General features: G+C 36.7%; 1 pseudogene; it reads right to left on the reverse strand.

The window, feature by feature from the left end:
- Positions 1 to 34,105: 34,105 nt before the first annotated feature.
- LOC149246661 (pentatricopeptide repeat-containing protein At1g77405 pseudogene) lies at positions 34,106 to 35,629 on the reverse strand (annotated as a pseudogene).
- Positions 35,630 to 72,089: the final 36,460 nt, after the last annotated feature.

Raw genomic sequence — 72,089 nt, forward strand, 5'->3', positions numbered from 1 at the left:
CATGCCCCCCAAGCTTCATTGCATTCTACTCGGTGGTTGGAATGAAGGTTTACCTTTGAGATTTGGAAAGGGGATTGTTTCATTTTTTTTTAATGAGGTTGACACAGTAAAAGAACTATCCTCATGATTCCTTGTTTCATTTTTTAACGAGGTTGACATAAGATAAGAACCATCCTCGGCGTCCAAACCCATTAGATGTAGAAGGTCTCATATTCCACTGTGGCCACTTCCGCCAGATTACTCGGAGGCGATAGGGCAAAAGTACCCATTAAGGCAGGGTCTTTTAGGAGACCTACTCCGATATTTTGGAGTGAATGATTCCTTCCATGGATCATTGGAATGCTTCCCGTAACTTGCGAACTGTTGGGGATAAAAGTTTGTTGGTCAACGATTGTAATTCCTCCTTGGAAGGGAAATGCAATCTTCCTAAAATAGGTCGACACAATAGCTGCCATGGCATATATCCATGGTCTTCCTAGTAGGATGTTGTAATCAAGATTCCCATCGATGACTTCAACATCTATTTCTACCGTTTTTCCCTCTAGTTCAACTTTCAAGTTATTTAGTATACCATATGGGGTATATGTCCTTCCGTCGAATGCTTTTAACGTCATCGCAGACCTCGACAAGGTTGGAGATCCTAAAGTTTTCCAGCAACTCATCGACATAATGCATGTAGATGCCCCCTCATCAATAATTGTTCGATGAACAGTTTTGTTGAGGGCTTTCGCTTGAATAAGGAAAGCTAGTTGAGCTGGTAACTGAGGGTCATATCCTTTATGATCAAAGGCCACAAGATTGGAATCCATCGGGTCAATTCCACCTATTGCTGATAATAAAGCTTGCTCTTGGGAGAAGCAATTTTGCGGTACCTCAAGTGTCGACATAACGGACGGCGATTGGGCCAGGTCCTCTATCTGTGCTATTTTCGCACAAGGATTAAATGTCGATTTGTGTACTGCTCCCTTTTGCGACTTTATCATTGTCTCAGGGACGATGGGTGGCACAACTTTGGTCAAAGTTGTTGTCGAACTACTAGGTTGTTCATTAGCCTTGTTGTTCGACAGCTTTGGATTCCTGTAATCCTTATTCCTCGTCAAAGCATCATTTTGCTGCTTTGATACAGACAACATAAGCACTTGGGATAGGGAAGCATTTTGATTAGCAACCAGTTCGGTTCTCGGGCTTGGAAATGGATCAGTCGACACAACTGAGGTTTTCGAACTCTTAAAGAATCTTTTAAGCTCAGCTTTGTATGGACAATCTGCTGTCCAATGATCCTCATCGCATATATGACACCCCGTAGGGGGTTTCCTTTTTCTCCCTTTCTTTTTCTTCTTGCCCCCTGGTTGTTTCAGTCGTTTGCCCTTGTCGTCCGACACGACACTTACTTCCGAGGCAAGAAGTTCCTCATTTGCATTTTGACCGAAAATCATACGGGCCTTTTTAGATATAGCCTTTGTCGATTTCATGTCTGTTGCGCCAATCACGCCATCGTCGGCATGAGAGTCACTATTTGATTTAGGAGGAGGAATTGAAAATTCCGGTCTAGGGGCGTCAGGTATTTTATCATAGAGTGTGCCAGACTGAGTATATACTAAGTCTAGATATTGTGCACGAGCAATAACTTGCTCCTCCGTTACGACTCCCCCCTTGGCCACATCTTTCGTTATGGCAGGAAGTAACGACTTTATAAACCATTCAGCTAACAGCTGATCTGGAACGTAAGTCTTTACCATCCTGCGACGACGACGACACTCATGTATATGATCGGATATATGTGTGGCCGTCATCTGCTTGAAGTTGGTTAAGATTTCCGTTCCAGTTTCATACCTTATCGGTAATTGAAAATGGGTTAAGAAAGTCGTGGCTAGGGAACTGAAATTGTCGAAAGAGGCTCTAGGTAATTCAATATACCATTTAGCCGCTGGACCCATCAATGTCCTCTGAAAAAGGCGAAGCCTTATCGAATCATCGTTCAGGGTGTTCGACGAACACCACAGATGAAAAGTCATGACATGATTCGATGGGTCTTCACCTGGATTTCCATTGAATTTAGGAATGTCCGATGGAAGTTTATGCGGAATCGCTGGCCACCAAGGGGCATAAGCAATTGGATCATTCGTCAACCGGTTTAGATCTGGTAATTCTAGAGTTGCTACAAAGGGCAACTGTTGATTCAGGTTAGGCGGAGCATATCCAGGATAAGATGGAATTGCCTGAGAAGTGGGTCTTTGCATACCAGCATAATATATTTGATGCTAGCAACTTTGACAAGTTTGATGGGCATAACCGTTATTATACGGTTGCCCATTATTTACAAAGACTTGTTGCTCGGGTCCTTGATATGATTGTTGGAATTGCGGTTGTTGAGTTTGAACCAGCTTTGGTTGTTGGACCATTTGCTGTTGTCCAATACTAGATGATTGACCAAGATGAGGAGTCATAGTACTTGTTTGAGCCTGAGTCGTTCCAGATAAGGGGGCACTAACCGGAGGTTGTGATTGAGTTGTCGAGACAAGAGGCTGTTGTATGGCAACCTGAGAAACTTGGGGTTGACATACAACAGGTAGCGCTTGTACTTGCGACGCAATCAACATACCAGGTATAGTGGCAACATTCGACACAGGGTGGACTGGTTGCATTGAATATGCAACCCTTGGTTGCTGAGGCAGTATTGGTACCCAACCGCTGGATGTAATTCCAGTTTGACCTGAACTTTGTTGTAAACTCCCATATGGTTGTTCTTCGGGGGGGAACAATGAAAAGGCATATTGGTGAGCTCCAGTATTGTAGCAATAATGCTACAACTCCTGGGGCTTCCTGTCTCTCATTTTATCAACCCGGTAGTTCGTACAAACTTGGAAGCGACGGTGCTGTATGCACAAGTACTAGCTCTTGTCGCAGCTGGCACAAGTCCGCTAGGGCTCAAGCCAACTTCTATAGGCTCACAGAAGAAGCTTTATCAATGATGGATGAAAGCTAACTCAGAGAAAACTACTCTACTTGGCGAAAATTATCTGAAAGCAAATCAAAGCATGTAAACCTAGGAAACCCTAATTTAACTAGTCTAACCTCTATACTGCAAGGAATGTGAAGGAAACTTCTACCAATGCTGTCACTACCTCTGATAAATGAAAATGCATCATTCTAAACTACTTGCATCATGAAATTTATGTTTTTGTATTTTCTTGTGAGTGTGTGTGAGATGATGGTGATCTTGAGCTAACTAGGGTTTGGTTGTGCAGATGGGATGGAGAAGGAAGGAAAGCGTGGGACAGGTTGGGGAGGCTAGGAGAGGTCCCTAGGGATCCTTAGCATCCATCCATAGATGTTCCTCGCATTCAGATGCTCAGCAACCGAGAGAGTGGCCTCCTACAGGATGGCTGTGGAGGATCCTACAGGATACTCTGTTTTCTACAGGATGTTTACAAATGGCTACAGGATGACCTACCGTGAGTGTTTGGAGTGATGGAGGAGTAATGGAATGGTAGGGGGAGATGTGTAAGGCAAGAATAAGGCTGGTGATGGCTATAGAAGTGAAGGAATAGGATGGGAAATGAGTGTAGGGAGTAGGTTGGAAGATAAAGGGCTATGTCAACGAAAGTTGAAGGAGATGGAGCTAGGTGGGAAATGAGAGGTTTGGAGGGTAAATGAGTGAGACAGAGGTTAAATAGAACTTGAGGAGGTGATGAAGATGATAGAGATGCCCTGCACAATGTTCATTTAAACGAATCAATGAATTCTTGCAAACAAACCAAGTCCTAGCTAACTTAATCTAATTGTCAATGAAATAAATGAACAGCAGCTTTGTTTGGAAAGAGAACCATGTACTTCACGTGAGAAAGAGCATTCCAAAATATCTAAATGCATAACAAACTCCTACCCATCGATTCTAAGCATAAAAAGCTATGTTACCCATCAAAACCAACTACCATAACAAAGCAAGATCTAAAGAGCAGATTTTTATTTCAAGAACGCAGCAAACACATAAAGATACACAAGGGAGGTACTGGGCACTTGAGATGGGCCCAACCCCAAGAGCTACAGCCTCCCATGAAAGATTTAGAGCTGGTGCAAAGCTGGATCCATCTTTATTAATCAAGAAATGAGAAGTACATCAAAACTGTCCATAAGGAGAGCTTGAGAATGAGCTGAAAGCAAAGCTAATCCATGGCCTAAAAATCGAACTACAAGCTAGCTATCTAATGGCTAAAAAAAAATGACTAACTAGCTACAAAAATGACTACCAACTAGCTACCAAAAATGACCAACCACTAGCTAACCAAAATGAGGCCCCAAGCCTTCTTATTTATACAATTTGAGGACCCAACAGTCCTCCTAAAAGTTAGGGACTTGGCTGCCCAAGACTTGTAGTTAACAGCAGTCCAACTTGACTTGCTTGGCTGCCCTTGAGCTCATTGATTTGGTGGCCTTTGAACTATGAGCTGATGGTGGAGAATTCGAGGTAAGGGTCCATAAATGAGGGGGACACCTTCCTACAAATCCTCTAGCTTGTTCTCCCACGAATTTGGCTGCCAAGTGCTCATTAAGACCTTCAATTTTGTCTCCAAGTTGACCAACAAGGCTACACAAAGCACCCATTAGACTTGTTGGCATAATGACTAACCAAATTCACTCTATTAACATAAAAATAATCAAAAACATGCAATAAACAAATGAGAATGGTGGACTAAGCCAAATTAGGAGGTTGAATGAGCCCAAATAATTGTACATTTTTGGGGCTCATCATCACCCCCCTACTGAAAGTGTTGCTCATCCTCTGAGCAACCAAATCTCTCCCCTTGTCTTTGATGGCCTTGGTGACTTTCTTGGCTAGCATTTCGGCCGATTTCTCCTTTGGCTTCCCTCTTTTCAAACTTTCCTGTAGAAACTGTTCTGTCTTCCTGTAGAAACAGACTCTGTCTTCCTGTAGAAACAGACTCTGTCTTCCTGTAGAAATCGTTTCAACTGTTTTGGTCTGCTTGGTTGGGGGTTCCTTCTCCTTTCAGCTTTGCTGTGGCAACCTTCATCTCCTCCCCCTTTCTGCTCTTCTTCCTCACTGTCTGCTGCTTTTCTTACTGAGTATTCAGCCTTGTTATGAGTGCACAATCATATGGAAGAAATGGTGCCCTCTTCTCTGTCAAAGACAATTCACCAGCATTTTGTGTGAAAGCAAATGTACCATCAAACTATCACCTCTCAGCTCCAAAGTAAGATCTTCACAGAAATCATCACAGATGAACATCTTGCCAACAATCCTCAAATGCTAAGTTGGACCAGTTAGCAGAATGAAGCCATCACCAAATCACCCCACTTTTCAAAGGCTTTGGTAAGCAGGTTATTGTGCTTAAGAAAAAAAAAAAAAATAGACCTTCCTCTTTTATAAATTTTACAAACATCAGTGAAACAAGGAGACACAAGACACTCGATCAGAACCAAGCCAAAATAGTGTTTTCAGGACTTCCTGTAGAAGTCCTGTAGCTGATTTCTGGCTTCCTGTAGAAGTCGTTTTTACACTTCCTGATTTGGCTTGCATGGTTGCGGTGTATTCTTCTTCAATTTTGCTGTGGTTGCCTTGGTTTTGTCTTCACTTGTTTGGACCTTTTCAGTCCTCTCTACCCTGCGTTGCAATTGTTTCTCCCTTGGCATTTATGCCTTTATTCTACCCACAGCTTTGGTCTTGGTAGCTTGGCCTTTGTTTGTTTCTCTTCTTTCTTTTCCTGTGGTGGCCTGTCTGGTTATATTGCTGCTGCTGCCCCAAAACTTGACGGCTAAAATGAAATATGGTTCTCACAAACAGAGTGTAGAGCTTAATTTTCACACGAAGAAATTTCATGAAACCACAAGTAAACTGCTATTTTGACCCACAGACAGATTTCTTTCATACTTTCTTATTCAAAAATAGTTTTAATTCACCACCTTTCAGATGTATCATGCATGGAGGAGTGTTTCTTCAAGCCTACCACTTTCGGGATTTCCAATTTGTCGAAGAAAAATCCAAGCTTTTCTGCTCTAGGAGGCTCTGCTGTACTTTCCTGTAGAACGCCTTCCTGTAGACTGCGTTCCTGTAGAACTGCGTCCCTGTAGAAACGCCTGTAGAGTCTCTGCGCCTTTGAGCGAGCTTGATACGTGGGATAATTTTGAAAACAGGTAGAAACCAGTGGAGGATGACTAGTTCATCACTTTTGGAATCGGAGGATGCATACTTCAGTCAAGTGCAAATGGACAGCAGGTAGTGTGAGTTTCAGCTGAGTGTTCGTTAATTGTTGCGTGATTCACATGAGAGAGTGAAGTGGCCAAGTGTACATGGCCACATGCAACTGGAAGTGTTGTCCCTGAACTGCATGTTTTACCCCTGTAATCACTGCCGTGAATTGAACTGAAGTTTAAACAACCAACACTCCTTGTTGTTTTAATTTCCACGTAAGTCAGCTATCCACGTGTATTGCGTGACTTCCAGCTGAGTGCTAGGGAAGAAAATCGGTTGAGCCTCGCCAATCCGTGGCTTAATCTCACCATTTCATTCATTCATGCAGTTTCCAAATTAATTTTATGCAATAGAAGAATGGGTTTGTCACATACCTCGAAGTTGAATGGCTGCCGTGAGCTCTTTGCTGCTGCCTTCTCTGATTTTGCTGCTGCATGCTTAGTTTTCTTGATTGCATATGGCTTGGCTGCTAATCCTTGATTTCTTTTTTCATGTGCAGGTGTCCTCTGGCCAGATATGAGTGCATGCAATCAATTCCACGTTCAACTCTGCCCGTTCAAGCTGCTGTTGCTGCATGGTCACAAAACCAGACTTCTTTTTGCCATTTCTCCCAAACGGTAGATCGGTTTGATCTGAAACTTGGTGAGCATGTTACTACCATCATTATGCATCTCCCATATCAAATTCGTGATCAATGGATGCACGGATTTCGAGAAAAATGGAAAATGGTTGAAGAATTCAGAGGTCGATTTCTCGGAAACCGTGCATCGGGATCGGCTGAAACTACTTGGGTAGGTTACTATCATCCATGTGCATCTCCCCATGAAACAGGTTTTGAAACGGATGCACGGTTATGGAGAAAATGCAAAAATGGCTGATGGTGATGGAGGCTGATTCCTTGGAAACCGTGCACCGGAATTGCATGAAACTGCTCAGGCATGTTGTCATCGACCTTGTACAATCCCCCATAAAACGGTTTGTCAAATGGATGCATGGTTTTAAAGTTATGGCAAAAACAACTTTGGTTCTATGGATTTTTGCCTCAAGGCTTTTTGCATGTGCTTGCATGGGATGACAAAATGAATTTTGTTTGTGATGCAGGTATGGAGATGATGGAGGAGGAGTTGGAAGATGGCATGAAGGCTTCTGAACACTTGAGGAAGCTACCATGATTGCCAAACCACTTTTTGAAATGCATGCCTAGTTTCCCACAATTTCTACAGGAAGATCCTGTAGAAGCACAATGAGAAGCACAAGGTGGTGAAAAAATGATGGATGAAGGCAAGGGATGGACACACAAGTGCTTGCAGGCCTAACCAATAGACTCCCACCATCAGATTCACTTTTGAAATTGGATTTGGCTCGTCCAAAGGTTCTACAGGATGTTTCCTGTAGAAATATAGAGCATCCTGTAGAAAACACAGTTTTGAGGAAAGAAGCATAATGACATGAAAAGAATGATGGAAAAGGGGTGAGGAGTGGAAACATAGATGAGTGTAGGCCTCATGGACATATTCCAAGCCTTCAGGTCCTCTTTGGAGATCAATTTGGCTTTTTTGTAAGCTTCCTGTAGAAGATACGAAACTTCCTGTAGAAGGCACAAAAACTCCTTTGTCTTTGATTTGAGTGCTCCTCCTATCATGAAACGTCCTTCTTTAACCTGCAATGTCATTGATGCAACATGAAATGGAGATTAGCTTTATTTTTCTTTTTCTTTTTCTCTTTTTTTTTTTTGAAAAACAACTAGGGCGCCTCATGGAGGTTTTCACCCTAATTGCCTGCCTTGGGCGCCTCCAAGGGAGGTTTTCACCCAAAGATCTTTTTCTCTTTTATTTTCTTTTCTTTCCAACCCATTGACCGCCTCATGGAGGTTTTCAATCAATGAGCCAATCTAAGGCGCCTCCGAGGGGGTTTTCACCTTAGATTTCTATTTTCCTTTTTTCATTTTTTTCCTTTTTCTTTTTTCTCTTTTTTTTTTCTTTTTTTTCTACCCTACCCTACTTGAAAAACAAAATCATTCTCAAGTATAAGAATACTTCCAATGGAGCCATGTGCACATCGAGATTAGAGACAAAACGATGTGAAGGCTTGAAATGCATGCTTTGACAACTATCCAAATTTCAGAGACAAAATGATCTGACTTTGAAAGTACAAAACATAGCTGAGGAAGAGAGTACTGTTGCAACTGAGTGACCTTCTGAAACCATATCTCAATATAGCTTTGATATCCTTGGTTCTTTTGCTGATCTGGATCATTCTTCATGTCACCTTCTATCATGACCTTCTGATCTTCCTCTTTTTGTTGATCTTTCTCTTGAATACATGGAAGATTTAATGGTAACCATGAGGGAACTCTCTCGATCTCTGACTCTGATCTCTTCTCTTCATTAAGTGTAGCCCATGGTTCTTTGATCTCCTCTTTTGAATCTTCTTTTGGTGGAGGTGATCCTTCAATGCTTTCAAGATGATCTCTCTTTTGCAATGCTTTTCTTGAGCTATGGTGAAGATCATTGAGCTCAAAAGGAGTCATTTGCACATGTTGTGTCTCAGCCTTGCAATTAGGTTGAGCTACTCCATTGTATGGCTTTTGAAATGGTACGGGTAGATGAGTGGAGGTGTGAGTTTGAGATGGAGATGGATGGCATTGTGGTTGGGTAGGCATTTGGGGTTGCCTTGGTGGAGGAGGAGGCGATGGTTGTGGATGAGCAGGTGGTGGAGGAAAATGAGCGGGATGAGAGTTGTACTGGGGCCTCCACTCCTGATAAGGTGCATTCCACTGAGGCTGTGGCTGAGCATAAGAGTGAAACGAATGAGCAACTGGTTGGGCATAATATGGATCTGTGAAGGAACAAGGAGAATATGAACAAGGAGGAGGTGTAGACCAAGAAGGATGAGCAGGGGGACCCCAAGAAGGCATGAAGGTGGCTTGGTAAGGGTCATAATAGGTCTCGGGTGTCCCTTGTAGTTCCTGCTGGTAGGGTATGGGTCCATGTGGCCTCCTTTGGTTCATATAACAGAGTGATTCAGTGGCTCTCTTGGCTCTTTGATATGTAGCTTTGATTCTGGGCAAGGAAGGGCACTGATCTGTAGGATGGTATTCCTCACAGATGAAACACACTTCTAGGGAGTGCATTGGACATTCGTTCCTAGGATGCTTTTTAAGGCACCTAGGACAAAAAATGACCAAAGCCCTCTTGGCTTCTTCTTGCTTCTTTTGGATCCGCAAGGTATCCAGTTGCATGGCAAGAAACTGCCTCATATCACTCTTGAAATCTTCCAGCTGATTTTCAAATTCATCTTTGGACAAGATGTTGCTCCCAACATTTCTGCTTGTAGCCATTTGCTTCAGAGGAATGTTTCTTCTTCTTCTCCCCCAGAGGTTCTTCAAATATGTCTTGATGTCCACCCAGGGGTCCTTTCATCACAGCCATCGAAGAAGAACGTTGGCTGTGTGAAGCAGTGGGGGCGTTGTGCAATCATTTTTCTAACTTATCTCTACTCCTACAAAGCATGAAATAGATTGAACTGCAACTAACTATCTTGCGAAATTGAAAGGACTAATCTATTTTGCTCAAATGAAATTGCAATAATGAAATGCTAGGCTACCCTTGCGAAATTGAAACACTAATCTACGCTTGCAAAATTGAAATGCGGAATTGAAAGGCTATTCTAGGAAAGCAGGAAATGCTAATCTATGAAAGCAAGAAATGCTAATCTACTTTTGCATAAATGAAATTGCATAATGGAAATGAAATAAACTACTTAGCAGAAGGTTGTAGTAGAAAATAGAAGAATAGAAACAATCACCAATACTCTGCCGCTTCCCCGGCAACGGCGCCAAAAAGATGGTGAGCTCCAGTATTGTAGCAATAATGCTACAACTCCTGGGGCTTCCTGTCTCTCATTTTATCAACCCGGTAGTTCGTACAAACTTGGAAGCGACGGTGCTGTATGCACAAGTACTAGCTCTTGTCGTAGCTGTCACTTGGTCAGCTGGCACAAGTCCGCTAGGGCTCAAGCCAACTTCTATAGGCTCACAGAAGAAGCTTTATCAATGATGGACGAAAGCTAACTCAGAGAAAACTACTCTACTTGGCGAAAATGATCTGAAAGCAAATCAAAGCATGTAAACCTAGGAAACCCTAATTTAACTAGTCTAACCTCTATACTGCAAGGAATGTGAAGGAAACTTCTACCAATGCTGTCACTACCTCTGATAAATGAAAATGCATCATTCTAAACTACTTGCATCATGAAAGTTATGTTTTTGTATTTTCTTGTGAGTGTGTGTGGGATGATGGTGATCTTGAGCTAACTAGGGTTTGGTTGTGCAGATGGGATGGAGAAGGAAGGAAAGCGTGGGACAGGTTGGGGAGGCTAGGAGAGGTCCCTAGGGATCCTTAGCATCCATCCACAGAGGTTCCTCGCATTCAGATGCTCAGCAACCGAGAGAGTGGCCTCCTACAGGATGGCTGTGGAGGATCCTACAGGATACTCTGTTTTCTACAGGATGTTTACAAATGGCTACAGGATGACCTACCGTGAGTGTTTGGAGTGATGGAGGAGTAATGGAATGGTAGGGGGAGATGTGTAAGGCAGGAATAAGGCTGGTGATGGCTATAGAAGTGAAGGAATAGGATGGGAAATGAGTGTAGGGAGTAGGTTGGAAGATAAACGGCTATGTCAACGAAAGTTGAAGGAGATGGAGCTAGGTGGGAAATGAGAGGTTTGGAGGGTAAATGAGTGAGACAGAGGTTAAATAGAACTTGAGGAGGTGATGAAGATGATAGAGATGCCCTGCACAATGCTCATTTAAACGAATCAATGAATTCTTGCAAACAAACCAAGTCCTAGCTAACTTAATCTAATTGTCAATGAAATAAATGAACAACAGCTTTGTTTGGAAAGAGAACCATGTACTTCACGTGAGAAAGAGCATTCCAAAAGATCTAAATGCATAACAAACTCCTACCCATCGATTCTAAGCATAAAAAGCTATGTTACCCATCAAAACCAACTACCATAACAAAGCAAGATCTAAAGAGCAGATTTTTATTTCAAGAACGCAGCAAACACATAAAGATACACAAGGGAGGTACTGGGCGCTTGAGATGGGCCCAACCCCAAGAGCTACAGCCTCCCATGAAAGATTTAGAGCTGGTGCAAAGCTGGATCCATCTTTATTAATCAAGAAATGAGAAGTACATCAAAACTGTCCATAAGGAGAGCTTGAGAATGAGCTGAAAGCAAAGCTAATCCATGGCCTAAAAATCGAACTACAAGCTAGCTAACTAATGGCTAAAACAAAATGACTAACTAGCTACAAAAATGACTACCAACTAGCTACCAAAAATGACCAACCACTAGCTAACCAAAATGAGGCCCCAAGCCTTCTTATTTATACAATTTGAGGACCCAACAGTCCTCCTAAAAGTTAGGGACTTGGCTGCCCAAGACTTGTAGTTAACAGCAGTCCAACTTGACTTGCTTGGCTTCCCTTGAGCTCATTGATTTGGTGGCCTTTGAACTACGAGCTGATGGTGGAGAATTCGAGGTAAGGGTCCATAAATGAGGGGGACACCTTCCTACAAATCCTCTAGCTTGTTCTCCCACGAATTTGGCTGCCAAGTGCTCATTAAGACCTTCAATTTTGTCTCCAAGTTGACCAACAAGGCTACACAAAGCACCCATTAGACTTGTTGGCATAATGACTAACCAAATTCACTCTATTAACATAAAAATAATCAAAAACATGCAATAAACAAATGAGAATGGTGGACTAAGCCAAATTAGGAGGTTGAATGAGCCCAAATAATTGTACATTTTTGGGGCTCATCACATACCGCCCTCCATATGGTGGCAATCCAGTGCTTAAAGGGTAGATTGGCCTTTGAAGACACATTGGATCAAGCTGTTGAGTTTCAACATAAGAAATACCAGATGATAATCCGGATGAAGAAATAGGAACTAACCATGTCGTCGAAACAGTCTCTGATTGGACTCCAGCTTGTTGTTGACAATTTTCCGGGACAGATGGTATACCAGCGAACATCATTGGAGTAGCAGCAGGAGGCTCTGCTGCTGCTATGTCGGATGACACAGTCCTGGATGTCGACGGTTTTTTAGACATTTTAGTCTATCCAAAAGATTTCCTAGCGATTCTACAAGAACTTTGTGATGAAGGTAGACTAACTTCGAAGATCAACGCAGGAATAAAGGGTGATTGTTCCGTTTAAAATAAATTGTTAACGACGCTTTAGACACAACTTTCTTTTTCAGTTTTAAAGAGTCGAGAAAAAGCTAAAGATGACTCTAGTCTCCTTCGATGTTTTAACGAGCCCGAAGTGACAAATGCTCGGATGGACTTTTTCTGTTATAGAGTCTGAAAAAGGCCAAAAGAAACTGCTCTGGAGATCTAGGCAGAGGGTGTGCCAAACTTTTCGCAAAACCACAGAATACTTTTTACGGTACGGGTGGTCGATCTTCGTGAATGTTGTGTTCACTGCATTGCGATCAGTAGGGCGGCCGACACGGCTTCCTAAGGATAAAAGATATATGCCTATAGGGGTCTCCCAATATATACTCGACGGTACGTGGGAGCACAAATCCGTATTAGCGCCACCGACTCTCAGGAGGAATCACCCACCTTCTTCGAGATCGACAGTCACTATGTTTAACGACGCCGGAACACGTCTCTAGCCTAGACCTCTATGTTGTGCGTTATGTTACAAAGCGTTGTTAGGTTCATTCAGTTTATTTTAAGTTGATCTTTTTAAAGTTTGTCTTTCAGGATCACCACGAGATGTATGGTACAATTCCTAAATGCAGTCTAAGATGATAAGCAAGCTTTATAATCTTTCAACTTTGAAAATCCTAGCTACTAAGGGAAAAGAGAGCGACCATCTTTTCTCAAAGAGCAATCAGCACACTCTAATGCACTCTTCCTAAATCACACATGCAAACTTATCAAAATGCAAATGCACAATGCAGGTGTTTGTTTTCAACTTTCTTAGTATAAATGCCTACAAAGAAAGATTTTTGCACAACTTTGAATTTGCTTTTATAATGATCAAAATAAACAAGTTCTCTTTTCTTCAAAATCAACAAGGGTAGAAGAGATTACAATCACTTTGCGATTTTCGAAATAAAGACTTGTTTTTGATACTTTGAAAAGAACAAACTCAAACCAATAAGCAAAAGTAAAACTATGATCAATCTGAACAAACAGCCAATGAACTCTCTTCTAAGACCACTCTCAATCAGATATGAATTAAAGGCTACAGAAAGACCACTTTACTCATGCAAAAGAAGACTGTAAATGACGCCACAAACACATAAAAACATTCACAAACTTTTTGTACAAAAATGGGGTGGAATTCGGGCAAAGAAAAGGTTTATCAGGCTAGCACCTATGCTGGTTAAAGGCTGCAAAAAACAGAGATTAAAACAGGGCAATAAAGGACAAAGAACCCCAGCTGCACAAGGCCACACTGGTTCAGCGCAGGTACAACACTGTCAGTTTGACATTCAGCGCAGGTAGCCCCTTCGGGACCTGCGATGAAATGCAGACTGCCTTCACAGTGCCTGCAATGAAGAGAGAAACTCTCGTTTCTCTTGGTTTCCGGGTCACAAAATGCTCAAAAATACATTGTTTTAGGCCAAATGAGAAACACAAGCAAGGTATAAACAGAGGGATGCTTTGATAGGGTACTAAAGACTATCACAAGGATCAATCAAATCGTTTGTGGATCTAGTTTAAATCATAGACAAGTCCAACATACTGGATCAAAGCAGAAACTTTTACTTTGCATCCGGGAAAGATGCAGTTCAAGGATTGCTGTCAAGTCTATGAAGTAAACAAATGACGGAAACACAAATGAAATGAATAAACAAGTTCTTCCCCAGCGGAGTCGCCAATTTGTTGTGGGGAAAAATGCCTATTTAGGACGATCCTATCCACCTAAGGTGTGATAGTGCCTTAGCAACAAACGAATGCAGCTATCATGATTTCTTCCTTTATGAAATATGAAAGAGAGGAGATCGGCAGACTTACTGTTATCTTCCGGTTGTCCCTCGAACTAGATCCTCTTCTCTTTGTGTGTCCACAGCTACTTGCCTCCTCGCTCGATCAAGAGAACATCTACTTGAATCCCGCGAGATCATAAGAGAACAGCTACCTGTGACAAGAGAACAGCTACTTGCAACAAGAGAAGAACACAATACAAAGGCAAATATACATATTCATAAATGATTCAGGATTAGAAGTAAATCAAATATACTAATGCAATTACACAAGATACACCAGCATATAGGAAAGAATCAAGATAGCTTTATTGAAAGTAACAGTGTTCAGGAAGAGATACAACCCATAGGGCTCCAACCCAGCATCTCCTTCCCAGCAGAATGGACTTCCTTCTTCAGCTCCTTTCAAAGCATAACACACCCAATGTTTCTAGCCACAAACCAACAACAATTCTTTGCAAATACCAAATTCCAGCCTCCTGATCTCATTGAGGAGAGATCTATATATAGGAGTTTTGGAGAGAGGATGAGTCAGCTTGATAAGTGACTAGTGTCCTCTCCCTCTCTCAGTTCTTGAGTCCACTTGGAGGTTCTTGCTTCCACTTGGAGATTTGGAACCTCTTATTCATCACCAGTCGAATTCCTTGATGCAAGTGTCACTTTGGAAGCTTCCTGGGCTCTGACACCTTGAGGAATGAGTCTGCCACATGTCCAAACTCGTTCAGCGCAGGTAGCTAGTGTTGGAGTTGACATTCAGTACAGGTAGCCAGTGTAGCAGTTGACATTCAGTGCAGATGCTCAGTGGAGCAGTTGACATGATCCAGAATTGGCTTGTTTTTGAGTGTTTTCAGGTGGAGAACTTCAGTGAATTGTTGTGGTTAGTTGGCCTTGTTCCTCTAGGGCTAGGAACAACATGTTTAGGGACTTTGGATCCCTTAGATTATGGAAATTTCATGCTCGAGGCTGTAAGGCACAAAAATGTCTATAACAGTCCAATCAATACCTTGTTCACTAGATCACTCCAACCAATAGGAGTATTACAACTCTTCCCATAAAGTGCCTCAAATAGACTCATCTTCAAATATTCCTGATACTCATTGTTATACACAAACTCTACCAGTGGAAGAAACTCTTACTACTTTTGTTGTTGATGCATGACATAGATCTTCAACATTCCCTCAAGAATCTTGTTGACCCTCTCTGTCTGTGTATGGTAAGCTATAGCAAAATAAAACTTTGTCCCCAAAATTGCAAATAATTCTTTCCAAAACCTGGAAGTGAACTAGAATCTTTGTCTGACACAATCTTCTTCAGAACACCATGCAACCTCACTATATCTTTGATGAATACCTATGCTACCTCACTAGCTGAATTTGTCGACTTCACTAGAATGAAGTGTGATACCTTTTTCAACATGTCAACTACAACCATAATAAAATCATGATGTCTAGATGTCCTCAGGAACAGTGTAATGAAGTCCATGGAAATGACTTCCCATTTCCACTCTGGAATCAAGTAATCCTGCTAGATGATTACACTATGATTTTACTTGTTGACAATCCAAGCATCTCACAAAAAAAATTGCACCTCTTTCTTCAAATATGGCCAATGGGAGAACTTATTAACCATTATCAATATCTTCTAGTCTTGGTTGACCTGAATACGGATTGACATGAAATTCCTATAAGATAAGCTTCCTGATCTTGATATTGTCTGACACATAGATCATGTCCCTAAATCTTAGCAAGCCATCTGTTGTGGGATGATAGTCCACATCCTATTCACCTGCGCCTTGTTGCTATAACTTGTGCTTATGCTGTTGGTACTTGTCATCTTTTTGTCTTGCCTGCCATATCTGAACCTGTAAATTTGTCCCAGATGAACTCATAGCTGCTATGTGATTTACATGTACTCTTCTGATAAGAGCATCTGCAACCCTGTTCATTTTTCCCTTCATGTATCGGATCTCGAAATCAAACTCATTGGTCATAGACAACCACCTAGCTTTCCTAACATTCATATTAGGTTAGTCGAATAAGTATCTCAATCCATTGTGATCACTCATCAAGATGAACCTCCTGGCAATATGATAATGTCTCCACAACTTCAATGCATGGATGATCGTTTCCAACTCAAGATCATACATCAAATAATTCTTCTTGTGCTCATTCAGTTTCCTTGATTCATATCACACTACCTGTCCTTCCTGCACCAAAACCCCACTAATTCCTCTCTTGCAAACATATATACATACCACAAACTCTTAATCTGGATCTGCAATCTTTAGAACTAGAGAATTTGCAAGAAACACCTTTAACTACTCAAAACATGTTGCACATCCCTCTGTGCATTCAAATTTATTTCCTTTTTGATGCAATGATGTAATAAGATAGGAAATATGTGAGAAGTTCCTAATGGACCTTCTGTAATAACCTGCTAACCCCATAAATTATCTTACCTCATCCATGTTCCTAGGAGTTTCCATTCCATAATAGCTCTGATCTTTCCTAGATCCATTGCTATACCTTCCTTAGAAACAACATGCCCCAAGTAATGAACCTCTATCTGAAGAAAACTACATTTACTAAGTTTGGAATACGATTGTTGCTCTCTTATGAATTTCAACACCGCTACTAAATTTTCTGCATGCTCTTTCTCGTTCTTATAATATATGAATATGTCATCAATGAATACAATCACAAACTTGTCCAGATAGGGATGCAACACATTATTCATCAAACACATGAAAGTAGTTGGATCATTAGTCAAACCAAATAGAAACACAAAAAACTCATAATGCCCATACTTGGTCTAGAAAGCAATCTTGTAGATTACCTCTTCTTTGATGCACACCTAATGATATCCTGATCTAAAATTGATCTTAAAGAACTCTCGTTCTCCCTTCAACTAATCAAACAAGTCATAAATCCTCAACAACAAAAACTTGCTCTTGATGGTTACCTTTTTCAACTGCCTGTAGTCAATGCATAACCTCATAGTACCATCCTCCTTCTTCATAAACAATACTAGTGCACCCCAAGGTGACACACTTGGCCTAATGTAACCCTTGTCCAACATTTCCTTCAACTACAACTTCAATTCTACTAACTATGGAGTGCTCATCCTATAAGGTGCCTTTGATGTTGGTGTTGCCCCTAGTACCAACTCTATAGAAAAATCCTCTTCCCTGTGAGGCTTCAACTCTAAAATATCTGCTAGGAACACATCCTGAAACTGTTGTAAAACTGGGTACCTCTTGAATACTTATGCGTCCTCAACATACTTACCTTTATCACTATAAATATGTACTAGAAATAATACACACCCTTTCTTGCGACTACGCTTTTCCTGCATAGTTGTATCATTGGTGACTAACTTCGACAACCTGGCCAACTTTCCAAAAGCCCAGATCAATAAATGGTTGGTCACATTCGTTAACAATAATTTAAGTGACCAATTGGATATTATTGTGCAAATATAGTGAGATGCTAAAAGAATATAAGATGAAATATTTAGTATGACTCTGAAGAAAGACATAAGCATCCCACCCATGAAGTACTATCTCAAAAAATGCCTCAAGAAGTTATAGAATGAAATCGTTAACCCACAATAATTGCCTAAGCAGTTAGGATAATGAACAATAACAGAGCCAACTATATAAATTTTTTCTACAACAACTACAAGAGACAAGATTCATTTCACTTTTGATCCTTCTAGAATTTTTTACCTTTATCATTACTATTTGGTCCATGGGAGCCCCTTCCTAGTCCTTTAGGGACAAATGCAATTTATTTTATGTTTAAGTAATATGATTTTGTGATTATGCTTTTGGCACTTGACTTTATTTTGAAACTTTTAAGTCTATAAATTATTCTTTTCACTCTCCAGATATATTGGTTTGGGAAGGCATGTCATTTGTGATTCTGAAACTTAATTTTCAAATAGAAAGTAAGAGCCTAGTGAATGATTTCCTATGGTCTTGTGGTTTTAGATGTGTGAAATCATTTTATAGTTCTATGAATACCTGGACCAATACTTTAGATTCATATCTATTTGCATTTGCTTCAAATATGTTTCCTCATGTATTCTTATGGATGACAATGTGGAATGGATTTGTGAGGACACAATTTATTTTTATATCATTTCATTTTTACTTTTAAAAACACCTGGTCCACTCATAGGTGCATGAGCTGAATGTTTAATTTTTAGTATTCAAGTTCTATGCATACTGAGAGTGTGATCAATAGAAGAGTACCACCTCTATAAATGTGTAGAAGGAACCTAGAAATAGGCCATAGGAGGTTGACTTTTTTTCCTATCGGGAAAAGAGATCAACACCCTTCTTGCATTGTTGAAATATAATTGATTGGACTTAATAAGGATTAAATGGTTAAGAAAATTCCTATTATGAATAAAGTTGTGACTCCTTGTGATGATTTATTTGATGGTGACATGCTATGGTAGTCGAGACACTGACCTCCCTCAGTAGTTTTCCTAAAGTTCAAAATGAAGCACCTTTATACCAATTCAGGTTGATGGTGAATTTTCTAGCAATCAAGAGGTGATAGCAGGATGTTTCTAAGTAATGGGAAGAATCTAGTGATTTGGTAATGGTTTGTTAACCTAAATTTATTTCAATGAATATTTTTAGTTTTATCAAGGCCTATATTTTAGAGGTTCTATTGATCTAATTGAGCACTACGTAAAGTATATACAAGAGAGGACATAACAAGGGAGTCTAGGGTTTTTATTCTTTCTTTCTAGGTAACAAGAACTATGTTATGAATTGCATAATTAATCATAATTAGGTCCTTTACCTTTGCTACCTTTTGAGCACATGAAAAAATATGTTTGAATTATCTAATTTGATGGTTGGATTCACTAGAGATTTAGGTACACTGATGAGCTCGACAAAGTTAGTCGATTACATGAGTAGATTAGACACTTGTAAAAGTATGTTGATAAATCATCAATGGTCTCAAGGCCATAGTGAATTTATTTTCTCAAATAATACTTTTAATCATTTAGGTTTTGGATTAGGTTGGTAGATACAATCCCTTTTTGGTTATATGTGATTTGGTTCTATGATAAGTTTAATTCTAGAATCACTTTAATTAGGGTTTGAGACTCTTAATTTGAGTCATGTTATTTGTGATCAAATCATGTTTATTTCCATTCAACATATGGTTTTTGCTTTGGGATGGTGGTTGAAATTCAAGTTAAAAAATAAATGTCTTTGAACATGGTAGGTCACTAGGATGGATCATTCATGAGTTGCTTTCTCATGTATGGAGGTTATTTATGAGAAAAAATATTCTTGTAATGTCCATGGTCACCATTACTTATCAATATTATGTTTGTTTTGGGATGGTGGTTGAAATTCAAGTTAAAATAAATGTCTTTGAACATAATAGGTTATTAGGATGGATCATTCATGAGATGCTTTCTCATGTATGGAGGCTATTTACAAGAGAAAAAAATTTAAAAAATAAAATATTCTTATGATGCTTTCTCATGTATGGAGGCTATTTACAAGAGAAAAAAATAAAAAAATAAAATAATCTTGTGATGTCCATGGTCACGCTTGTGAAGATTGTTAGTGGTTGAGTATTTGAGCCTTGAAGATAGAACTTGTGTCTTTAAGTTAAGAATTTTTGGCTTGGGAAAAATCCTAGGAGTATTTCCTTGGGGTTGATTTGCATCAATGACATGTTCCTAAACATGTATTCACAGATAGCCATCAACTTTAGACTTCTTGGATTTTAGTGTCCCATAAAGGGATTTGTCCCCAAATTGGAGACAACCTTAACACTGGATTGTACACAAATTTTGGCATTAACTACCGACATATGCTCATGGATATCTGTTGGCAGGATAAATCGTTCTTGCGGACAAGACCGATCTCCTTAGTATCAATAGATATCTAGCGACAAGCAGAACAAGCAAATTTACCTTTCTCTAAATATTGCGATTTATTAATAAAAACCAAGAAGTGTTTTAGACCCTACCTTAAGTCCAATGCTAGTTTGTGGTAGCCACGCTTCGACCGTCCAAATGAGTTTCCTTTTGAGAACCTGCAATCACAAACAAGCAAACATCAAATAACACCTGCATAGCTAATATAATAAATCATATTCATCATGCTGATCGAGGAATCCATGAAATAAACCATAAAAGGCAACTTATTGAGAAAAATAAACTTGATTGTATTAACTTTGAACAAAGAAGAACTTTACAACCTTTGGTGCCTTGATGTTGTACAATCTCCTCCCAGGGTCCAAGCTGGAATCTCCTCTACTTTGACAAGCCTCACACTCTTTCCAATGAGATCAAAAAGGTATGTAATCTTTCTTCTCAAGCTCAATTAGGAAGACTAAATTCCAACAACATTTCCCCTCAAAAATATTCAGCTTTCAACCTCCTCAGTAACCAGCCCAATGACCTATTTTATAGTGTAGAGGAAGGAAGTTACAGGTCCACCTATGAAGGGATAGAGTCCTCCTTCAAAGGGATAAGCTCCTCACATCAAGGGGTCTCCTTAAGGTATGGGATGCATGAACCTTAAAGGAGCGAACTTGCCACCTCAATATTCCCTCTAGAAGCTTCCAGAAATAACCCAAAGTGAGTTTTTAAGAATGTACTTGCGCCTTTTTGACTTTTACAAGGGTTCGCACCCATTACATAGACACAGAGCAGTGAGGTATGCAGGGGACATGACCAGTGGGCGCGGGACTGTAGGTAATGCTAAGAGAAAGTGCAGAACCAGAGTTTTAGAGATTTTTAAGGGCTTTCTCTTATTTTCAAGGCTTGACATGAAGAACTGAGGTTTAAGACTTGTAAAGGAGGAAAGTATGAGTGGTGATAGACTCACACTGATTGCAGAATGTCATGGTGACAATATTTTGTGCAACAATATCATATGGGGTGGGCTCACAACATTTTGTGCTACTTTTTGTGTCCATTTTTAGTAGTTTTCAACATAAGGTTTTCACTTTTAGTGGTTTTATAATGCATGGTGGTTTAGCCCATGGTTTGATAATTATTTAAGAAAATATAGTTGTAATATAATTTGGGCTTAATCGATGTGTGGTTTTGAATGTTGAGGGATCATATATATTGTATTATAGATAACAAAGTTGATTGATGATAAAAAAAATTAGAGGTATGGATCTAAACAATTAACTAATTTGTGTAATATGTGATTTCCATTGTTTTACTTTCATGTTCTATTAAAATTCTATGTATACATTGTATTATTGGATATGGTTTAAAAGTTGCAAATTTGTATGCTAACTTCCAACATATTTTCATGGATATCACAAGGGGTGGGCTCATCATATAGAGTTCACCATTTGGTGTCGAGAGTTTTTGAGTGCCTTAGCCATAGGAATACCTTGTTCCAGAGTTTTACTCCAGCATGACCCTATTTTAGAATTGCGATCTATGAGTGTTTGGAGATTATCCAAAGATTAGAATTTTAGGAGGATAGAACCTGTCACCTTATTTTTAGCAAGTTTCCTATTCAAACCTTTAGAAATCATTTTTTAGCCATTTATCTTCATGCATAGAATTGATATTAAAATTTTGGTGGATTATTGGGTGGATGAAGACACTTAAGTGGGAACTTTCAAATTCTTTCGACTATTTTAGCCATTTCCATTTTCATAAAATTTAACTATAAAAGATAGCTTTAGAGACTTGCTGTTGAGTTCCAAATGATTACTTTTAAAGTCTCAAGATTCTTAATTTTGGAATTTTTTAATCTTGGTAGTTTTAGAGCTTTTCTTAAAATCTAAAAATAGATCTGAAAATTAGTTGAAGAGATGAACATGGGTTTCATAAAAATAGATTTGGAAATTTGTTGGAGAGATGAACATGGGGTTTTATTTATGTAAGGTCCCAAGCTACTATTAGGCTTTGCTCGAGATAAACAAACATAAACAATCACATAGTATGGGGTTGAAATATGGTGACAATCACACACATCCATTTTTTTCTATTTTTAGCAATGAAATTCATTGGGATTTGGTGTTATTACTAGAAACCAAATATTGCATATTGCAATTGGATCAAATTTCATGCCATATTGAGAATTTTAGTTTTTAGTTTAAATTTGAGATGCAATTTGTCAAGTTTTTTTTTTTTTTAACTCCAATTTACTCTTTATGCAACTCCAATTTACTCTTTCTTTTATAGGTTAAGATGACTATTTATAACTACATTGCACACTTCTTCTATCCAAACAATATGGTAAGCAATTGCATATAAAAGAGTAGAATCTCTATTTTGGAGGAATCTACCCAATAAAAAGGACGGTTGATTCTCCTATTCTATGTTTTTGTTTGACTTGCGTTCTTTCAAGCCCTGGCCTACACGAGTAAAGATAAACATATGAGAACAATCTTGAATACAAGAGTAATATAGTACTAAAATAAATTTAAATGTAGATTTATAGTTTGTTATGTCAATGTTTTTTCTTATTAACTATTTGTATCTTATTGATATAATCCTAATGGGGTATATTGGGGTTAAATGTATGTGATAAACCTTTTTTTATATTTACTCCATAAACCTCTTTATATTTAAAGAAAAAGGAGGTTTTATTTAGGTGAAGCCTATGGGCCAAATTATTATTAATACCATGCAAAAAAACATTATTTATCCTAATATTAATATTAATAAAAATAAAGATGGCACATAGTATTGAGAACTAATGGTATTGACCCATGGTATTCACATGGAATGTAGCTTATTTGAAATGGGAAATTAAACAATACCATGCAAAAAACATTATTAACCCTAATATTAATATTAATAAAAATAAAGATGGCACATGGTATTGAGAACCAATGGTATTGACCCATGGTATTCATGGCAAACTAAGATATAGTGAAAAAATTTGATTCCTATAGGTGTTTGGCAGATCCAGAATAAAGATGGATTTATGTTGATATTACCCCAAATGAAGAAATATATGAGATTAAATGTATATGATATTACCCCAAGTGAAAGAATATATGCGTTAAATATGCACTTAAAATGTAAATTTAAGTGTAATAGCGTCGGCCTAAGGATAAAAAGTTTACATTTACCATACGCTGTAAATAAGTATATATATAGAGATCATATAGTCATTAGGGAGGATATGTAATTGGAATGCGGACGCAATTGCAACAGTTTCTCGAGCCGGTGCTTTCTGCTTTCTGATGAGAGAAACAACAAAGACGGTGCTTTCTGCGTTCTGATGAGAGAAACAACAAAGAGATTTGTCTGAAATGATGGTTACCAATTTTATGAATAATTGACACGGTTGATACATTCTGAACTGTAATTTCTATCAAATCTGTGATTCGCAGCAGTACATTTCTGTTGCTTAAATTATAATCGTGGGAGACTGATTGAAGGTATAATGCAAGCCCAAAGGAGCACCTCGCACCATATGCCAGAAGCTTCTGATTTGGAAAATATGTCTGACCAACATAATGTGGATACTGAATCACATATTTATCCGAGTGAGCGGCCGAATCTCATGGTTACTCAAAGTTTGCCCGATTATCAGGCTGTGCGTGACCGACAGAATCTTATGGATGCTCCAAGTTTGCCCGATTATCAGGCTGTGGGTGAGCGACAGAATCTCATGGATGCTCCAAGTTTGCCCGATTATCAGTCTTCAGGGAGCAGCCCAAGCTCTGGTTTCAGAAACATAGGAAGTCAATCTAGTGGCAGTAGTTCTCTTGTCAATGGTTGGGCCACTGGCAGTGTAACAAAATCTGATATTTCCGCTGATCAGGGATGCATTTCTGAAGATAAAATGGTTATTGGCGGGAATCCAGTTTCAAATGTGCAGTCAACTTCAAGGTTTGAAGGGCAAGTGGTGGACTCACAGGTTCTTCATTCTGAAAGTGTGTCTGTGGATGCCCTCAACAACCAAGCCATGGATGATCTTCTACATTTCCATTCTGATGGTAATAATTATGACTTCAGCACTAATCAGACAGCAGTTGCAAATGAAGGGCAACCATTCATGGATTTAAGCTGCTATCCTCACCCAGCTCAATTGGCTGGATCAAAATCTGAACAAGAGGCCTTTGCTTGTAGCAGCATGGCTGGATGTATGCCAGAAAACAGCAATGGACGTGCCAATCATCCTATGGATGGCACACGAGGATCCTGTAAAAGAAAGACAGTGGAAAGCATTTCAGGTCCATCGTCTTTAGAAGGCACACGAGGACACTGTAAAAGAAAGACAGTGGAAAGCATTTCACAGTCGGATGATGGCCACCACCGCTTTACAGCTCCTGGACGGCACACCATCGGTAGCAACCTAAATATTCCTGCTATCGCTGCAACAATTCCTGCTGTTAGGCCTGTAGAAGAACCAGTCATACTCTGGGCTAGTGTAGGTGATGTGGGTCCAGATTTCAGAGATTTATCTATGGTTGGGCAATCAGAAGCTCCCCAGAAAGCTGTTCGAGCAAGACACAACCCTCCATATCAACAGGAACTAGGTTTACCTCAAATATGGCCATCTGCAAATGTGGGAAGGTATATACCTGACTTGCAGCCAAATTCTTCACATTCCAGGAGACTGTTTTCAGGTAAACAGTCTGCAGACACAGGTCCATCAGGTGTAAGCACTAGTGCCCAACTGCGCCAGCCCTGCATGTTTCATGTGCCGTCTGGCATACAGAGGAGTTTACATTCAGTTGGATGCAATGGGAGTTCTTATATTCCTAGACTTGGCAATGCTTCCAGCTCCAATGCTGGAGCAAGGGAGCATTCATCTTCTCAGCAAGAAGAAGCTAGTTCAAGAAACATGATGATGGGTATTGCTAATAATAGCAGGTTTGTTGCAGGTTCGGAGAACAGAGCAACTAACCATGAATCTAGAAATTGGGTTCCAATGAACCGAAATCCAAATGGACCTGGGGATTTTGTTTCTGCAAGGGAACGTTCATCTTCTCAACAAGAAAACGCTAGTTCAAGAAACATGATGATGGGTATTGCTAGTAATAGCAGGTTTGTTGCAGGTTCGGAGAACAGAGCAACTAACCATGAATCTGGAAATTGGGTTCCAATGAACCGAAATCAAAATGGACCTGGGGATTTTGCTTCTGCGAGGGAGCGTTCATCTTCTAGTTCAAGAAACTTGATGACGCGTATTGCTAATAATAGTAGGTTTGTTGCAGTTTCGGAGAACAGAGCAACTAACCATGAATCTAGAAATTGGGTTCCAGTGTACCGAAATCCAAATGGACCTGAGGATATTGCTTCTTCGATCATACACCCGCTACCAAGTATCCCTGGGGGATCACATCATATTCCTTTCACGCAAGCAAGTAGGAGAAGTAGAGGTTCTTCTCAAGTACAGGGCTTACCATCGTCCGTTTACAGGACTTCACAGGGTAGTCAATTTAATCCTTCTCGGAATATTCATTCCTCTTCATCATCAGATGTGCCCGTGCCACCAGTCACTGGTTTGCAAGTCCCACAATATCTTAGATCAGCAGCAGTACTGATGGAACGCCAGGGCGATGGGTTGGTAGGTGTACCATTTGGGTCGCTGCAAGCAATTGATGCGGAAGGTGACAATCTGACATTAGAGAATATCTTGATTTACGCTGTTGCCAACGCACATGATCAGTATAGAGAGATGCGATTAGATGTGGATAACATGACGTATGAGGAATTGTTGAATTTGGAGGAACGAATAGGTAATGTGAGTACGGGACTAAGTGAAGAGACAATTTCTAAGTGTTTGAAGAGAAGTGCATATTACTTTGGCATAGATTCCAGTGCAGATGAAGCCTCCAAGAAGCAGCCAGAGGGTGTATTTTGCAGTATATGTCTGGAAGAATACAAAGACCATGAAGAACAAGGTATTTTAGACTGTGGCCACATTTACCACTCGGATTGCATCAAAAAATGGCTATTACAGAAAAATCTATGTCCCATTTGCAAGAAAATAGCTTTGAATGTGTAAAGCGTGGAAGGCAGGAAAGCATAAATTGAAATACATAATTGTTGGGAGGCTAGAATATTTAGTTTGCGTTGCCAAGTGGAAATTAATGGTATTTTTTTGAAAGTTTTGGTGTGTTTCATGTTATAAATTAGGAAATTTCTTATTGATGGTTGTTCTATGCTATTTCATTCCGGTTATGTTACCCTTGCTATCGAATGTGGAGGATGGAGCCATTATTATTACTTCTAAAATGCGGCAAAACAACAACACCAACGAGAACTTCAAAAGAAACTCATTTTTGTTATTCAAACTTAGCACCTTCATTTTCTTTAGAGATCCATTCACCTTTCTTGTCTTTAATGTATTCTTTGAAATTCATATTTTTCCTTCTTATTATCATCTTCTCTTCCTTTTCGTTCTCTCCACTATCATTTGTTTTTGGATAACCAGCAAGGCCAATGTAGGTGGCAACTTAACAAAATTTATACAACTGCAAATTAATGTAGTTTTTGTTCAAATATTATAACAATGGAGATTGCAACATTTGAAACATATATTAATGTACAACATATCATGAAATAGTAGGGAAGGAAACTTTGCTGCAACTATTTCATTCAATGTAATATTACGATTAAAAATTGATCCAGTGCATACTTAACGCCATCTCCGCCTCCTTGGATGACTTGTTAAATGTGGTGCCAATAGATTATGAAATATTTGACCAATAATGTTGAGGCTATTAAATACAAATGACATGAAAAGGGTATTAGTTTGGCTTGTTCTACCTTATTGTGGCTAGTGGATGTTTTTCTTTTCTTTTGGTAAGTAAATTTTTTATGGATGTTGATTGCTGATTCACCCTAGACCTATGACATTTGTGGTCACCGATATCAGCGATTACTGATCGCAAGTTTTCTCTATCCTCTCCTACTTTCTACTTTGAAAGTAGAAAGTAGGAGAGGATAGAGAAAACTTGCGATCAGTAAATCTTTCCACATACCGTTGGAAAGATTATTCTGAAAACTATCCAATGGAAAGGATCTGATTATCTTTGAGAGCTTCTATGGCTTGCAATATGGCTTCAAAATTCACTTCTATTTTCACTCTTGGCAACTGAAAACACATTTTGTAGTGAGTGACACCAGGTGGGATGGTTATAGCTTGTTTCACTCTCAGAGTAAATATCTTATGATCTATTTTTTATCATCTAATTGAAGTTGTACAGTTTTAACCATTTGGTTTTTTTTTTTGACTTAGTTACCGAAGAATCCACAATAAAAACCATTTTTCGTCAACGTTGCAAATCCCAACCGGGATCCATCATCAGGACTTCTTGAATGCTTGATAGTAGAAGAGCTTAATTGAGGGATTAAATAGTAATGAGGAGAGTAGAATTTGGTTTTGGGATGAGATGAATGTCAGTCTTGTTTCAATAATATTAATTTTTGATTAATTATTGATGAGTCAATTAATTGATTTTTAAATTATTGTAAATTATTATTATGTTAATTATTATGTTAATTATTATTATAATTAAGTTTAATTAATTATTTTTATATTATTAATAATAAATTAATTTTAATTTTAATATAATAATCTTTATTATAAATATTTATTGATTATTATACTAATACTACATACAAGTATTTAATTTTTAATATATGTTAGTATAATATAATATTATTAATTATAAAATAGTATGTGAAATATTCATTATTAGTATATATTGGTGTTTAATGAATAGTATTCTTTAGTATATTGTATTAATATTTAATATTTTTTATTTATAATATATGTTAGTATAATATTAATTATAAAATAGTATGTGAAATATTTATTATTAATATATATTGGTATTTAATGAATAGTAATATTAGTGTATTGTATATTAAAATTACTTAAAATAATAATTATTATATTAGAACTAATTAATATTAAAAATATTAAAAATCAATATTAATAATTGATAATTGATAATTAATAATTAATTAATAATAATAATGGATAATTCATGTCAAGACCTAATAATTAATATTAATAATTAAAATAGTAATCATAATAATAAATAATAAATAATAAATAATAAATAATAAATAATTAATAATTCATGTTAAGTGTTTTATTTTTATAAATAAAAAGCTTAACTAATTAATATATTTATTTTTATGAATAGTTTAACTAATTAATAGATTTATTAATAGCTTTTAATTAATACATCATTTGGTTATTATTTTTATTAACAAACATGACCAACCATTTCTTGATCCAGGCTTATGGAAAGTCGGCCAAATTGTTGAAGTCATCCCCTAATGATACTATGATAACATGCAATTCTTATTTTAAGACATATTTAGGGATCAACATGGAGTCCATAATCATTCAGGGGGCTTTGAGATCATCAAAATTATTAATGGCTTAGAAGAAACTATTGCTTTTATGGTTATTAATGCTTGAACATTCAACAAGACCATACATGAACATTTTACTTCTAGTAGACCAACCTGATTTGATTTGTTTAATCCTCTTTGGAGTAGGAAAGCCTTGGTGGTGTCTTTGGATTTCATTTAGAGAGTTGATTTTATTTACAAATGTATTCAAATCATTTTTAGCATTTTTTTTTATCATTTTCAAGGTCTCTTTGTAACTATTCAGAAAATGATTTCATTCTCTAACATAAATTTCTCAAATGGAGAAAAAATTGTCATGCTTCTTCTATAATTTAAAGTCACTTTTTAATGTTCATAGTGACATATGTTTTGGCTCCTGTTAACAATTGTGTTCCCTTTCTAATCTTCTAGGGTGTGCTAGGCGTAATTGCTACTTTGGGTGCTTGAATAGAAAATAGAGTCATGAACAGGGATGTTATATTAAGAGCTTCTTCAAGCTCATGTACTTTTCTTCAATCTCAAATTTTTAGCTTCTTGTTCTATTACTGAATGTGCAACAACATCCCTTGTAGATTGATGTAGTTTTAGGAGTCTAGAAGGTCCAACTTCTGAAACATCTATTCTTCTCTTCATCTAACTCACTATCTTCTTCTTTCTTATTGCACCTTTTCAAATTGCAACTTTTTTGTAGATTTATCATAATGGGTATATTGCATCACCCATTCTGGAAATACAGTGTTCTTTACGTCAATTTCCATGGGTCCTTTTGCATCTTGTGACCTTTTTTTACTTGAGACTTTAATTTTAAATGTTGAAACCACATGGGGATTTTCAAGGGAAGCACGAGGGGGTGGCTTTTCTCCATCACTGTCACTAGATTTTTTGTCATTGTAATGTCCTCTTATAGCAATTATTCTTTTCTCCTCTTTTCAATAGAGGAAATTCAATTAGTTTGTGGTGGTTGAGAAGTGGAAACTAATGGTATTTCTTAGTGCAAGTTTTGGTGTGTTTCATGTAATAAGTTGGGAAATTTCCTATTGATTGTTGTTCTATACTTTTTCATTCCGGTTATGTTACCCTTGCTATCGAATGTGGAGAATGGAACCATTATTATTACTTCTAAAATGCGGCAAAACAACAACACCAACAAGGACCTCAAAAGAAACTCATCTTTGTTATACAAACTTAGCACCTTCATTTTCTTTAGAGATCCATTCACCCTTCTTGTCTTTAATGTATTCTTTGAATTCATATGTTTCCTTCTTATTATCATCTTCTCCTCCCTTTTCGTTCTCTCCACTATCATTTGTTTTTGGATAACCAGCAAGGCCAATGTAGGTGGCAACTTAACAAAATTTATACAGCTGCAGATTAATGTAGTTTTTGTTGAAATATTATAACAATGGATATTGCAACATATGAAACATATATAAATGTACAACATATCATGAAATAGTAGGGAAGTTAACTTTGCTGCAACTATTTCATTCAGTGTAATATTATGATTAAAAATTGATCCAATGCATACTTAACGCCATCTCCACCTCCTTGGATGACATGTTAAATGTGGTGCAAATAGATTATGAAATATTTGACCAATAATGTTGAGGCTATTAAATATAAATGACATGAAAAGGGTATTAGTTTGGCTTGTTCTACCTTATTGTGGCTAGTGGATGTTTTTCTTTTCTTTTGGTGAGTAAATTTTTATGGATGCTGATCGCTGATTCGCCCTAGACCTATGACATTTGTGGTCACCGATATCGGAAATCGTTGATCACAAGTTTTCTTTGTCCTCCCCTACTTTCTACTTTTAAAAAATCCGATTGTGATTTTTGATGAGCCTTACCCTTGGTCTTTTTCTCTTTGTTTTCTATCTTTCAAAGGGCAACTTCAATTTGCTCTAACTTCTGATCCATAAGTCTATTTTTGGACTTCCACGTACCATTGGAAAGATTATTCTGAAAACTATCCAATGGAGAGGATCTCATTTATCTTTGAGAGCTTTTATGGCTTGCGATATGGCTTCAAAATTTACTGCTATTTTCTCTTTGAGAAACTGAAAACACATTTTATAGTGAGTGACACCAAGTGGGATGGTTATAGCTTGTTTCACTCTCAGAGTAAATATCTTATGATCTATTTTTTTTATCATCTAACTGAAGTTGTACACTTTTAGCCATTTGGTTTGACTTAGTTACCGGAGAATCCATAGTAAAAACCATTTTTCATCAACGATTCAAATCCCAACCGGGATCCATCATCAGGACTTCTTGAATGCTTGATAGTAGAAGAGCTTAATTGAGAGATTAAATAGTAATGAGGAGAGTAGAATTTGGTTTTGGGATGAGATGAATGCAAGTCTTGTTTCAATAATATTAATTTTTGATTAATTATTGATGAGTCAATTAATTGATTTTTAAATTATTATTATAATTAAGTTTAATTAATTATTTTTATATTATTAATAATAAATTAATTTTAATTTTAATATAATAATCTTTATTATAAATATTTAGTGATTATTATACTAATACTACATATAAGTATTTAATTTTTAATTTCTAATATATGTTAGTATAATATTAATTATAAAATAGTATGTGAAATATTTATTATTAATATATATTGGTATTTAATGAATAGTAATATTAGTGTATTGTATATTAAAATTACTTAAATTAATAATTATTATATTAGAATTAATTAATATTAAAAATATTAAAAATCATGATAATTAACAATTAATTAATAATAATAATGGATAATTCATGTCAAGAGCTAATAATTAATATTAATAATTAAAATAGTAATCATAATAATTAATAATTAATAAATAATAGTTAATTAATAATTCATCTCAAGTGTTTTATTTTTATAAATAAAAAGCTTAACTAATTAATATATTTATTATTATGAATAGTTTAACTAATTCATAGATTTATTAATAGCTTTTAATCAATACATCATTTGGTTATTATTTTTATTAACAAACATGATCAACCATTTCTTGATCTAGGCTTATGGAAAGTCGGCCAAATTGTTGAAGTCATCCCATAATGATACTATGATAACATGCAATTCTTATTTTAAGACATATTTAGGGATCAACATGGAGTCCATAGTCATTCAGGGGCCTTTGAGACCATCAAAAATATTAATGGCTTAGAAGAAACTAGTGCTTTTATGGTCATTAATGCTTGAACATTCAACAAGACCATACATGAACATTTACTTCTAGTAGACCAACCTGATTTGATTTGTTTAATCCTCTTTGGAGTAGGAAAGCCTTGGTGATGTCTTTGGATTTCATTTAGAGAGTTGATTTTATTTACAAACGTATTCAAATCATTTTTAGCTTTTTTATTTTATCATTTTCAAGGTCCCTTTGTAACTATTCAGAAAATGATTTAATTCTCTAACATAAATTTCTCAAATGGAGAGAAATTTTGCATGCTTCTTCTATAATTTAAAGTCACTTTTTAATGTTCATAGTGACATATGTTTTGGCTCCTGTTAACAAATGTGTTTCCTTTCTAATCTTCTAGGGTGCGCTAGGTGTAATTGCTACTTTGGGTGCTTGAACAGAAAATAGAGTCATGAACATAAGTGTTAAATTAAGAGCTTCTTCAAGCTCATGTACTTTTCTTCAATCTCAAATTTTTAGCTTCTTGCTCTATTACTGAATGTGCAACAACATGTAATGCCTAATTAATCTTATCATGAAAATATTACTAGGGTTCAAATCACCTTAAAATATTGACTTATAATTATCAAGAAATATTGGTACATACCTACATTGGTGAAACTGTAAATTTAGTACTGATATAAATTTTGTTATTATTCTCAATTTACCTCCCCAATTTTTTAAATTTTGAGAAGACATAGTCCTTTCCAATTAATTACCAATTTATATATTCATCTCTCATCCCCAAAATGTCCTCTCAGATTTACTTGGGAGAAGACATGGTCCTCTCCAATTAATTACCAATTTATATATTCATCTCTCATCTCCAAAATGTCCTCTCAGATTTACTTGGGAGAAGACATGGTCCTCTCCAATTAATTACCAATTTATATATTGATCTCTCATCTCCAAAATTTCCTCTCATATTTACTTGGGAGAAGACATGGTCCTCTCCAATTAATTACCAATTTATATATTCATCTCTCATCTCCAAAATATTTACTTGGGAGAAGACATGGTCCTCTCCAATTAATTACCCAATTTTATATTCATATCACATCCCCAAATGTCCTCTCATGTTTACTTGGGAGAAGAGAAGTCAAATGTAAGGATGAGGGAGTAGTTATGACATTAATGAGAGGTGGTTGAGGTGGAGAGGAGAAGGGGGAGCATAAAAGGGGAAGGATGAGGGAAGGAGGGGGGATCCTTGGCTTGATTTTGGTATTGGTTTGGTTGTGGTTTTGGAGGATTTGTTTTGAGAGTAAGGTGGGGAAGAGAGAAGGAAAAGGAGAGTATTTTTTATCATGGACAAACTACATCTTGTTGGACTTGGGCTCGGAGGGCTAGGGAACCTGTGGAGGTTTCCTGGGATAAGAATTACTCCCTAGTTGGTTGGGAGGTAAATCCAGTCGGTAGTCAAGAAGAGCATCCCAGCCGGATCAAGAGCTCAGGGGCATCTCATCCAGGCTATCGGAACATATATTTCTCTATTTATAGATTACTCATGTAAGTGATTGAAATGTAATGCCCACTATTTAATTGTAGGAAATAAATTTTAATGGAAAAATATTATCGATTAAATGTTTAGTTAGAAATGATCTATTTCCCATTTTATTGTATTTGAAATTAGAGAATTTAGTTATGTTAGAGGACCCTAGGATGGAATCCTCACACGTGGTATCAGAGCCCAGATTCAAAACCTGGACCCAAAACCCACTAAACCCAAATTTCCGCTATAAGAGCTTGTAACCCTCATAATTACTTGTAATCCTAATATATATATATATATCTATATATATATATATATAGATATATATATATATATATATATATATATATATATATATATATATATATATATATATATATATTAGATTGAATATGACATACAGAGGCCAAGCTATGTACAGTGTTGTGATAGATATTGCGGAGGGAGCTGTTGGACTGGCAATATTGTATCGATGCTAGCTTGTTTCCACCCTCTTCCAAATAATTGGTTTCGTATCAGCTGGAAAGGAAATTGGCATATAGATGCTTGCTTGGGTTGCTTGATGTTCCCCTTGGTGAACATGTTATCACAAATTAATCTAGATTTGTTGCCCTTTCCATCTCCAATTACAACCTCCCATGGAGAGAAGTCAATAATGGATCAAGATCCAGTTGCCATGCTTCTTTATGCCATAGTTGTCTAAATTTGTGCACCTATATGGGAAGAGGTGATATTTCAGGGATTCATGTATAGACCATGCCCTTCACTCTTTTACATGTCTATCCCTAGCTTCAATTCCAAGCTTGATCTTCCTACATACCTCTGCTTTTGCTAGTAATCCATCTTTTCATGCTTTCCTAAGAGCATCAGTAACAAGCTTATATGTATAAGATCTTGGAACAGAGTCCTTAACAACCATTTCTATCAATACCTTACTACCTTCTTCCAACCAGTCCTCCTTCGCATAATGCATGACCAATTGGTGTATAAGAACTGCAAGTGGGAGATATGTTATTCTCCTCCATCTTATTCAGCATCTCCATAGCTTTATCTACTTCATTCACAGTGCTATAATATTTGATGAAGGAATTATAAGTAACCTTGTTAGGAGCACAACCATCCTGATGGATCTGTCGGAAGATCTCCAGGGCCCTATCGATTTTGCAATTCTTACAAAGGCCATCAATCAAGCAATTGTAAGTAACAACGTCCGACATAAAACCATCGTAACACATCTCTTTAAACAACCGATTTTCTTCCTGTAATCTCTTATTAACCGCCTTCTGAATACTTGTATGCATACTGTGTTTGCAATAACAGGTGATCAGAATAGTTTAGGTGAAAACATCCAGAGGGCATCTAGAGCCCGACATTTTCATCTGATAAAATAGAAATCTCGCTTTGTTGAAATTCCCCACCTTACTCTCACTTTCTTCATTCCTTCCTATTTTTCACCTTGATCCACATGTCAAGATGTGGATACTCAAATGCAGTGGAAACGGTTTTACCTCAAATTCACAACGAATTCAATCAAAACAGCCAAAATATGACCACTCAAATGCATGGAACGACGGGTTTTCTATTCAATGCACAAACCTATATCGAACAGGCAAAATGTGAGTAACCCAATGCCTTAGAGAATACAGTTTTAACTTCAGTTCAGGGACCAGTTCAAACAAACCAGGTAATTAATTCGAGCAAGACCACAATTTAATGATGCATGCTTGAACGCAGTTACAATGTGGTGACAGAGATGCTAATGATATTGTAGGTGATCGAATCTGGTTTGCAATGGAATTGTTTCATTCGATAAAAGCAAGCCAATGCCTCCTTCACTAGACCTTGTTCACCCAGGACTTTTATGACAAAGGTCACAATTTTTGTTCTTACAAGACCACTTTCTTTTCTTGCCATTTCATGGAGGAACCTCCATAACATTTTCAGTAGGATTGCCCTCGCCAGAGTCCATGCCATCTCCTGGCAAGTAAGCTAAACATGCGCAAACCCATCTTGTTTTCCAGCCCATGAATAGAATCTCAATGCTTTACCCACACCCTGTTTAACTGACAAAGGATTTCTAAGACCTCAGGATCCTCGTATAGATTGATCTTGTTGGGCCTCTTTCCAAAGGCATCTCTCTACAATGGGGAACCTTTGCTGGAATCCTTCTGCGTAATCTCTTTGAGAAACTTCTTTGAAGGGTTCTGAGTACTTCGCAGACAATATCATTGGTCAATGTTTTGAGGCCAAGCCCATCGAAACCCACTTCTATATCATCTGTCTGAATAATAATTTCCACGATTTTGGCAACATTGCATGAAAAAAATAACGCATTCTGAAATGCGTCCGTGCGAACATATTTGGGTAACATTTGGAGCTGTTGAATTTTCCAATTCTTGGCAAGTGGATATAGAAAATGTATGAAATGCAAAGAGAAGTAGTCGCGTTTCTATGAACAAATTAGGAGGGGATGTGTTTATATATTTGGATCGTGGTAGGAGCAAATGATTCAATTTGAAAGAATACAGAGGTTGGGCGCGTGTTCTCAAAATCAAATGCCAGAACATTGTAATAGTTTACCTCGCCTTCAGAGTTTTCTCCTGCTATAATGCGTCATTTTCTGCGGAGACATTGTAGAAGCTGGTAAAACCTTCTAACATCATGCTCAATTCCCAACTGATGCTCGAAACTCTATGCCAACGAGATTTAAACTCAGGGTTTTGCAACTTTCCAGCTTTCCTGTAGTAGTAGAAACCCTTTTGAAGGAAGTTGATACCGTCAATGAAGTTGAACTCCTTCTGGAGAGCATTGGCAAGAAGGAAGATGGTACGCTGCCATCTGGGATTGAGCTTTGTGCAGACAGAGGACTGGTTGTAGTTACCAGGCTGTTTGAAATGTATGGATTTCTGAGGTCCGATATTTATGATTTGATTCAGAAACATAAACCTTTACTAAAATGCTCTGAGTCTGAACTGGAAAAGACCCTAAAAACCCTCGAGGTTTATGGTCTAAGCAGAGAGACCTTGCCACTCTTTTTTCATTCCTACCCCTCTGTTTTGAACGTTGATTACTTGAATCAATGGCACCCTCTTTTTTTCTAGACTTCAGAAATACCCAAATAGAGAGGATATTATTGAGGCACTCTTAAATTATTGTGCAAAGTTCGGACTAGAACCTGTTGGTCCACTAAACTATGAAGAAAATGTGAAATTTCTGTTGGATCATAGAATTGGATCCTCTTACATAGGCATATGCTTGGAGAAGTGTCCCTTGTTATTCTTCTTGAATAAACACACTAATTTAGAAACAAAGGTTAAGGTTTTAAGGGATACAGGAGTTAAGAATGGGACCATATATCTTGTTTTGAGGAAGTACCTGAATTTTGTCACTTATAGAACATAATCTCTGGCTTCGAAAATCGAGTATCTCAAGAGCATTGGTCTGACAGGAGAGGACATAGATCAAGTCTACTCCACATTTCCTGCATTATTGGCTCATAGCATCAAAGACAAGTTGAAACCATTGGTTAATGAGTTGGAGAGCTCGGGCTTCACTGGTCATCATCTTGTAAAAAAAATTATGCACAATCCTTATGTATTTTTGATGAAGGTGGGTGGGTAGCTGTCAAGGTGTGTTTCATTGCTGAATAACTTGAAATGTAGAAAACCCTTGCAAGACAAGATTTTGAGAGAGGGCATTATAACAGGAAGTAGACGAGTGAAATCATGCCTTGAATATCTCATTAAACAAGGACTGTCACATGGTGAAGCCTTCAAGTTGTTAGAAAAGGAACCATGCATTATTATGTATGAATTGCAACCTATAAAAGAGAAGGTTAATTTTCTGATTAGTGACATGGGGTTCCCTGTTAGGAACCTAGTAGAAGTCCTTGATTATTTGGGTGTAAATTTTCATAAGCAGGTACTTCCTCGCTACAAGGTGATTGCCAATCTGAGATCCAAAGGTGCTTTTGGTGTGGAAGTTACATTGAAAAACTATGATGAAACTTACACGCATACAATTTTATAATAAATATGTACGACCCTATCTAGACCGTGAAAAGATTTTTGGAAATTATGTCAAGGAAGAAGAAAAACAAAAAAGGAAGATAGCCTTAAACATATTGTCTTTCAGCATATTGGATGACTGTAATATTCTTTCTTGTTGGTGTTTTTGCTTGATTGATTGTTGTGGTTATAACACTAATTGGGATCTGCACTGACAACATTATAATTCAAGGGCAGTGCCTTAGTTCTTGAGCCTTATCAACTAAAGCCTGATCAGGTTATAAGCTAGCATACACTTTTGATTACCCTGTGCCGATCATTATGAAAGGGACCTTTGTAGTCAAAAGCATATGGCATTCCTTGGAAGCCATGAAACACAGTTTGATATCGAAAAGTGACTTCCTACAGTGAGGGCCTTCTTTCAATGTCCATAGATGGTTGCTATTCAGTTTCAAGATGACAAACTGCTAGCTAATATAACACGGTTCTCACCCAAAAACATTGAAAAATAAATAAATAAATAAATAAAATGATGATCAAATATTCAGAGACTTTGTATGACAATTCAGACAAGAGATTGGATGAGACTTGTAATAATGAAGCAAGAGAGCTGACTTGCTACATGCCACATTGATTGGATTTTCCCTTATAGTGTGGAGATATTTTCAAGAAGGTTGAGATGGGCATGAAGATCATATTAGTTTGCAAACATGAAAAAAATTGTGAGGTAGTTTAAGGTTGGCCTTAGGAAAATAAATCATTTGAAAGGCGAGGCAAACATGCAATGAGTAGGAATGACGATGACTAGTCATCATAATGTATAATTAATTGAGCAGTTCATGATGTCATGACTATAGAGGAAGGGGTTGTATGCCATGATATATTGAACAACTATATATTATGGTAGAGGGGACCTCAATTAAGAAAGTGCATCCTTTGTCCTTGTCCTTGTCCTCATTAGATCAAGATAAGAACAGATAGTGCTTTGAGGTGGTAATAATGGATCATCTTATCTTGAGTGAATAACACAAACATAATTAACATGATGTCTTCTAGTGGAGGTAGCACAAACTTGATTCCTTCTGATCATGTACGAAAGCAAATACATAGACGAAGGTTTTCACAACAGACATCTGGCAGTTTATGGAAGGGGGGCTATCAGATGCCAAGCTAGTGCAAATGTTCTCATGTCTGGCCTTCAAGGCCTCAACGTTGAAATGGTCAATGATGTGATACTAGCAGGAGTGGAATCAGTGACTTTGCATGACCAATCAAATGTTGAAAGGCAGGACTTGTATGCCAATTTTCTATTTTATTGAACCTGATATTGGCAAATACAAGGCAGTTGCTTGCTGTAATAAGTTGTAGAAATTAAATGTTGGTGTTGTAGTTTCAGTTTCTGCTAAATCTAAGATATGACATCAACACCTCTTTTGTTGCCAGGCAATTTTGTTGATGCCTAATTTCCTAGGAAATGATGGAACTTCCAAGTGGTAATGGATTCCATATTCCATGCAATTGCAGGGGACAATGTTCAAAGACATAGGTGTCGAGAAAGCAATTTAATACAAACGATGTCTATCATAATCATAAACCATCAATTTCTCTAATCAAATCCAATGTTTGGGACTGTTTGGCAGTATGTTTTGTGACTTTGGGACAGAGCTTAATGTGTTTGATGTGAATACTGTGGAAGCATAGATGGGAATCATTTCTTATGTTCTAACTACAATCCTACTCTTGTGTCATGTGTGGTTGATGATGAAAGGCTCCATTTCAAGGATGGTGATTTGTTGATTCTCTAAAGTTAAATTTATGAATGAATTCAGTGATGGGAAGCCAAGAAAGGCAGAGACTGGAAGACCATATTCTTTCCACGTCCATGAAGATACCACTAACTTTTGGATGCTATGAGATGGGTGGCATAATCACTTAGGCAAAGAAATCCAAGCTCTTAAAGTTTCATGCACTGAAGGAAGCACTTGAAGGTCCTAGCGAACTTCTTCTCAATGATTCTCCATGTTTGACTGCCCTCCCCTTGTACACTTGGTTGTCTGAACCCCAGATAAATTTGTTCATAAATTTGGGTGTTCCATTTTGCATCTTAGGAAGATGCCAATATGTCATTGATGTGGCAAAGCTTTTAAAATGATAGCTCGCTGGTTAAGATGGATGTTAATGTTGTTGACTATAATGTATTCGAATATTTTGCAAGTGGTTTCAGTGGAGTGTTGTATCCCATGGCAGCTATATTTGGTGGAACCATTGGGCAGGAGGTTGTAAAGAATGTCCTAGAAACTTTCATCTACTTTTCCAAGTTTTATTTTTGTATCTCTAATCTATCCCACCCTTTTAATTCTTTGATTCATCTCTCTCGAGTTGATGAAATTGCACATTATATCATTTAGTTTTATATAGGCAACATAGCATGCAATTATTGTATGATGGTCTCTTTGCCTAAGAACATTAATTATTTGTATTCTCATTCTATTCCTGTACTTTTGTGCAATTTTTCTATTTTGATTCATTGAATCTGTTTCTGTACAACCCCTTGGGCCAGGGTACACACTGCAACTTTGAATTGTCTTCTTTTCTCTTTTTCTTTTTTCCTCGCTTGAAATATATATATATATATATATATATATATATATATATATATATATATATATATATATATATATATATATATATATATATATCTATATATATATCTATATATATATATATATATCCTAAATAAATGCACCAGGCACTTACCTTCATTTTGAGAATGGTAACTAGGGTAAACCAGATTAATTTCATGATAATCATAGTAGTCAACAAATGGCTCATGAAAGCATCATGTCACAATGTGAAATTTGAACCTGGGTGAAAAGGATAATAATTGATCCACATCAAAAACATCAAAGCCCATCATGTCACTAGCATTTGAACCTGGGTAAGAAGGATAATAATTGTTCCATATAACCACCTAAGATAACCCCAGGTAACTCCTCCTACTACTTACATCTTAATGAGGAATGAATTTTAAAAATGAAATGGGGTTGACGTTTATTATGAAACAAAAATTTGTATAGTGTAGATATTGCTTCCTAATGTGAAACACAAAATTTGGTATAATTTAGATATTTCAAATTTTTATTTTGGAATTTGAAAATTATGTCTTCGTTTCTGGTTTAAAATTTGAAAACCATGTCTTCATTTCTATTTAAAAATTTAAATTATGTACATCATCTTGGATAGTTGGTTTGGAAGTTAGATACTTTTATCTATTTTTTCCACTTGTTGCATAGTTTCACGAGTTTGTTTATTTTCTTTCCTAGTATGTGCTTATAAAGGCATATTTGCATCTAAAAATGAGTGTTTTGGCCTATAGAATTCAAGGAGTTTATTTATTTTCTTTTGAACATTCTATACCGTTTAACCTTACCTTTCACCATAGAAGCAAGGAAGGAAACTACTGGATACATATTTTTATGGCTTAGAACAATTTGAGTGTCGATAAAGTTGTCTTTTGTAGATGCATTTGGGTTGATCGTTAATTGGACCAGCCCCTATCATGACTGAAGAACCCACCCCTTGGGTTTGCTTTATTTTCAGTATTTTCTTCAAAGTTTTCACAAATATTCAATTGATGTTTTAGCTCTTAAATGTATGAAGATGGAAGATAGTGGCATTTATTTTTTGAAGTAGATTGTTAATTTTAGCATTTTACCAATAATAGATTAGAAAATACCAAAAACAAATCCAACACTGCCTTTGAAGAGTTGAAGGGTTGTAAGAGTGGTCAGAAGTGTATGTGATCAGATTCGACTTGTTGACAAGTTTCTAGGTGGATTTTGAGTGAAGTATTTCAAACCCTGGATCATCCCTAAATTTTTTTGACATTGTTATAGGGGATGTGTACCTCCCAACTTTCTGAAGACATCAAACAAGTAGAACAAAATATTATTTGAAGATAGGGTAGAGAAAAATGATCAAATTCTCCATTCCTTCCTGCAAAGGGAGGCATCTTTTCCAATACCCGGAACAGAGCCCAGGGCATCAGTGATGATGCAATCTCTTTCCTTATTGTGCGACCCACAAACAAAGATTTATAGAAAAAGGGGGGGAAAGAATTTGTACAAATGTCTACCATTATGCACTAGAAGACTATGCAAGCATCTATTCTATTCCTATTCAATTTGAGAAATGTGTGAATTTACCACATCGATATATAAGAACTTTTAGAATCAAAGAGAAAAATTGGACCAATTTCCTATTGTCTTGTACTACCACCCCACTTGCATAAAACTCATGATGTTTTTATGTATCTATCCTATAACATTATTGTTGGGCTTCAGTTTTGATCTCTTTTTGCTTTGAGAAACTTATCTAACTATCCATTTATCCTTCATTTTCACTTCATCCATCTCATTTTAATGAATATTTGAAGTATAATCAGGTATTTAACTTTAATTTGTCAATTTCTAGAGTTTTTATAAAAGTTTGATTTTAAGTGCAATTTTGGCAATTTCAGAAATTCCCGTAATCACTTTATGGTTGATATGGATGCAGGCCACCTTAGGACGAATGGGATGCATGAATGGAAAGCTTGGGAACTAGGACCAAGCCACCTATGCCTGGTTCAACCAGATCGAGCTTTATTATGCCTTTTTGGAGCTAGTCAATCATGACTAGTCATCCAGAAATCCCATCTAAATAGGGCTGTTTTGGGATTCCAAGATATTAGTCATATTTCTTGGGATGAGGAAGGTGGATTCGACTTGGATAGGTGGATTAGAGTAGATATGTTTGTTAGAGTGATTTTAGATCAGTTGGTTTCACGAACCTCTTATTTAAGAGCCACACTTTGATGGCTCAAAACACTTGACATATGATACTTTTATGCTGTAATATTTTTGGTGTGAAGACTTAAGTTGGAGACTTGTGTTACTTTCATTTTTCTGATCAATACATGGATGTTTTGCTGATATAAAGCTTCTGATATCATCTTCATAAGTGTGCAAGGCAAGGGTGGAGGGCCCCCACTCCAAGCTAAGTACACTTCCAAGTTAGACTAGATTTCTTTCATTGCAAATCTGGTTGATGGTAGCTTTAGTTTTTCAAAGTCTTATTTCAGATTGCATCATGATTATGAATAGTGATTGATTTCAGTTGTTAATGGTTTATTCATCATCTAATTGAGTTGGGAAACAAATGTTCAAGTTGGGCATTCTCTCTATGAAATGGTGAATTAGAAGTAGTCTCTTTTGTTTACATGCAACTAGTTTGTTTCCATTTAGATTTATATCTTAAGATGAATAAGTTATGTTGGAAAACTTTAAGTGTCTCTTAAGTTAAGAGCCTTTTTCATGTATGATTTATGCATCTTGAGTTTCTGGTTATCATCTCTAATTCATGAAGTAATAATTGAGTTGGAAGTAGACTTCTTGAGTTCAAGAACTCTTTCAATGTTTCCTCTTTTAAGCTGATTGAATCAAGAGTTTTAAGATATATTTTCTCTTAGTTTTTAATCATTTATCTTTCAAAGTTTGATTGTATTTGATCTTCACAAATAGTGAATTTGCCTCCAAGAATAAACAACCCGGATTGATAGTAAATAATTGTGTTAGTTTAGGAACATAAATTAGCTCAACATTTTGGCGCCGTTGTCGGGGAGGCAAATATCAGCATAGTCAATAGAGAGATAAAATCCAAAATACACAAAAACATTAGTTACATTTCATTTCTTTAATTATGTTTCTTTATGCCTAGAGTTAGAGATCCTCAAGGTAGATTTATCAAAAACCCCCCACAAGTAGAGATAGGATCATCACATACGCCTGTGACTGGTAATCCAATCATTGAAGAGCAAAAAGAAATATGGTATGCGCATATATCAAAGGTATTGGGTATAAAAGTATTGCGCATACAATATGGAGACATATATATATAACCTAATGCGCATATCTAAACAATCAAAAGCATATAACATAGTGATAAAAGGGCCGCGGGCAATGTAATGGTGCAAGTGGAATATGTAAAGATATAAGTGGAGGCCGTAAGCATTCAACGACAATGGTGAGCGAAGCTATGGTATGGCATATATATATTTCAAAAACATATATGTTTAAACAAGTTATGTCATATATATTTCACAAGTACTAAACCGTCGGCATTCACATACAATGATAAGAAAGGATGGTATTTAACCAAGCTGTGGCATAGATATATAATGGCAAAACGTTTCAATTGCGAAGGTTATGAATTCAAGCTTTGAACGTAAATCATATGGAATAGTTTTTGGCACATTATTACACCAGCCATATGATAATAACCATACAACAGTGCTACGGCCAGGTAAGGAATGATAATAATCAAATATCATTGTGGTGGAGGGCACGACGGAAGCCACAATCAACAGACGTTGCCGCAATGAATGAAATGAGAAACCATAAACTCCACGCGGGCCAACACGCAGGTACGGTGATGACACGGTGTAATGCTAGCATATGGCTATTGGCTGGAGTAGCAGTGGAGGATATGCGTAGGAAACAACAAATACGACCATCCTCATGACTCAGTCAGGCGACTGAGTCAATGAGGACGACCATGTAACCACGCATACCAACAAATGAAACGCAGGTACAATAAGGAAACGGTCATAAGCAAACCTTCCCTGCGCAATTCAAACCACAATTCTTCATTGCCAGAGCTCAGTAAGTGGAATTTGAAGCCAAAACATAGTAAAAAGGGAAAGGTGTGAGTTGAGTGAGAATTTAAAGGCAAAATCTGAGTCATGCGAGTAGAGGAAGCCGAGTTTTGCAAGTAAACAAGGTAAGATTTGAGTTGATTTCGCTCGATGACTGTAGATAAGTATGAGTTTCGCCATTAACTCACAGACGTTGTTGCTCTGCCACCAGTTCGATTGACCGAAGAAAGAGGGATTTGAAGAGTTGTTTGCATTCCACGCGGCCAGCGACACTCAGGTAACGCTTAAACCGGGATAACTCCAAGTTTGCAGCATGTATGGATAGGTTAAACGAATTTGTATGCGTAAAATATGGTGTAGAAACAGCAGTCAACAATCCGGCATTTAAAGTTACATGTTGCATGCATAACACGAAAAGGAATTTTGAGTTAAATGTGGGATTTAATGCATTAAATCCGGATAGTTAGTTTGAGTAGGAGAAGCAGGAAGCGTTAAAAGCCATTTATACGCACTGCTTGTTTACTATTGTTGCATATTCCTTTTTGCCATGCACGCTGCCAACAGAGGAACGCAATAATCATGGAAGGTTTGCCATATGTGTGTTGAACGCATTGAAGTAGATTGTTAAGGGTTGTGAGCGCTGCTTGTTACAACCGTTGTTACATTTAAAACTTCACTTTGCTGAGCGCTAAACCTCTGTCAAATGCATGTGAATATGTGGATTGTTCAAAACAGAGAACGCGTGAATCATGGAGTGTGTCATATAGGTGTTGATGCAATAAATTAGTTTGTTGAGCGCTGGTTGTTATATGTATGGGCTGCTAAACTGAGTGCATTGGTATATGCCGAGAGGATGGTTAATTAAAAACAGAGGAATGCTGTAGGGTGTATGCAAAACAAGTCCAATGTATAATGCGCCCTGTGTATCAATGCATTTGTGCCATATTCAGAGGATTGAAATACGTAGGAATGCCTGAATATATGCTATGTTGATTGCAGAACTGAGTTGAATGATAAATTTGCATTGTTTGTGCCTTGAGGCCGAGTGTTTCATTGTCTGCGTTTTTAGGAAAAATTTTGTTTGACACCTGTTATAAGCAGTAGGAAAAATGAGGCCGAGCGCATGTGATTAGTCCTCTAGGCTTGTAACTCTGTCAATAGAATTCATATGCAGTATTTGTTATATAAAACACAATCATATTTTTGTGAAAAATAATGAAATGGATAGGCCGAGAATGTTCTGAAGTATTTGTGGAGGCCGAAAGTGATTTGCCATAACAATCATTTTCTTGCAAATTTGTTGAAAGGCCAAGAGCATTTGTGCGTTATACAATCATTTTTATGGGCAGAGAATGTTTTTTTAAGAGGCAGAGAGCAAATTGTTGTATTACAGTCATGTTTTAAGGATCTGTTGAGAGGCCGAGAGAAAAAATTTTAAGTTTTTGTTTGTTTAAATACACAGTAACGCATGTTGATTTGAGTCAAGGAAACATGGTTATTGCTTAATGTGTATTTAATTTTCAAAACAAACAGAAAACAGAGTAATTGATCGAAGATATGCAGGTGTTGTGTGCCTTAACAGGGATTTGAAACAGAGTTTGTGCAGAGGAAAGACAACAGAGGTTACAGAGGACAGAGTCAAGCAGATTAACAGTTGAGTCAGAGGAGGAAGGTAAGCCTCATTGCTTTTACAATTTCATTTAAAAACAATAGCCATAATTTTTGTTCAAATGAAGTTAGTAACAGCAGAAGATTATATTGATTGGTTCACAGAAATCATGACAAACCGGGTAGAACCAAAATTTCAAATTGAGAGTTGGAGCAAAGAAACTGTAGAGAAACTGTATCAGTCAGGAATGATAGGATTCCTACAGAAATTTAATGGCTATTCTGATCAGATAACTAAAGACTTCATCCATAATTTCAGTCATGACCAAACTCAAGTAGGAGAAGTCAATATCCCAGTAACTCAAGAGTACTTGTCCAAAGCCTTAGAGTTACCGATGATAGGGGAAAATTATCACAAAGGTGTACATTTCAAGGAGAAAGGGTGGACTTTCTTCCTTGAAAAGAACCGAAAAGGAACATTTGATAGGACTAAGGGGATACCCAGGGAATGGTTCAATGAACCATGGAAGGAACTAGTCTTGGTTGTTCAGAAGTTTTTAACATGTGATCGTGGTTACATCATTGCTCATTTATATCATGTTAGATTACTACAGCATATTAAAGGGGATGAAAGAATCAATTTACCATATTTCCTGCACAAAAGTCTTGTAAAAATGATTGAATCAGTGAAACAAGAAAATAGGCCAAAGTTAGCACAAATCTATCATCAGGGGTTAATTAAAATCTTAGTGGAATACCAGGTAAAATCAAAGGGCCTAGAATGGAAAGAATTCATGCATAAAAATCATTTTACAGAACATCTTATTGATATACAGGAAAAGGTAGAACAGGAAAGTAGAAGCATGATGAATTCTCCCCTATATCCAAGGACCAGAGCTAGGAATATGGCCATGCATGAGACTGAAACATCTTTTATGTCTGTTCATAGGAATAGAACTTCTATTGATCTTGAGAAAGAAGTAGAAGCTTATTCTCCTAGAAAACCAGAAGAGCGGGATATAGCACAAGAGCCCCTTGAAAGAGATTCCATATATAATGGTGCAGGAGAATCCTTAATGAAAACCACTCAGGATTTTGAAAAGGAAATTCATTTGGCCAAAATCCAAGACTTAACAGATCAGATAGAAATAAGCAAAATTGTGGAAAAGGAATTGAAATCAGAGAACAAGGCACAGAAAAAGGACAATGCAAAACTAATGAAAACAAATGAAAAGTTGCAAGAAGAAATAAGCAGGCTAAAAAGGAGAAATGAATTGCTTTCCAAACAGGCATTTCAATGGTTAAAAGATAAAAACATGTGGAAAGCTAAATATGAAAAACAAAAGGTGAAGGCAGCAATGTTAAAGGCAGGGCAGGAATCAGAATTTGATTGTGTGAACAGGGAACCAGCTACAGGTACAGCATCTACTTCAGAGGGCAGAAGGTCCAAGAGGAGCAAGCAAGCATGGGGACATGCTTGATCATAAGCATGGGAGAGATGTTGGGCTTCAGTTTTGATCTCTTTTTGCTTTGAGAAACTTATCTAACTATCCATTTATCCTTCATTTTCACTTCATCCATCTCATTTTAATGAATATTTGAAGTATAATCAGGTATTTAACTTTAATTTGTCAATTTCTAGAGTTTTTATAAAAGTTTGATTTTAAGTGCAATTTTGGCAATTTCAGAAATTCCCGTAATCACTTTATGGTTGATATGGATGCAGGCCACCTTAGCACGAATGGGATGCATGAATGGAAAGCTTGGGAACTAGGACCAAGCCACCTATGCTTGGTTCAACCAGATCGAGCTTTATTATGCCTTTTTGGAGCTAGTCAATCATGACTAGTCATCCAGAAATCCCATCTAAATAGGGCTGTTTTGGGATTCCAAGATATTAGTCATATTTCTTGGGATGAGGAAGGTGGATTCGACTTGGATAGGTGGATTAGAGTAGATATGTTTGTTAGAGTGATTTTAGATCAGTTGGTTTCATGAACCTCTTATTTAAGAGCCACACTTTGATGGCTCAAAACACTTGACATATGATACTTTTATGCTGTAATATTTTTGGTGTGAAGACTTAAGTTGGAGACTTGTGTTACTTTCATTTTTCTGATCAATACATGGATGTTTTGCTGATATAAAGCTTCTGATATCATCTTCATAAGTGTGCAAGGCAAGGGTGGAGGGCCCCCACTCCAAGCTAAGTACACTTCCAAGTTAGACTAGATTTCTTTCATTGCAAATCTGGTTGATGGTAGCTTTAGTTTTTCAAAGTCTTATTTCAGATTGCATCATGATTATGAATAGTGATTGATTTCAGTTGTTAATGGTTTATTCATCATCTAATTGAGTTGGGAAACAAATGTTCAAGTTGGGCATTCTCTCTATGAAATGGTGAATTAGAAGTAGTCTCTTTTGTTTACATGCAACTAGTTTGTTTCCATTTAGATTTATATCTTAAGATGAATAAGTTATGTTGGAAAAATTTAAGTGTCTCTTAAGTTAAGAGCCTTTTTCATGTATGATTTATGCATCTTGAGTTTCTGGTTATCATCTCTAATTCATGAAGTAATAATTGAGTTGGAAGTAGACTTCTTGAGTTCAAGAACTCTTTCAATGTTTCCTCTTTTAAGCTGATTGAATCAAGAGTTTTAAGATATATTTTCTCTTAGTTTTTAATCATTTATCTTTCAAAGTTTGATTGTATTTGATCTTCACAAATAGTGAATTTGCCTCCAAGAATAAACAACCCGGATTGATAGTAAATAATTGTGTTAGTTTAGGAACATAAATTAGCTCAACAATTATGTTTCGAATGAATCCCACAAACTCGATTAGAGGGAATTATAGGTCTCAGATGTGGGAACCATAATGGTTAACCCTGTATGCATATTATACCATAGGGTTTGATAGCTCAAGGATCGCTTGGTGGACCAAGTTAAGATACAATGGGACAAGTATAACCCATGATCTACTACCCGGGAGGACGCAAAGACTATATGTGCAATTAACCCTCACTTTTGACCATTTATGATGTCCATATTGAATTAGATAGCTACCTATGCTAGGGATTTATTTTCAATTCCATGTCATTTATTTATGAACACTATGTCATATTGATGCATTTAGTTGGATAAGTGAAACTACTTACATAAATCATTAGATGGATTAGGTATTGATGATTGAAATGTTCGATGTATGACCTAATGTATGACTTACTTGGTTATGATTTATCTAGTGCATGACTTATTAGAGTTATTGTTGCTTCATGTATGGCTTAAGTGGATATGATTTATCTAATGAATGACTTAGTGAAATTATGATTTATCTAATGTAAGATTTATTTCCAGTATGAACTACAAAATTGATACGTGGATACTAGACTTAATAAGATGATGTTTAAGATCACGTATCTATATCTATTTTGTTGTTATATATATGCATGGATGAGAACTAACCCGCAAAATGGGAAGAACTATATGATAACCAAGATCTACTCTTCCATTGGGAAGGTAGAGACATCCAGTGAGGAAAGGTATGATGTACATTGTTCTATTACATTTGGTATCTAATTGATATGCACTCTTATGCCATGAGTAAAATGTAAATGACAAGTGGTAAGACGACCTAACTGGATTATTCAATGACAAGTTCAAGCAACGCCATAGTGTGGTCCATATTAGGGCATTGACCCTAGTTGTGAGGAGGGGTGGAGTTATTTCCCAATGTGTAACCTCCAAACCTAGAATCATGGGAGGGTAGTGGTGGACACGCTCCCCTAGACGTGTGATGACGATTTCTAGTTGCCTGCTGGGGAAGTTAGGTCGATATAGCTGACGCTTCAACCATATTGGTTTTATTAGTGGTTAAATTAGTATAGCCGATGCCACTGTATATAGCAGCAGAGGATGGATAGGGTGGGAATGGAAATAGATCAGGAAGGATAGGAGGATATAGATCAGTTGGAGACTCTTGATGGGACGTGATGTCATTGTCTGACTTATCAAATTTTACTACTATAACTCTCTCTCTATTTTGATATGCCTTATTTCCAAACTGCTTCGAACTCCTTGTATCTTTTACACTCTAACTTCGGGACGAAGTTTTCTGAAGGAGGAGTGTATGTAATGCTTACATAATCTTATCATGAAAAATTTACTAGGGTTTAAATCACCTTAAAATATTGACTTATAATTATCAAGAAATATTGGTACATACCTACATTGGTGAAACTGTAAATTTAGTACTGATATAAATTTTGTTATTATTCCCAATTTACCTCCCCAAATTTTTAAATTTTGAGAAGACATAGTCCTCTCCAATTAATTACCAATTTATATATTCATCTCTCATCCCCAAAATGTCCTCCCAGATTTACTTGGGAGAAGACATGGTCCTATCCAATTAATTACCAATTTATATATTCACCTCTCATCTCCAAAATGTCCTCTTAGATTTACTTGGGAGAAGACATGGTCCTCTCCAATTAATTACCAATTTATATATTCATTACTCATCTCCAAAATTTCCTCTCATATTTACTTGGGAGAAGACATGGTCCTCTCCAATTAATTACCAATTTATATATTCATCTATCATCCTCAAAATATTTACTTGGGAGAAGACATGGCCCTCTCCAATTAATTGCCCAATTTTATATTCATATCACATCCCCAAATGTCCTATCATGTTTAATTGGGAGAAGAGAAGTCAAATGTAAGGATGAGGGAGTAGTTATGACATTAATGAGAAGTGGTTGAGGTGGAGAGGAGAAGGGGGAGCATAAAAGGGGAAGGATGAGGGAAGGAGGGGGGATCCTTGCTTGATTTTGGTATTGGTTTGGTTGTGGTTTATGGAGGATTTGTTTTTAAGGACACACTACATCTGGTTGGACTTGGGCTTGGAGGGCTAGGGAACCTATGGAGGTTTCCGATGCTAGGAATTACTTCCTAGTTGGTTGGGAGGTAAATCTAGTCGGTAGTAAAGAAGAGCATCCAAGCCGGATCAGGAACTCAGGGGCATCTCATCCAGGCTATCAGAACAAGTATTCCTCTATTTATAGATTACTAATATAAGTGATTGAAATGAAATGCCCACTATTTAATTGTAGGAAATAAATTTTAATGGAAAAATATCATCGATTAAATGTTTAGTTAGAAATGAATTATTTCCCGTTTTATTATATTTGAAATTAGAGAATTTAGTTCTGTTAGAGGACCCTAGGATGGAATCCTCACACAACATCCCTTGTAGATTGATGTAGTTTCAGGAGTCTAGAAGGTCCAACTTCTGAAACATCTATTCTTCTCTTCATCTAACTCACTATCTTCTTCTTTCTTATTGCACCTTTTCAAATTGCAACTTTTTCACATATTTATCATAATGGGTATATTTCATAGTTAAATATTGGTATTAAAATAGGACAAACTCTTTAGTAGCCATTTCCTCAACAAAATTTTGGGCTTCAACCATTCATGTCATCACCCATTCTGGAAATGCAGTGTTGTTTACTTCCATTTCCATGGGTCCTTTTGCATCTTGTGACCTTTTTTTACTTGAGATTTTAATTTTAAATGTTGAAACCACAAGCGGATTTTCAAGGGAAGCGTGAGGGGGTGGCTTTTCTCCATCATTGTCACTAGCTTTTTTTTCATTGTAATGTCCTCTTATAGAAATTATTTTTTTCTCCTCTTTTCAATAGAGTAAATTCAATTAGTTTGTGGTGCTTGAGTGGCATGAGAGCTTGAGGGCATTTTCCCTCTTTTCTTTGTCCTTTCTTCGATATTGGTACTTGCTTCTGTCGTAACATTGTCAATGAAGGTAGGTTTTTTAGAAGTGCCAAATTGATTCTTTCCATTTTATTCTGAGATGCCAAGTGATAAGAAATTTTCATATCTAATGGATGCCAAGTGACAAGAAAAGGTGCCTTTTGGGTTAAAACCTTGGATAAATTTAAATTCAATTAAATTAAAGGGTTTTAATAATTCAATAAATTCTGCAAAATGGGAAATATTTCTTACTATAACCCCTCTTATGACAAAAGGGAGTGTAATACATTATCTTCCCTTTTTAATCAAATATAATTGTCCAATAATGTTACTCTCTACGTACTTCAATAACAAAGTATCTATTGAGAACAAATTTAGGGAGAAGTAAGGGGTTTCTTTTTTATCCATATATACTAATGAGAGTATTATCCTCTTAATCCTCATATATCCCTTTCCCTATTAGAAACTTCAATGATTCATTGGAAATGATTTTGTGCTCAAACCCTGTTAGCACATGTTGAACTCATAGAGGAAATCCTAGACCCGATATAAACAAAATGGAGCTTTGTGCTTCCAAAACATAGGAGACTAAAATTGAGTTGGCTCTGTATCTAAGTTCATGTTATTTTTGCAGGGTAATCTGTGGAATATGTTGCATGAGACTTAGCCATCACTAGGGAGGCCATTATATAGAATTTTTGTGGTTTTAGGAAGTTGATTAGGTGATACGAAATCTTGTTGGAAATGACTTCCCCACAATCAAACATGGTGTATCTTTTAAAAGAAAAATACAAAACATACAATACTAACCTTAGTAACCATTGAACTCAACTCACACCCCATAACTCAAGAAAATAACCAAGAAATATATTTATATAGCTTAGAAAAAATAGATATGTATATGGGAGAAATACTCGACGGGGTGGGTGTAGAGGGAAATACAAACTTTTGAAGAATATTCATTTTTCCACCTTGTGAATGTAGGAAAGAATTAACTTAGGTGAGTCTAAGCTTCTTATTAGGCTTAGTAGCTTTAGAATTCTATTAAAAATATTTGGAATAAGAGGCACTGGATTTTTCTCTGAATTGAGCTTGATAACTCTAGTCTTTGAGTCAAATTATTTTTCACACTAGTGCATTATCTCTTTTAAGTTAGAGACCTTTGGGATGCATGGAACATTCAACAACCCTGTGTTCCAAATTCTATTTATTTGTCTTTCTTTTAGAGCCAACTTTAGGTACCATTGGTATGCAGTGGACCAGTGGAAATGTTTTCCTTATCTAGTTAATGAGTTGGTTGTTTCTCCACAAATTGACTCCTTCCTTATTTTATTCACCATATTTCTCATTTGTTTAATGTATTTGGAGATACTTGATGGATCAATTATGCCTTAGTGGGAATCTTAGCTGTTAAATCCTCGAGTTATGGTAGTATTTAATAGGATATCACCTTTTCACATACCACCTTCATTGAGATATGTGAGAGTGATTATGAAAGTTAATAACTTATTACTAGTCTTAAAGAGATGGTACAAGAAAAAATCCATGTAACTCAATGTCAAGGTGACCAGTTAAGTAATATCCATAGTGCAAGGGTAGGACATGACACAAAGCTAATTCACATAACACGATATTAAGGTGCAGGTGGATATGATTTATGTAATATAATATCAAGCACTCTTTTACATCTCAAGGATTAGAATTCCTTAAATGAGATTTAAATTAGCCTCTAAAGGATCAAATGATTGATTTTCACTATGGAACAAAAGTAGAAAGGTAAGTTTATGGCATGTTGTGCAAAAACATGAAAGTGCAGAAAATTGTTTGTGCAAAGGATTTAATTTGCGGGAATAATGGATATGTGAAAGGACAATATGTGTTGAATAATGGTTGATGAATCATTTCACACACAAAGAAAAATAACTATGTATAAAAAATACAAAAAACTATAGTGCAGGTGCGGACTTGTGTGAAGTGCAGAGAGGTGAAGTACCTCTGCACATTTCACTTGAAAAATGACTAAGTCAAGAAAAATTGGGGATGAGAAAATAGAGTGGGAGTGAAAAAATAAATCAATAAATGGGAACTAGAAACAACTTCCATGTCATTCCTCTATGTTGAATAATCAACATAATCAATATCATAGTTAAAAATCATCATCTTCAATAGGGTCCCTGAAGTTGCATATGAACTCCACTTACAACTTTAGGAAAGATGTAATAGAACCTAAAGGAATCTATAAAATACATACAAAGGTAACCAAGGGGGTAATAAATGTAATTTCTCCATAATAATGGTATAGGTTCATTATATAATTAAAATGAAACAATATATTAATAAGGGGTAGTTGGCATAAGACCCCTAGGAATATTCATGAGAATGTCTTTATATATGTGAGTATCATTATATTGGATGTGTGTTGTATTGTATTATCTTGTAGTAAGCATGGCTCAGGGAGTGATTCCTTCCATAAGAGGTATGTGACAGTGTTACCCTACCTTAAGGATCATTCTCTCTATATTAATATTGTGTTGTTCATGATGAATATCTTAATATCTTTGATATTCAAGAATTTATTGAATTTTTATGGTAGATTATCTCTTATATCTTTGAAGTTTTACTACAAATGGTATTAGTACTCTTTCTTGGGCATGAAGCGGGATAATTTTGGGGCACAAAGTTGGAGGTTTTTTTGTTCTCTATTGATTTTTTATGTAGGACACGGAGTACATAATGATTTAGGTCAATTTTTGGAATTTTCTATATAGAATTTAGATAAACCAATGTGAGATCTAAATTATTCTTGAAAATATTCTCAATTAAAAAAAAAATCCGAAACGGAGTTTAAGAAGTCAAGATATTATTGATTGAAAAAACAATATTTTTTTAGGGTTTTCAATGATGGTTGGGAATTTTGTACATTGGATATATTTTGATATGGTGCACATATTTTGTCAAACTAGTATCTATATATCCAAAAAGTCATTAAATTTCATAATTAGGGTCATAAGTGCCAATCGAATAGATATAACCAAAGTTATGGTTATTTTTACATATTTTGATTAAAACCACACTACATAAAGGAGCTCCATTGAAAAGTAAATGATTTTACTTCATTCGCTAGTTCTATTTTTGGGTTTTCATAAGCAAGATGTAATTGATAAGGAAAGATGACGGACCTAGTATTTAATAATACATAAAAAAATATAAAAGCATCACGGGGAAAGGAATTACAATTATTTGTATGTATAAATTAAATGATGATGTAGATATATGGTGAAATTTTCTTAAGCCTAACAAGATGATAACACTTTTCCATGATGAATATTCAAATGTATTTTTGGATAAGTGGATCTCATTTTTTGAAGAAGGATAAGAAGAGTACTAGGGTTTAATTTTCATGTGATAACTTCATATTATAGGTTCATGGAAGTATTCAACAAGATTAGGTCATTGCTTTTATTAATTCTAAACATAAGTTCATCAATGTTAACTTGGATAAAAGATTGGAAGTACCCACAAATAAAATTCAAAGAGCACATGTTTAAGGTAGAAATATTCAAATTTTTAAGGATTAAATATTGTCATGGATCCCCATGGTGGGTGTTCACATGGGGGGGTTGCCTCCACTGTTTGAAATGCGTATTGGACTTTTAAGAAATATTGGCAGAACAACCCTCGAATGGTGTTTTGCATGTAATATAGCACAACTAGGCTTGATGAGAAATTTGGTTAATCTGTGGGAGGTCATCAAAGTGGCCATTTTCATTGTGTAGGAGTCCTAGGAAGGATGATACATATTGAATTCAGTTTATAGAGGTACCTCAAAACATAATCATAGAAGTTGTTGGGTGATTAATCTATTATTATGACATAGGGTGGTGGGAGAAGTTTATATCTTGATCCCAAGGTGGAGAGTAGCATGATAGCATATGTCGATAAACACTCTTCTTATTATTTACAATATATAATATGGAAACCACTTGTGCGATCTTAGAGGATTCTTTGAAATTACCATTTCTAGGAGGAATTGGTTTAAAGGAAGTATAGGCAAATGTGCATTGTATGATGGAGCTACTGATGCATGCAAGCTTTACTGTGGTTTTCAGTTGGAAAATAACTAGCACCAAGTGTGTCACTTATATATTTCTACGAGATATATTGAGGAGTTGTAGATTTAGTATCATAACCATATTTGTTTCGAACAAATGCTTCATTACTAAACTTCTCGTTCTTGGTTTTTTATCATGTCTTGGGATAGTTGTGTTCTAGTTATTTTTACACTCCTTTGGTTTATTAATTTTGGGTGGTTTGTTCCTTCAAATCCACTTTTAATCCCATTTCTCATGGTTCTTTTCTTATGCCTCACTAATCACTCCTTCCTAGTTTGGTAAAGGTTGGGTTTTCTCCAACTCTTATGATCTTGCTACCCTACCACCTCTCTCAATTCTACTTTTGGTCCACCTCTAGCTTTTCCCCTGTATCTCCTCTCAAACTTATCTCAAGCTTCAACCTTTACCTCCCTTACTGTGTTTTCTCCATCTATTACCCCCCTCATTATTCTTCGCATTTCATGGTTAGGCTTTGACTCTCCTGTAGTGGGTGAGGAGGCATATGAGGTCATCATGCACCCTCTACAACCCCTGATACATCTCCCCCTCTACCATCCAAATTTGTATTGAAGTAATTTCTAGCTTTGCCATGCCAAGATATAGAGATATAATCCCTTGAGTGGTTTAGAGAGTGATTACTGATATTGAATAAGTAAGTAAAATAAGCAAGAAGATTCATTCTTTCTATGATAGAAAACTCAACAAAGCTAACTATTCCTCCTGTAGAGAAAGAGTCAACCTATATTGGCATATCAAAACTATCATGGGTAGGGTACTTATAGACCATGTGGGCACTAAATAAGAAATTATGATCTACATGATTGAAGTAATGGAAAAGTGGATTGGTTAAGTAAGAAAGTTTTAATTCTTACCAAGAAATTTGGAAAATTTTGATTTTTCTTCCTTGGATGATGACATTGAGTTACATCCATCCATCGCAATGGATTCTCCTATAGGGTAATGATCAAGCAAGCCATATGTTTTACAAAACATTTCTATGATGGAACTCCCATAATCATGATCATTATTTTTTGTTTTAGTTTATTTTCCAGTTATTTTTATAGTTTGAAAGATATTCTAATATACTATGATATATGAAACTATAAAATTTTGAATTTATGTTATTGCTCTGGTTTCCTAAGTGATAGACCAGTAGCTTGCAATACTTATCAATGTACATATTTTTTATAGTAATATAAAATACTTGGTCTTACAAAAAATAATTCCATGGATAAATATGTGTTGCATTCATATTTTTATGGTATATGTGTTGGCATTATGAATTATATGTTGTCCTTGATGGCAACCTACTTGATGAGTTGTACTTTTATGTAAATCTACTTGATAAAGAAGTAAACAGGATGTGTCTACATGTGACAAAGAATTTGATCAAAGGCATAACAGTTCAGATGTAGAGGAATGACAAGTTGAAATTTTAAGAAGTATAGGAGGGTTCTGTTAAGAAAAGGCACGTACACACGTAGGTATGAAGAAGCAAAGGCGTGTACAATTTCTGCACCATGGTATTATAAATACCAAGTGTCCTTACCATGGTATTTCCCTGTGGTATTGAGCCTATAAACAAATGTTTTGATCCCATCTAAGAAAACTATCAGCTGGAGTATGGTTTTGACCTGTGGTATTGGATAAGGGCTAAGCTATATAGGGAGATGAAGATCAAAGTGGTAGTCTCTGCAAGTGATGAATATTTTATGAATAGTTAGATCTGAATCAAATATGCATGTAAAGGGATGTTGGTGTTTTTCTTGATCTAAAACTAAGTATGTGCTAGAGAATTTTATGATGAATTAGATCCAATAGATATGAGATGACAAACTTGATTGTGAGGTGATTTGATATGTGTTGATAACATCTTAACAAGTGTTTTTTTTGTGTATGACGAGATCTAGGTATGTCTGAAGTTTTGTGTTGTAGCAAAGGTCTGAATCAGAAATTGAAAATATGTATGCGGGTTTTATAGCCTAAAAGGTGCGTACACACACGGGTGTGTTACTTAAAAGTCACGTATACGCGAGTTTGTTTCCTAAAAACTGTGTATACATGCAGATATTCTTTAAGGAAAGTGCGTACAAAAACTAGGGTTTTGATGAAAACAATGTCTGATCGGTTTAATCAGTCTTACTGTGTTTCTATTATCTGCCAATGAAGTCTTCTTGATGATCTGGGCTTAAATAATGATGTTTTGATTAAATATTGATTGATTGAAGAATTTTGAAGATACTTGTTGTTTGTGATTGAAGCTCAGTGAAGGTTTTGTGATTGCTTCAGAATGATGTAGTAGATATGAGTATGATTCAGTATTTATTTCATAATGGCAGTGGTTCAGTTTTCAGAAATCACTGATTTAAGATCTATACGCGAGTATGCTTCATGGAAAGCGCATACACGCGGGTTTTCTACTATAAAGTAGTGTACATATTTTGACATATGGTTGATTAGGGCTTGTAGTAACAAAATCTCATTTCTGTAATGTGCAGTATGTTGATTGGTATTCTGGTTACAATGTCCTGACTGTTTTGGTTGTTTAAGCTGATTGATTTGGGTTTCAGTTGATTCGGTTGATTCAATGATTGGGTGGTTTTGTTGGTTTAGTGATTGGTTGGTTCTATGGTTGAGCTACAGAGATAAGATTCAGTTTTGATGATTGGTTTTTGGCTTAAATGTTGGTAGTGGGTCTAGTATGAAAATTTGATGAAACGCGGTCTACAAGTTGTGATGTGTTGTTGCAAGTGGATCTAGTATGAAAACTTATGAAACGTGGTCCCTGGAAGAGTTGAGGGTTGAAGCCTTCAATGGTACATGGGTGATTAGCTGAAAAAAATATTTGGTTTAGCCCAACCTATGGTCGAGTGGTACGTGGAAGTCCCTGACTTGGATGGATTTTGTATATGTTAATAAGATATATTTTGCTAATATGAATAATGAGCACATGTACTTATTATTATGATGATTTTATGGAATATTTTTCATGGTTTCTATTCTGGTTATATGCCTGGTTCCATGATGTGCTCTAATTATGGCTCTAGTTCATGATTTCATAAATTATTGAATGGTTGATGAATGCATGGGAAAACAAGTGTTTTGCAACTAGCATGAGAGGGCATTGAGCCCTCTTGGTGATTATAAGATGATATTCATAAGTTTATGATCAGATATGCATTTATGAACTATAGCTTTAATGTTTACCATATGTTTGACAAAATGTATATCATGTACTAGGCATGTCTCACTCAAGATCTTGTTCAAGTTTTGAATGGTTAAGATTGTTATCATCTTGTTTATGTTCCTGGAAAGTTATAGGTAGTTTTGGGTAGTGATATGGAGGCTAGCCTGAAAACCCCGGGCAAAATGCTAAGGATTTTGGATCATAACCACACAGAGGCAGGCTTATGGGTGCATTTATAACCTCATAACTGCATGAACAATGTGTCAAGTGTGTGCTTGTGGATTCAAGTCAGTAAAAAAGAGTTCCATGTCAGGGATTGATCACCTAGGGTAGTTGTTAGGCTCATGAGTGATCTATAATCCCTCAGAAAGACTAGTAAGCTTTCAGTTTGTAAGCCCCACTTCCACAAATGGAACTTGGAGATTAGGTCATGTTATAGTAACACTCAACTAACATTTACCCTCGAGAGGTTGTAAAAGCATGTAAATGTGGGGTGGGGGGTTACATTCAATAATTTCTCATGTAGTAAACAATTACTATTTTGAACATTAGATACTTGATATTTTAACTAATTAGTCTTTATAGGGTTTCAGTAGGTAATCTATGAGAAGCATAAATTAGGTATCAAGGTAACTATATGCATCTAGATGAGGCATGCCTACCTTGTTTATAGGAATGTAATTACCATCATATGCATTTTAATATGATAAAAAATCATTGATACGAGTTGAATGAATGATCGGGGTTTCTCTAAATCATTTTACATACAACAAAGAGATGAATAATTATATCATATAATGTACATAAAAATTCAAACTATTATCAAGAATATATACATGGGTGGCCACATTCTTTCTTATCATTAATATCATAACTACTAGAATGTAATAGAACTACAAATTGTGGTAAAGATATTTTATGATTTCAAAGAGTTCGATTTTTATTCATTTAGGGTTATTTCTTCCAAATGGAGAGAAAAATATTGTTATAAAACCCTCCCATATCATCAATGTATATATAGAGGAGGATGATCAAGTTAGGTTTCATTAAAAGGAAGCATAATGACCCCTTTCATTGGTTACTGGGAAAGCTCCATATAAGTTGAGTTTTGCATAGAAATGAAAGGATTTATTCATAATTTTTAGAAACTCTAATGGCCATAACTTATTATTATTGGAGGAATGTTTCCCACTATCCCTCATTTACCTAAATATGAGTTTCTATGCTTTGATTACTAAGGGCACAAGTTGAGTGTCTCATGGTTGGGGGTGGGGGGGTGGGGGGGGGGGGGGGGGGGGGGGGGTTGGTGGGGGGATTTCGTAATTATTACATCGTTAACCAAATTCTAATATAAATATGACCTAGAGAGAAAACGTGTCTTAATGAAAACATAGGGGTGTAATACCTTTCTAAGAGTATATCATATTCCTTATTTAGAGCCTAGGTTGTTGAGAAAAAAATTTCACAAGATCAAGACTAATTTTAGGGCACAGTTCAAAGTTTAAAAAGTTCCAATGATGGGGATTAAAAAAATAGAGTTTCCAAATTATACTTTACCTCATTACCTTCCCAATTATATATTAGTTGCTCCATTTAAATAATTAATTACTCACTTAAAGCTATCACAAGTCTTCAAATTGTTTTCAAGGATGTGGTCTAGGTAGCTTGCTTAACAAATTTTCTAGGTAGATGAATGTAACAACCCCTCCCATATCTAACCACTTTCATCACCTCTCTAGGGTTAAAATGAGAGGAGGAGTTACTATGACATGAATCAACCTCCTAATTATATTTAAGGAAGTGGAATCGACAAACTGAAAATATACTAACCTTCCTTAGGAGCTACAGGGCCCCCAAGAGCCAAACAACCACTCCAGGTGCCCAAACCCTGAGCTAAATTTACTTTATAAGGATATAGACTCTCATTCACTTGCATTACAAGGAAATAAAACAACTGTAACCCTCCAGTCGCATGGATAACCCTGCCTCTCAGAGACTATAGTCTAGAATTCCCAGTTCTGTGCATGCAACCCTGGAATCCGAGCCACTTTCTCAGGGTTAGGATCCAGACCTCTACCCAACACTTGATAGAACTTTATAGAATGATAAATGGAACTAGTACAAAGACATTAACACAAAACTTAGATAATAACTTGACCTAAACATGCCTAACCATGACATACATTTCGTTAAACACATTGTCAACATGTAATCTACAGGTCATAAGTGCATACATAAACATAGGGGTCTGACACTTATTTGAAAATAATCAAGGTCTAATGCCCTCTCATAATATCTACAAAAACATATATTATGTCACACATTAAATAACCATTCATTTACCAACCAAAACATGATGAGGGCCATAACTAGAGTATGCCATAAAACCATGCTTATAAATAATACAACATAATAACAATGTAGAACAACCATCAAAGCCACATAATAAAAAGTATAATTACTCATGAAATACAAGAGGAAAATTTCTCTTATTAACATATGCAAAAGCCAACCAAGTCAGGGACTTCCATGTACCAACCGACCATAGACTGGGATGAACCAAATCTCTCTTTTAGTCAATCACCCTCATGACATATTATAAGCATGAATGTCAGATCTCATGGAATAAACCAATAAAAACAAAACAAGGGCTTCTTGAGGCCAAACCACCTCAAACTTCAACCAAATGATTCCACCTCATGGTCGGACATCACTAACCATCACTAGATTGGTCTCTACCCAAGTTGTCCAGGGCTCCAAAGCATTTGTTCCAACCCATCTCTAGGAAAAGTAACTATACCCACAGCTGCCACAGGGATCTAGAGAGTTTGTCCAACCAAGGCTTCAATACTATTAAATCAACCCACTAAGGGCTCCAGAGCATTTTTCCAACAAAGGATTCCAAGAGTAGTAACTCAACCCAAGTTGTTCTAGGGCTTCCAGAGTGTTTGTCAAACCAAGGCATGAGGAACTAGTAACCCAACCCACAACCATACGAACATGAGCACCAATAAAAAAAAATCAAGTGGGAAACCCACAACACCATGGCTATCCAAGAAATTGAAAGGCTAGGAAGAATGATTGTCAATCTAGGAAATCCTTCATGCCAATAACAAATCAGAACCAAATAACCACATGCATATACCATGCAAGCCAAAACTAGAAAAGACATCATACATGCAACTCGATACCTACAAAGAAAACCTATTGTAGTTGTTGATCACATTGTCTTCTTGCGCTTTCCTACATTTATTTTGCCTTCTTTCTCTAAATCCAAAGTATGCCAAAATCTTCCAAGAGTGCTCCAAGAAAACTCTAAGTATACAAGAGTACGAGAGAGAGAGAATAGAAAGAGAGTGCCAAAGACTGAGCTGACAAAAGTTGTGAATTGATCCTCATGAGCCTTTTATCATTGAGGCCTCTATTTTCTTCATTTTCCTCTATTTTTCCTTCAATTTTCCTCACATGCAATTTTGTGACCTTTCACCTTCCTTTTCTCCTATTTTCCATTATTTTCATAAATAAAATCCCAGTTAATGACACCTATCCTCTTCCAATGCCTTTGCTAATTTCCATAGCCATTTATTAATCACAAGTGATCCCCATCACTATGTTTTGTGCTGAACATTCGGCTTGGAATACGTATCCCATGACCTTGGTCTTATTTTTCCTTTATTAACTTTATTACATGGATTTTTAACCGAAGCTATTACAAAACCCTCCCCCTTGGGGGAACACTGTCCTCAGTGTTCAATGACACCTATAAACCATCAAAACACATGCTTACCATGGAGCTTTATAACAAAACTTGATGCAACATTTACATCATATCATATTGTTGACTGTGTTGGAAATTCATCAACCAAGGGGGTCTCCCCAATGTAAAGTCACAATTAGACCTCACACCATTTGGAATAGGAGCCCCATTCGGGGTGTCAACTTGACTGCTATATATTCTAAGATATTTGCATTGGATCTAACTGTTAGCAAGAGAGAGGAGTGTAGATGTTCCTTCAGAAAACAAGTAAGTGTGCCTAGTGAGTTTTTGTTTGTAAGCGTGTCAAGGTTCTTCTACTATGAAGGGAAGGAGAAAGTGAACTCTAAGAGAGAGGTAAGAGTACCACCCTAGCAGAGACACACATGAACATAAAGGATTTGTCTAATATCCAGCGGAATAGTCCACAAAGATGCGATAGCCATTGAAACCAATACAATACATTCTCAATATGATAATCACTAAAATAATCGAAATAGTTCAACAAATTTAGTATAAGTGAAAGCAAATGAATCATAAAAATTCACATAATAGTCTTACCATTATTCACAATCCATGCATGAATAATGTGTTGGTCATCATGCTTCATAAATTAAGTAAAATTCCCAAGACACATGTATACATAAAACACCACTATCTCCAATAGTGGAGCGTTGGATCCACCACTTGCTCCTCAAAATAGCTAGATTGTCTCTCTAATGCCTCACGGGAGGAGCCATGGTGAAAATTCCCCTACTCATACAATGAGGGTGTATATATAACCAATGGGGTGATGCTTCACATCCCTTATGGCTCTTTGACTACCCTCATGAATGCTTGAATTCCTATGACTTTTCGACTTTACCTCACTCTTCATATTATTTATGTGTCCTTTAGACTTCCACTTTATAATACATTTTGAATAGGTAATTACATAATCCATAATAATGATGTGGCAGATGTCGAATCGTGACATGACATGACACTACTGAAATGGTAATGTCAAGCCATTCTTGTTGCTCCTTGCTATGTGCCTTCGTGGGAATGCTCTTTTTTCCACCACCATATGGCTTAGAGGTAAGGAAGCTTTAGTGATATCAGGTCTTGAGTTGCATTAGCAAACTGGTGTCTGTTTGCTTTCTCTTGATTGATAAGCTTGCATAGTCAACTACAAATATGTCTTCCAGCATGTTTCCCTTCTCAATATCCTTCTTCATAACCCTGTCATGGTATGGTAGAATACCTACATCTGTAATTCACTCATGACAAGATGACATCAGTAAGATAAACCACTAGTCTAAGATGTTTCATGTTGCTCCACTAACTAAACCAGAACCAAGTTTAAGGTTGAGGGAGAGGCTCAATGACTTTGAAGTTATGTAGCTCAAGTAGTCAAGGGCAAAGCATGAGCATTGAGACTAATCAATGTGTAGTTCAAGCTAGATTCGACATCCATATTGCACAGTTTTGGGGCTTAGTGAGTCGTGCTGAGGGGTTTTGCATTGTTCTAGCCAACGACGCAATTCTGGAAGGCATAACAGATCTGGTGATTGCAAAATTGCGCAGCTCAGGAGCTCAAGGGTTGGGCTTGAGCTTAGAGACTTTGTAATACGTATTTGGGACCATGCTGGAGGGTTGAATTATGTAATTTTGGAGGCGAAGGTCAAGGATTGAGCACTGGAATTGCATAGTGCATAGTATTGAGAGGTAGGAACTGCAAATTTCATAATATCAAGAGGTGTGGTTGTAGCTTTAGGGATGGAACTACGCAAAGCACAGTTAAAGAGGGCCATATGAGCCTAGGTTTCTTGGTCGAAAAGTTTTCAGAATTTGACTAGGCGTGGGATCAATGAAGCTAAGGTGAATAGTGATGAGACCGACTGTGATCACACACTTAGAACACTTGATGCCATAACAACATAGATCATTCATGACACATGAAAAACATACTTCCCTTAGCACGACAAATTTGCGATGACATGTGACAATTACGAAACTAAAGACACACTTTGCGATGACCGTGACGACACTTGTGCGACAGTGCTTAATATCAACTCATGTTCACAAATATAATTCATTGAAACCACAAAAAGCAAATTATATACATTATGCAACACTTAACATGTGAAACGACGACATTTTCCTTTTCTCGTAGAAGGGACCAAAACAGTTAGAGAAAACACATACAATGGATTTCAATGTTTGCGATGACAATATGCAAGACAAAGGTAGGCTCCAAAATTTGGTGTAGACCAAAATTTTGGAGGGTGTTGTAGAAATGACAACACATATTACTGAAGGCATGCCAAACATATCATGAACACCACACTGCTGATTGGAGATTTATAACACAACTTGATGTGGTATTTATAACATACATATGCGTATAGACATAGCCAAAACACGACATCAAAACATATACTGAAAGAAAACTGCTCAACCAATGAATAAAGAAGGATACATATCCTGCATCTTACCAACCATCTCCCATGTAACTTCATTAGGCCCAAAGCGCTTCCACAACACTTTAAATTGCTTGATTTCTCAATTCTAGAGCATGAGCATCTTTCATTGCAAAATGCACTGAGGTTCTAGCTAGAATTATCCTTCTAGTTCCACTTGCAATACAAAGTCGTCAATCATATGAGCAACATATTTCACATACTTACTAAGAAATGACACATGGAAAACATCATGGACTTTCATTGTCGGAGGTTGTGCAAGTTAGTAGGCCTCTAGTCCAATCCTCTCATGAATATTGAAAGGCACGAAATACTAAGGTGCTAGTTTTCCACATGATACAATCCTAAGGGACATATTCTTGGGCTTGATGTGAAAGTACACCTATTCCCCAACCTGAAACTCCTTAAACGTCCTATGTTGATATGCATAGCTCTCCTACCTATCTTGTGCTACCTTTAAATTTTTCTTGATTACTTGCATTTCCTATTCCATCTCTACCAACATGTATGGTCCAATCAATAACTTGTTCACCAGATCACTCCAACCAATAGGATTATTACAACTCTTCCCATAAAGTGCCTCAAATAGACTCATCTTCAAATATTCCTGATACTCAGTGTTATACAAAAACTCTACTAGTGGAGGATACTCTTCCTACTTTCGTTGCTGATGCATGACGTACATCTTCAACATGCCCTCAAGAATCTTGTTGACCCTCTCGGTCTGTGAATGATAAGCTATAGTAAAAGCAAACTTTGTTCCAAAACTTGCAAATAACTCTTTCCAAAACCTGGAAGTGAACTTGGAATATTTGTCTGACACAATATTCTTCAGAACACCATACAACCTCACTATATCTTTGATGAATACCTATGCTACCTCACTAGTCGAATTCGTCGACTTCACTAGAATGAAGTGAAGTACCTTTTTCAACATGTCAACTACAACCATAATAAAATCATGTTGTCTAGATGTCCTCAGAAACACTGTAATGAAGTCCATGGAAATTATCTCCCATTTCCACTCAGGAATCATTATCAGCTGCAGTAATCCACCTAGATGATTACACTATGATTTTACCTATTGACAATCCAAGCATCTCGCAAAAAAAATTTGCACCTCTTTCTTCAAATTCAGCCAGTCGGAGAACTTATTAACCGTCATCAATATCTTCTGATCTCGAATGACTTGAATACAGATTGACATGAAATTCCTGCAAGATAAGCTTCTTGAGCTTGTTATTGTCTGACACATAGATCATGTTCCTAAATCTTACCAAATCATCTGTCGTGGGATGATAGTCCACATCCTATTCCCTTGTGCTTATTGCTATAACTTGTGCTTATGATGCTGGTACTTGTCATCCTGTTGTCCTTCCCACCATATCTAAACCTATAAATTTGTCCCATATGAATTCATAGCTTCTATGTGATTTACCTATACTCTTCTGCTAAGAGCTTCTGCAACCCTGTTACATTCAATAATTTCTGATGTAGTAAATAATTACTATTTTTAACATTAGATACTTAATATTTTAACTAATTAGTCTTTTTAGGGCTTCAGTGGGTAATATATGAGAAGCCTAAAATATGTATCAAGGTAATTATATGCATCTAGATGAGGCTCGTCCGCCTTGTTTATATGAATGTAATCACCATCATATGCATTTTAATATGAAAAAAATCATCAATATGAGTTGAATGAATGATCTGGGTTGCTCTAAATAATTTTACATACAACAAAGAGATGAATAATTATAAATTATAATACGTACAAAAGAATTCAAACTATTATCAAGAATACATACACAGGTGGCCACATTCTTTCTTATCAATAATATCATAACTACTAGAATGTAATAGAACTACAAATTGTAGTAAGGAGATTTTATGATTTCAAAGAGTTCAATTTTTATTCATTGAGGGTTAATTATTTCAAATGGAGAGAAAAATATAGTTATGAAACCCTCCCATATAATCAATGTATATATTGAGGATGATCAAGTTAGGTTTCATTAAAAGGAAGCATAATGTCCCCTTTCACTGGTTACTGGTAAAGCTCCATATAAGTTGAGTTTTGCAGAGAAATGAAAGGATTTATTCATAATTTTTAGAAAATATAATGGCCATAACTTATTGTGATTGGAGGAATATTTCCCACTATCCCTCATTTACCTAAATATGAGTTTCTATGCTTGGTTTACTAAGGGCACAAGTTGAGTGTCTCATAGTGGGGGAATTTTCGAAATTCTTACATCGTTAACCAAATTCTAATATAAATATGACCTAGAGAGAAAATGGGTCTTAATGAGAACATAAGGGGTGTAATACCTTTCTAAGAGTATATCATATTCCTTGTTTAGAGCCTAGGTTGTTGAGAAAATGTTTTCACAAGATCAAGACTAATTTTAGGGCATGGTTCAAAGTTTAAAATGTTTCAATGATGGGGATAAAAAAGATAGATTTTTGAAATTATATGTTACCTCATTACCTTCCCAATTATATATTAGTTGCTCCATTTAAATAATTAATTACTCACTTAAAGCTATCACAAGTCTTCAAATTGGTTTCAAGGACGTGGTCTAGGTAGCTTGCTTAAAAAATTTTCCAGGTAGGTGAATGTAACCAGCCCTCCCATATCTAACCACTTTCATCCCCTTGCTAGGGTAAAATTGAGAGGAGGATCTACTATGACATGCATCAACCTCCTAAGTATAGTTAAGGAAGTGGAATCGACAAATTGAAAATATACTAACCTTCCTCAGGAGTTATGGGGCCCCCCATAGCTGAACAACCACTCCAGGTGCCCAAACCCTAAGCTAACTTTAGTTTATAAGGATATTGACTCTCAGTCTCTTGCATTACAAGGAAATTCAACAATTGTAACCCTCCAGTCGCATGGATAACCCTGCCTCCTAGAGACTGCAGTCTAGAATTCCCAGTTCTGTGCATGCGACCTTGGAATCCAAGCCACTCTTTCAGGGTTAGGATCCAGACCTATACCAAACACTTGATAGAACTTTTTATAATGATAAATGACACTAGTACAAAGACATTAACCCAAAACTTAGATAAGAGCTTGACCTAACCATGCCTAACCATGACAGACATTTCGTCAAACACATTGTCAACATGTAATCTACAGGTCATAAGTGCATACCTAAACATAGGGGTGTGATACTTATCTGAAAATAATCAAGGTCTAATGCCCTCTCATAATATCTACAAAAACATATAGTAGGTCACGCATTAAATAACCATTCATTTACCAATCAAAACATGATGAGGGCCATAACTAGATTCTGTCATATAACCATGCCTATAAATAGCATATAACCAACATAATAACAATGATAGAACAACCATCAAAGCCACATAATAACAAGTATAATTACTCATGAAATACAAGAGGAAAATTTATCTTATTAGCATATGCAAAAGCCAACCAGGTCAGGGACTTCCATGTACCAACCGACCATAGATTGGGATGAACCAAATCTTTCTTTTAGTCAATCACCCTCATGCCATATTATAAGAATGAATGTGGGATATCATGGAATAAACCAAGAAAAACTAAACCAGGGCTTCTAGAGGCCAAACCACCTCAACCCTGAACCAATGATTCCACCTCATGGTCAGACATCACTAACCATCACTAGGTTGGTTTCTACCCAAGTTGTCCAGGGCTCCAATGCATTTGTTCCAACCCATCTCTAGGAAAAGTAACACTACCCACAACTACCATAGGGCTCTAGAGAGTTTGTCCAACCAAGGCTTCAATACTATTAAATCAACCCACCAAGGGCTCCAGAGCATTTTTCCACAAAGGGTTCCAAGACTAGTAACTCAACCCAAGTTGTTCTAGGGCTTCCAGAGTGTTTGTCAAACCAAGGCACGAGGAAATAGTAACCCAACCCACAACCATAAGAACATGAGCACCAATAAAAAGCAATCAAGTGGGAAACCCACAACACCATGGCTATCCAAGAAATGGAAAGGCTAGGAAAAATGACTGTCAATCCAGGAAATCCTTCATGCCAATAACAAATCAGAACCAAATAACCACATGCATATACCATGCAAGGCAAAACTAGCAAAGACATCATACATGCAACTCGATACCTACAAAGAAAGCCTATTGTAGTTGTTGATCACATTGTCCCCTTGCGCTTTCCTAATTTTCTTTTGCCTTCTTTCTCTAAATCCAAAGTATGCCAATATCCTCCAAGAGTGCTCCAAGAAAAATCTAAATGTACAAGAGTATGAGAGAGATAGAATAGAAAGAGAGTGCCAAAGACTGAATTGACAAAATTTGTGAACTGATCCTCATGAGCCTTTTTATCATTAAGGCCTCTGTTTTCTTCATTTTCCTCTATTTTTCCTTCAATTTTCCTCACATGAAATTTTGTGACCTTTCACCTTCCTTTTCTCCTATTTTCCATTATTTTCATAAATAAAATGCCAGTTAATGCCACTTTACCTTTTCCAATGCCTTTGCCAATTTCCATAGCCATTTATTAATCACAAGTGATCCTCATCACTATGTTTTGTGCTGATCATTTAGCTTGGAATACGTATCCCATGACCTTGGTCTTATTTTTCCTTTATTAACTTTGTTACACAAATTTTTAACTGAGGTTATTATAGAACCCTCCCCCTTGGGGGAACACTGTCCTCAGTGTTCAATCACACCTATAAACCATCAAAACACATGCTTCTCATGGATCTTTATAAAACAACTTGATGTAACATTTACATCATATCATATTGTTGACTATGCTCGAAATTCATCAACCAAGGGGGTATCCCCAATGTGATGTCCCAATTAGACCTCACACCATTTGGAATAGGAGCCCCATCCGGAGTGTCGGCCCGACTACCATATATTCTAAGAGATTCGCATTGGCTCTAACTGTCAGCACGAGAGAGAAGTGTAGATGTTCCTTCAGAAAACAAGTAAGTGTTCTTGGTGAGTGTTTGTTTGTAAGTGTGTCAAGGTTCTTCTACTGCGGAGGGAAGGCGAAAGTGAACCTATAAGGGAGAGGTAAGAGTACCACCCTATCAGAGACACACATGAACATAAAGGATTTTTTTAATATCCAGTGGAATAGTCCACAAAGATGTGACAGTCATGTCAACCAATAAAACACATTCTTAATATGATAATCACTAAAATAATCGAAATAGTTCAACGAATTTAGTACAACTGAAAGAAAACATGAATCATAAACATTCACATAATAGTCTTACCATTATTCATAATCCATGCATGAAGAACGTGTTGGCCATCATGCTTCATAAATTAAGTAAAAGTCCCAAGACACATGTATACACACAACACCACTATCTCCAATATTGGAGCATTGGATCCACCACTTGCTCCTCAAAAGGACAAGATTGTCTCTTTAATGCCTTATGCGAGGAGCCAAGGTGAAAATTCCCCTCCTCATATAATGAGGGTGTATATATAACCAATTGGGCGATGCTTCACATCCCTTGTGACTCTTTGACTACCCTCAAGAATGTTTGAATTCCTATGACTTTTCGACTTTACCTCACTCTTTATATTATGTATGTGTCCTTTAGACTTCCACTTTATAATACATTTTGAATATATAATTACATAATCCATAATAATGATGTGGCATATGACGAATCATGACGTGACATGACATGACACTGCTGACATGGTAATGTCAATCCATTCTTGCTGCTCCTTGCTATGTGTCTTCGTGGGAATGCTCTTTTGTCCACCTCCATATGGCTTGGAGGTAAGGAGTCTTTAGCGATATCAGGTCTTGAGCTACGGTCGCAAACTGGTGTCTGTTTGCTTTCTCTTGATTGATAAGCTTGCATAATCAACTACAAAGATGTCTTCCAACATGTTTCCCTTCTCAATATCCTTCTTCATCATCCTGTCATGGTATGATAGAGTACTTTCATCTGCAATTCACTCATGACAAGATGACATCAGTAAGATAAACCACTATTCTAAGATTTTTCATGTTGATCCACTGACTAAACCATAACTGAGTTTAAGGTTGAGGGAGAGGCTCAGTGACTTTGAAGTTATGTAGCTCAGGTAGTCAAGGGTGAAGCTTGAACCTTGAGACTTGTGAAGTAGGAAAGTGTTCCCTCTGTGGACAGAGGCAACCCCTCTAGCCCTAGAGTAGGTCTAATCACAGCAAAGACAAAAGAACAATTGATTCCCTTAAATAGTCATCATTGGAGGCCTACCTCAAACCGATGGTTGATGACGTTCCATTGTGCTGCTCCAGCTTCTTTTTCCTTCTCCTCAATGAGCAATCAACATGAAACACCACAAGAAAAAAACAGAGCATGTAACCGAGAACAACAATGATTTATTTACTCATAAAGATAAGAAATCATGAACTATCAAGTAAATGTATACAAGATATAGGAAATCATCATTGATTGTATTAAAATGAACCAAGAGCAAAGATTACAACCAAGTCTTGACATCACAAGCCTTCTCGGAGGGTTCAGCCAATATGTTTCTTTAAGCATTCACTTTCAAGAATGGGTATCCCAAATAGACAATATCTCCCTCTCACTCACAAGCTTTAATACAAAGTGAAGGCACTCCACAACCTCTTAACAGGCTATTAGCAATCCCGCACTTGTCACACTCACACCAAAGCTATCTACTAAACTCAAAAACACTAGCAGCACTGTTCAACCAAAAGAACTAGTAGATCATAGCAATGGTGAGTGATTTTATAGGAGAAGGAGTCTCCATGAAATGAGGGAGGGGGAGCTTATCCTCAAGGATAGTTGCACAAAAGACGGAACCACCATCCGAGAGGAGGAAAGGTGACCCAAACTGGCCTAACAACCAGGTCTAGAGACATCCAAAAGGCCAACTATTGGAACAAATTCACCCAATCTGGATCGTCACTAGCCATGAACTAAGTCCCTGCGATGGCATCGCAAGGAGGCAATGCATGTAGACTGATCATTGTGATAAATAGCTAGTAGCCTCGTGTCGGGCTTTGAAATACGACCGTCGCGGGAAATAGGTGTACACCTCTAACAGTGGCGCGATGAGACTGTTTATGACTAGGGATCGTCATGTATATTAAGGATTTACTCGTGACGAGGCAGAAACTTAGGGAAAATGGGTCAACTTGCAACATTAGAGAGAATTTTCTTAACCTTTTTTACATGAGTGGGAAGACATGAACATGTTTATTTGATACATGACACAGCAGG

The sequence above is a fragment of the Pinus tabuliformis genome, chromosome 7 (assembly GCF_031772625.1).
Source record: "Pinus tabuliformis cultivar Carrire ecotype Pingquan chromosome 7, CPIR1, whole genome shotgun sequence".
NCBI classification, from domain to species: Eukaryota; Viridiplantae; Streptophyta; class Pinopsida; order Pinales; family Pinaceae; genus Pinus; species Pinus tabuliformis.